At 36.1% G+C, this 72,089-nt stretch overlaps 1 protein-coding gene across 1 annotated transcript; it reads left to right on the top strand.

Annotated features, from left to right (window-relative positions):
* The first annotated feature begins 25,047 nt into the window (after positions 1–25,047).
* Positions 25,048–56,354, top strand: LOC117337860 (U-scoloptoxin(05)-Sm1a-like). The gene is made up of 4 exons (XM_033898997.1): positions 25,048–25,131; positions 34,320–34,719; positions 52,362–52,502; positions 53,277–56,354. The coding sequence occupies exons 2-4, from the start codon at positions 34,638–34,640 to the stop codon at positions 53,480–53,482; spliced, it is 429 nt and encodes a 142-aa protein (XP_033754888.1). The 5' UTR covers positions 25,048–25,131; positions 34,320–34,637; the 3' UTR covers positions 53,483–56,354.
* Positions 56,355–72,089: the final 15,735 nt, after the last annotated feature.

Here is a 72,089-nt window from a genome sequence, read left to right as displayed (position 1 = left end):
GAAATCACGAAAGCTGTTCATTGGACCCTTCCAAATAAGGAGGTTTGGTTTAGTATTGTATAGCGCCCTAAGGTTATTAAAGGGCGGCCTCCTCTTTGTGCGAGATGCACGAGTGTTGTTAATGTGTGAGTTTTGCGAGGCTGTGGTATGTTTGTGTTTTGTCTCCTTGTGATAGCGCGGAACTGATGTGGATATAAGTGTTACCTCACTGAAGAGTACTGCCGAAGACACCCAGCAGGACACCCCACCCGGTCACATTTTACTGAAAACTCCAAAATTGTCGAGCATTAAGTAGGAGTAGCATATACCATTGTTATCATCTCAGGGTTTGTCTTGGACAGGGAGCAGAACCCAAAGCTTTCCTCAGAGGGGCGAATGCTCAACTAAAGGCCAAAAGTGAGACAGTGTCAAGGGAGACATGAGGAAGAAGGAAGTTGCTTTGAAGGAAGTTGCTCAGAATGTAGTCGTCTTTTATGATCATGCAATGGGGAAAGCAGGTATATTTCTTACGCCCTACCTACAGAGCAGTCCATTCATAGTACATAACGAGTTATAGTAAATATGTTTATGTAACACTTCATTCTAAGTACCAACAATGTACACCAACATACGAAGGTAAATTTGTATTATTGAAATCCGTACAATAGTTCAGAATGCTGTCATGGGCGAATTTTGAAATTATTTTCTATACTTCAAACTGTTCTGTAACTCTATATCTGAATGGAAATTATAAACCAGTGTTACGAGCGAGTTTGCGCACTATTTCTCGCGCTCGAGTGCATTGAAGGCAAATATCACGACCCTTCGCAGGTACACGCACCAAGAAAATCACGTGCTAGATGTAAAAATAGTCTATCCAATTTAAAGTATGCCAGATACATGCATGTGTCATATTATCGTGAAATTAAGATAGCGGAAATCACAGGCAGACTTTACACGCCGAGGTCAATTACCTAACGCGGAAGGTTAAAAAATCTATATAAAATGTATGATGAATTAATTTTACTGTCAGTGCGCCTGGTAAGTTTTGAAATCGATTTTGACTGGCGGATATGTTACACAGATGTCAATTTCTATTTTTGGGGCAGTATCGACGAGAGCACAGCATTTTCTGGTATATAACTGCCCGAAGAGGTTTTGTTTCTGCTGTGCTCTCTCCGACCTCGGCGTTTTAAAGATTGGCAGGTGTATTAAATGTGTAGTCAGCTTGTTCAGTAGGACCCCGCCCAACAGTTTGTTTGTCCGCTCGGTTATTCGACCTGTCACCAGCCAGTGTCATTCTTAAGGTGGTCTTATTGTGGTAGCTAGCAGCTACCTCACTGAACATATAGCGCACCACATATGTTAGCCAGAGAAAGTTCTAAGTGTGGTTTGTCCAGAGTTTATTGGTTTATTTTGTTTAACGTCCTATTACCAGCCAGGGTCATTTAAGGACGTGTCAGGTTTTGAAGCCGGAGTACCCGGAGAAAAAACCCCAACCTACGACCAGTACCAGGTAACTGTCCCACGTGGGTTTCGAACTCCCAACCCAGAGGTGGAGAGCTAGTGATAAATGTGTCGAGACACCTTAACCACCGCGGCCAGGGACATCAACATCATCATCGATAACAAAGACAGTCCATGTTCTCAGTCCTGAGAAACACAAAGGATGGGGATCGAACCACACTCTTCGGATTTTCACTTGAAATACAGCGTCCCATAATGACCTGTTAAGACATAATTTCTATTATTTAACGTCCTATCAAGAGAGTTGGTCATCTAAGGATGGACTCCCCTGTGTGTTAGATGTATGCTTATGTAGGGTGTGTTTTGGGAGACTGTGGTATATTTGTGTTTAATCCTTGTGAAATCCTGGGACGATGTCTATAGTGCTATCTCACTGAAACATACTTCCGAAGACTTTCCGCAGTACACAACTCCCTCTCACATCATATTGACAACAAGGCGAACATGCGTCCCACTACCGAAATTGCGAGTAAGATTATCTTTGCATCTGGTGTCGACTTATCCGATAAAAAAAGACTTTGACATTTTTATTACAAATTGCGTGGTGAAATAGCTGCTACCATTTTAAAGACTCTGGAATCACTTGGCTAGGGGACAACACCCAAAGCCTTCATCATATGTAAAGGCCAAATGTGAGGCATTGTCCGGGGAGATATTAGGAAGAAGAAAATTAAGTTGTTACGAAAGAAGAGTAAATATAAGATTCCAAATTTAGTTGCAGTAGGCAATATTATGTCATAAATCAAGGCTAAGACTGAATTACATTTGTTGATATATCCTATCACAAATCATCAGTCGAGATACACAGACATGCGCGACTCGCATTTCCAGATCTAGATCATCAAAAGCCATGATAACATTGTAGTATTGAGAGCCCTATAAGTAGATTAGTAGTGGCTTGAAGTAGACACTTCAAATGTACTTAACGAATCATTGCCAATCAGACTTGCCTTTGTGTTTGTCATTTCGTACATTGTCAATAACAAAGTGTATATAGGACTTAAGTGTGGTCGAATTGACTCGTGGATTTGATTACTTCATCGTATAATTTAATATAACATTTAAGTGTGTACATGCATATTTTACGTGTACGGGCTGAATTCGTATGGCAGATACATGTTGTGCTAGTCATTCCATCGCCACGAAAACATTTTAGCAACATTTCGGTCGATTTCGTCATGAAACGGAACTAAAAGCCGAACCCTGACGGAAATGACCGATATCAAGCAATTGTTTGATAATATTTTTAAATATTCAGATCGACCTTCCCATTATTTCACACGCTCTCAAATGACCATCATGCATAATACTTGCGCATTGCTCGGAAACGCATAAATATTCATTCCCACTAAAAGTAGTGTTATCTTTTCCATCCGCGCAAAATTCCTACTAGCTCTTCTTAATCCGCACAGAAAGTAGGGCAATTTTCAACGTTGGCTAGTTACAGAATTAAAAAAAAACACATTATATGAATTTCGTATGCTTATTCAAAGAAAAAAGAATTTATCGATTTAAAAAAATCAATTTTGTAACAAAGAAGGGGAATTACACAGGGAAAACATTGTCAAACACTTTCCTTCGATGATAGTTGTTTTTATATTCCTGTCTTGTCTGTTTATTCCTGTGTAATTAGGCAAATCCATTAACGGAGATAACGCTGTATTAAAAAACAAACAACCTAAAAAAACCCAACTCATATCGATTTTGTGGTGATAGAGACATGACAGGCATTAAACAGTTTCCATGAAATGACAGCCGATTCTGACAGCTTCTTTAATGTCCGCTGTTAATTTAAAAACACTTAGACAACTAATCAGAAACAAAAGCCTAAAAGAAAACAAATCCAAGGACAAGACTCAGACTCGCAACGCGATAATTATCACACACAAATCTGTATACACAATAATCAGTTTGTAAAAATATTTAACAATACAATATAGTGTTTTACCGGGTATAAGCCCATGCCAGGGGATAAGCCCATCCCCTATTTTTAACTTTTTTTTCTGCATAGACTCTTATTCGGAATAAGCCCCCCCCCCCCCCCCCCCCCCCCCCCCACCACACACACACACATTTGAATGTCAAATTCACAATGGAAAATGATAATGATAAAATAAAACAAACATATGAAGTGAAAAAGAGTTGATTAATCTAGATCTAGATTCTATTTCCCGTAAAATGCGATCTTTTTACTGAATAATTTTTTTTTCGGATAAAAACTATCTTTTGAGATTATCATTGATAATTTATTTCAACAAAGATTTTAAACTTGAATATATCTCTTTTTCATATTTTGAACATTCAATTTTTGTTGCAAAGTCCAATGGTCCGATTTTTACATATCGACAGAGTATATTCAATATGTGGTATATGAGAATCAGACGAAGTAGTTCACGAATCAACAACGAAGGTTTGAAAATTGGCATTAATTGTAAAGATGTCGCTTGACATTAAATATGATATCATCATGTCTGTTTTGTGGATTCGACCTTAGCGAATTATGGCGGGAGTTATTTTAGTTTCGTTCAATTTGACGCTATGCCACGTCATATTTCAAGCGCGGGAAGCAAAGAGTCTTGTTGAACGAGACAAGATTATTTTCGATAATCTGAAAAAATGACGTAATGCTATTCCGCAATAAAGGGTTACTGTTCCCGGTAGTAGGTTGGACAGGAGGAAGCGAAACGGAGAGGAGATAATGTTATGTTTTCTGATTTCCATCACAAATTATCAACACCCTGACAAATCTGACTGTCTACATTGCTCAAGTCTACACCAGAAGTCTACACACTTCCGCTCCCATGTATCACATGAGCCCAACTAGCATAACGATATATTCATTATTTCGTCGGCGAAGGCAGAAATCTCTTTTATGTCTCAATATCACTCATTAGATTCCTCTCTAGCGTAAATTGATGATTGTGAAATAAGGAATAAAATCTCCATTGGCAGCGATTATGATCAATCGTTCTGCCTCAAGGAGGCTCTTTTTGTTCGTATTGTGAAGTGTAGAAGATTCGTATTAGAAAAAAAAATGCAGATTAGCTTAAGTTAAGTGTAGAGTGTAGCTTACTATTTTCAGTTTTTATTTTCTGTTCAATTTCAGATTTGACAGGTATGACGTTCTGAAAAAAGCCAAATAATAAGCAAACAAAGAACTGAAATATCGGGTACTCATCTTGAACCTCAATAAAATACAATGAAACCTGGCTTTACCGACAATTGACTTTAACGACACCCTGTTACATCCGGCCACATCCAGCAGGACGGCGATATGCTCTGCTATCCTTTCGAACACTGACTTTACCGACATACTGTCGTAGCCGACACATTGCCTCAGTCCTATACAATGTCGGGAAAGTCAGGTTTTACTGTATGTGAATAAGCTGCACTGTCGGCAATAGTTATAACATTTACACTAAACCACGATTTTGTATCAGTATGGAAAATATGTCTCAACGTAAGTTGCTGCAATAAAACATTCGACAGCATGTATCTCGAGCAATATAAAAAAAATATTACATAATACTAGTTATCAGGCAATATTTATTTTCATCAATTAAGTCTTGAACAAACTTACTTTAATTCATGTATTTGTCCGTTATAGCGTACTTTGACCCTAGTCCTGCAACAATTCAGGTCAGCAAGTTCAGAAAAGGCCGAAAATTTGTTGGTTTCCAGTTTCCAAACAACTCTGCCTTTTTTCTATCTTAAATTGTTTCATGACAATTATTAATGAAGTATTTTTAAGATCTTGACCAACTTCTACATAAGCCTGAATATCATAAACAAACATACAAAATACCTACCCATCGACCATTATTTTCCAAGCATATGTCAGGAAACACACAATTTTTTGGCCTTACACTTTTTTCTGTATTTCAAATGATGCCGTTTTACTTTCAAGCTATTTTTGTGTTAACAGCATTTACTGAATGATAAATCCATTTATTTCTACATGCCGTTTACAGTGGGTGCTAAATCCATCAATATGTATCCACTTAGATAAAAAGTAACGAGGTGGGCTCCGGGGATACATGGAAATCTAATACAGACCCCGGGGCTGTGGCTTGTTCTTGCATGTCGCTACTTACAATTTACATGCTGAACTCCACGTGCACCGACCTAAATATAAATCAACCGAGACCCAGTTATTTCAAAGTTTTGTTAGCTTCACGGCTCGGCAAATAATAATAAAAGTATATCTTTTCCATTCTTGGCATTTCTTTTAGAATCATAACATTTCCTACAAAAGGTGGGGTCAACAATAAAAGGTGGCCCCCACATCAATTTCTTTCATATTTTCCTCATATGTAGATATATGAAAATAAACCATAACCCCATAAAGGATTAGTCATTATCAGTACGTGCATAAAACCAGACTGAGTGACCGGGGTACTCTAACGAAACGCTTGATATTTGTCACAGGTGAATGTCAATTTTGAAATGTATAGTGTATAAATTTACAGTTATTGTGATACCAGATATGTCATATTGGCATACACGAAGTAAGCGTAGTGTCACTCACTCACTCACTCACTCACTCACTATGCTAACCAGCATTAAAGTAACGCGATCCAGATTTAAACATGGAATCAGTAAATTAGGTATTATGATACAAGCGCTGATTCTGTCACAGTCTGTTAACATTCTACAATAAAATTTGTACTCTAATAGTTCAAGACTTTTCTTATATATAAACGGAAATATTTTCCTTAAGATCAAAGATGTAACAGACAGTAGAAATGTTACTTTTTTGTTAAGCAACAAGGGAACTTCAAAGGAGACATTAAACAAGAACGCCAAGTTAAAAAAAAATAAATATCATACAAAAGGTTGAAACGCATGGCAATCAAGATTTTATAATAAAAACAACATTCTTTAAAATATTTCAATATGGTGCAAACATCCACTTTTCCAAACAGGTTTTCACTTCACCGAAATGGCTGACATCTGGATGAACATCAAACGTGTATATCAAATAGCTTTTGTATTCTTGTAAATGTAAGAGCAGTGTTCATCCTTTTAAGAGTGAAAACAGGCTAGCTCTTACGCATTTCGGCTGTTTATGTTATTTCAAAATTCATTTCCTGTCAAAAAGTAGCGAAAACAAATATACCTATATGAAATTTACATCAATGAACGAAAACAACATATCAGCGTCTTTGAGATGATCGCTTATATGATCGATCACCAATTCTAATTGAATACGATATAATTGCTTCAGAATGCAATTATTTATTTATTTAGTTTATGCTTTTCAAAGATAAAAGAGAAGTCAACAGTTTGGAGGATAGCTAAAGCGTACAGAATGTTACTTACGGTATTATGTATATTATGGAAAAAACAACTTGTTTTTATCTGATCATACATTTTTAATTACTGGCCGTCGGAGATGCACCGTACCAACTTTCGGTGCAATTAATATTACAATGGTTATAAAAATGGAAATAGCCAATCTTCCCATCTGAAACAAAATATATTCCTACCTGTCGGCTTACTTTGTCTGAGCAATCGATTTACGCAAAGAAAAAAAAAAGGGTGAACAGACTGTTTTCCAAGCAATATGTCAGAATAAATAGAAAATAAGAAGCGGTGAAATATACATAGAATACTTATTAAAGTTTCTTTCATGTCTCCTTCAGAGTTGAAAAGATCACAGCATCCTCTAGTACAGTTTTTTGTTTGCGCGCATATAGCGGTAATATCATTTAGTATTTAAGCCTTGGGAGTAATGAACTGGCGGACCTAAAGATAAATTAATTCATAGCTCACAATGGTAGTTACAGGGATATGAATGACATTGGTGGCGCCGAAAGACATAAAACAAAACAAAAATGCCAACAGGGAAACTCTAGAGATTGTGTGTTATTTTATTAAGTCTATTTGTCTCGCGTATTTCCAATAGACAAATCAATAACGATATATATTTGTTTCTTTGCTAATCTAAAACGTTGAGTCGCACACAATGACGTTTTGTTTTTTATTTGTTTACACATTATTTACACAAGAAGGTTCTTAATTAAGGACAGTTGGTTTAAACATATTTTTTTCAATAACTTTCAATGATACGAGGGATGATTGGTAAGGAGGTACCCAAGGGTGAATCGGGATGTTCTTTTTAAGACCTGACTATATAAGGCCGTGTACCCAAGGACTGGTCCCATTTGGCTAGTTAATATCGACGAGGTAACACTCTAAAGTAAACAAGACAAAAAAAATCGATGAAAGAGCAGTGATCCAATATTTGCATAAAAAAAGTTTAACACCTAAAATTATAATAATAAGTAGCAACACTAGGGGAAGTTGCCCCTTCATATGCTACAGTGCAAAGGTAGGTGGCGGAATTCAAGCGCGGTCGTCAGAGCCTTGAGGATGACCCCCGTCAATGAAGGCATGTAAATGTTGCAACCCTAGAAATGGTCAATAAAGTTCATGATATTGCTATGACTGACAGACGAGTCACAGAGCATCTAATATTCAGTTCTAATCCAGTTCTAATGGTAAATGTTGCAACCCTAGAAATGGTCAATAAAGTTCATGATATTGTTATGACTGACAGACGAGTCACAGAAAGATATATAGCCAATAGATTTGGCATTTCATAGGAAAGAGTACATTCCATTCTTACCAAGGATCTTGCAATGAGAAACTTTTGGCCCGATGGGTACCAAGACTTCTGACAGTTGATCAGAAGCACAACAGGCGCACATTACGGCGTGCTAACCTTTTTGAGGAAGATCCTGACAACTTTCTTCAGAGATTTGTCATTATGGATGAAACATGGCTCCACCATAGAGGCCAAACAACAATTGAAACAATGAAAGCACCCTGGCTCTCCCCCGCTCAAGAAGGCAAAGACTGTTCCATCACCTTGGATGGTTATGGTCTCGGTTTTCTGGAATGCAGATGCTATTCCTCTTATAGATTATCTCCAAAAGGGTCAAACAATCAATGGCACACAATACGCTGCACGATTGTGGCTTTAAAATGTTTGAGTATCCACCTTATTCACCTGATCCTGACTTTAAGGGTTAACGTCAAGTGTCCAGTTATATATAAAGGCAACACTCCTCTTGATGGTCGCACGCGATAAATGATAAATGAAGTATCTACGGACGGTAGTACTGTTGTTATATCTGATGGCAGCGTCCCCGGTTCGTATCTTGAGAACATGACATCACCTGCATTTTATTATGACTTACGTAACGGATGTCGTAAATATTGCAGAGGACGCTTCCCCATCTACAACACTTGAACTTATTCTCTGTTCAAAGGTCTCGTTTATAATTTACTATTTACTTTCAATAGCAAATATGTGGCATTTGGGAAGAAGGAAGTTTTCTATCATCGTGGTCCGCTGTGGCCGGATGGTTAAGGTGTCCAGACACTTAATCTTTAACCCACCACCTCAGGGTCGCGAGTTCGAAACCCAAGTGGGGCAGTTGCCTGGTAATGACCGTAGGTCGGCGGTTTTTCTCCGGTCATTCCGACTTTCCTCCACCTCAAAAACCTGACACGTCCTTAAATGACCCTGGCTTTTAGTAGGAAGCCATTAACAAAATAAACCTAACCAAAGTTTTCTATCAACTGGAAAAAAACCTAGAGAATAATTATAATGTTCCAGAAATATAAAAAAAACCCACATTTTTTTAACATTATGATAAACTATCTTCTTCAGACAGGGAAACAGACGCCTAATCGATCATACTCACTTACAAAGGAAATATCAAATGTATCGTCCTATGATATATGTGTTGTAAACAGAATTCAGAAGAAATAAAAAAAATCACATTATATACAATGTTTCACTTTTACCAGTAGAACAAACCTAATTCCATAGGTCATGCCGCAGTAAGTAGCAAAAAGCAAAGGAATTATGAGCATTATTACGCAATTCACAGCTGAGGTTCCGCAGCCGAGGATGAAACGCAGTCGTATAGAGGAAATATCTCATCAGTCATTCTCTAGCCTGAAATGGTTGGTATATGATTTAGTTAATTTCGACTGTCAGGGCGAGTAACAGGAATCACACACTCCGCGAGATATCCATCATCATTATCACCAGTTACAGTACTCTCTTTGAATATGTAACGAGGCCGAGATTGTTTTTCACTATTTAAAACGCTCACAGGATTTTGACAATGGTGATAAAATAAAATATGTAAAAATTTATCAAACATTTTGTATCACACGTTAATGGCGACTTATATACATTGAGATGTGTTCGGATCAATTTTTGTGTGATTTTACCATATATCTGTATATTATAACAACCCCCCCCCCCCCCCCCCCCCCCAAAAAAAACCCACCAAAAAACAAAACAACAACAACAACAACGGTATAACAACGGAACCTTGTTGTAGCTATGTTTTTGAAACACGGTTGCGTCCCTTTGATAGTCATATGCGGTAAGATATAGAAGCCATGTACATGTAGTATAATAATTGTACTTTTCCCAAGAGTATCCTTGTAAATCTACATGTTTGTATTTTGACCTCATTTTGTCAGTCTTTAGTGAGAATCATGGTTTTGTATTAATGCCGGTAAGATGCTCACACTGTCGAGCACTGAAAACAAGGCTTTTCAAAGTATGTCAGAATCTTATACTCTTAATATGTCGGCTATATGGTGCTATGAATTCGATTTGCGTCGACATATTGGCTGATATTGCTTTTAAAGAAATTCGGCATTACAAAATTCGATTTATGTGTTCCAAAAACATATTTGAAAATTTCTGTTAAAAGGCATTGCAACTAATATGATCAATTGAAAAAGATAATCGATAGTCGAGATAAAAAGGATAGAACGTTAGAACGAGCGGAAACATCGCTTCTTGTTTATTTTTTCTTTTTATTTCACAAGAATTGAGTCAGCGAAAAATTACAGCAAATATTGAGGTTTCGATTAATGGTCTTGTATCCATCATGGTCTTGTGGTATTGTGGGTGGTCGGGTGGCACAGTGGTAATACACTTGCCTTTCACCTAGGCGACCAGGGTTCGATTTCCCGATCGGACGTGAAAAGATAATTATGGGGTCACCTGCCCGACCACGTGGGTTTTCCCCGGGTACTCCGGTTTCCTCCCACAGTAAGACCCCTCCCGCGTTTCCACCGGGCCAACACGCGTGTTTAATATTAAGTGATATAACTTGTTGTAAAACGGTTAAAATAGATACATTTTCGATTGATATAGATATAATATGTTATATAAATAAAAATATTGCACTCACTACCAATAAAGATGGGTGGAATTTGTGATCTAGTATCAAAACCTTCTCTCTTGTAAACTACTTTACAGTCTGTCAGCAAAACATAGTTCTTACTAACTTAAAATATCTAATCTATTTGTATTGTAAACAATTGTTTTACCGATGGCATAAAGCTGTAACTAAATCATACATACAAATGTGACAATAACTAATGATGTATATGAGATGACACACTAAACTGAAAATGTGTGCGCCATTAATGAAAGGGAGGGCCCTGTGGAAAATATTCGTATTTGAAATAAGTGAATACTGTGACTTGATATCAACAACTGTACGTACTAATCTTGTTTATATGTATTACCCGTAAAAGTAAAAAAAAAAAAAAAAAAAAATGAACGCAGACAGATATAATCCCAGACGTAATCAAAAGAAGGCGATGTATGGCAATGCCACACAGAAGGAACGAATTTACGAGTCTATTTTTCTGTTTTCCTTAATGCAATACATGTGCACCGGCTATAATGGAGGATCAGTCGTTAATTTCATGTACATGTGGTATGATCGTTGCAAAAATAAAGTAGATGCATTGTAGGTACCGAAGCTATGTTAGGATTTATTCTCAAAAAAAAAAAGAAGAAAAAAAGTATATTACTTATCGTAGATTGAAATTATAGAGACATTTTTTTCATAGTGATTGTTAATATGCTTTTTCGATTGATGATTATACCTTACGAAAATAAAATGTAGTTCATGTCTTGGGCGATATTGTGTCGCTTGATTTATTAGGTGAATGATTCGAATACGAAACCTCATACCGATTTCCTGTATTTCATTAATTGCAATTTCTTTACAGATATATCTATTATATCTAAAAATATACTACTTATCTAAAAAAATGAGTAAACAATGCAATGCAACATCAAATCCAGGATCTTAAAATTTAAAGGGAAATGTTAACACTTTTGTGTGCAGGGGCCGCGGTGGCCGAGTGGTTAAGGGGTCCCGATACTTTATCACTTGCCCTCCACCTCTGGGTTACGAGTTCGAAAAATACGTGGGGCAGTTGCCTGGTACTGACCGTAGGCCGGTGGGTTTTTTCCGGGTACTCCGGCTTTCCTCCTCTTCCAAAACCTGGGACGTCCTTAAATGACCCTGGCTGTTAATAGGATGTTAAACACAAACAAAGTAAACACCTTTGTATTTCGCACTTTTTCATACACGTTCATTTTAACCCTTGTCTAACGCCTACGTGGTAAACCACTAATGTTTTTTTTTCAAGTTCCATTGTACGTAACAGGGATTGTTAAGAGCATTGGATCAAAGGTTCCGGGGAGGTTGTTCTGAGTTACGTAAGAGGTAAATTGAGCATACGTGTCTTCCAACAAGTAATGTCGATAACCTTAAAGTGTCTGCTACACGTTATACATTACAAGAGTACAAATCATGGCTGTGTTCAAAGCCATTGCTCATAGATCGCTTGGCGATGCAGGATAATTTACAAATACTATGGAATATATCTAAACACCACTCCAATATATTTTGTATTAAGAGTTCCTGGTTTCATTAACATTGTTGGCAGATGTTTTGTAATATTTGGTACCCCTTTCTGAGGGGGTCGGAGATGGGGGTCGCCGTTGGGGTGGGTTTACCTGATCACAACAGCTTAAGTTTTCTGTGATTCAGACATGTCAGATTATCATTCTTCCACGACTATTTGGTAACAACGGTTTTCATTAGCCGTGTAATTAATGGAACATACCACGAGTGTGCAACAATTGCATACTGTGCAACTATAGTACATAGTGTTCCTATGACACAGACGGAGTAAAAACTAACCGGACAACTTATTCGTTTAAAATGGCACATTTATTGGTACCAGGCAATGAGTCTCTTGCAGCGTTTTCTCAGCAGGTATGTCGTAAGAATTGCACCTGCTGTCCACATTGCTACATTCGTAATGAGTCGACAACATTTTCGTTTTATTTTTCTTCATTGCTTTCTTATATTCCTGTGGTACATCTTTTGACACTGCCTCTCGTTTGACATTTAGCTGATCATAGTCCTCAATGGGGAAGGCTATGTGTTCTGGATCAAGGTAACAGCATACCAAGGTCATTGCTCCCTGCTTGAAGCAAAGCACAATGAAACACAACAACTCCTTCCGGTATCAGTAAAATGGACCGATACGGATGTCATGTCAATATGCCTTCTACATGACTTTTCAATGAAATATGATATACAAATGACTCATTTCTCAAGTTCAATGCACCGTCCTTACATTTTTTATTAGTGAAATACAAGAAACAATATTCAGCCCATAAAATTGATGTTTTTCACTAGTGAAAATATCACTTTTTACTTATTTTGATTCGAAAATGGGGAAAATTAAAGCTGACCCAGTATATTTTGCAATAAACAGAATGATAAGAAGAAAACGTTAAGAACCCCGATAACGCCATTTTACTGCCCTTCTTATTATACTACATGTAGTAATTACTTGATAAATAGCAGTTAGTAAAAAAAAAAAAAAAAAATCATGATTAATGAAATTACATGTCTATCGAACATTTTCAATTTTTTTTTCTTACTTCTTATCATACTTCTTATAACATCGCCTATACAATGGTAACAAACACATAACATTGATTGGCGTTGAAGTAATAACTATCACTAGGTCGTTGACACGGCTGGTAGCTATATCTTCGTGCATCATAAACTGTTTCTTGCAGCAATTTTATCGATTTGCTGTGTATAGACGCCCTATTTGCATTTCAGAAAGAGACATTTCCCCCCTTTTAAGTAATATTACAACACGCCATCGCCGACGAAATATATATCTCCCCTCAATCATTGTTTGAGGTCGAGATCAACTGTGGTTTTAGTATTTTACTTTTGAACAAAACAAGCTGTACACAATGACGTATTCAATAGCAAAATAGTGCAGGAAGTTTCTCATGACAGAGTAACCAGAGTCAAATGGCAAAGTGATTTCTGTACAATAGAAGAGAAGTCATTTTACCATTTGCCAGTTCTTTGACCTTGACCTCAACCGATTTGATCCTCACGGGAGAACCCAACGAAGTACCTTTTAGACGTGGACGTTTTACACTATCACTACAAGTTCATATCTGGGTAGTTCCATTGCTACTACCCTGGTTATTATTTTAGAGAACGTTACATTTCCCGGATTTGACACAGAAATATATGGCGAGTATAGTCAATAAAGCCTCGAGCTCTTTTGGCGTATGTGGTCTAATCCATCTTTAACCTCATTTTATTGATTTTTTTTCTATAGTTATAGTTTCATTTACCTGACAGTACCTGTCTTATTTTGCCATTTTAATTGCAGCATTGCTATTGCTTTAATATGTTGGAATTAATACTGTACTTCAAACTAATAAATTAATTTATGAAGAGCTGGCAGTGTTCATAATAAAAAATGCATTAGGAGTACACACAAAGAACACCGAAAGTCTTTATTTTTGTTGTTTGACGATATCCTCTTTTCTTCATGTATTCTAAGATCATGATTTTGAAAAATAATAATATAGAAATAGTACATTGAATACCTCACTGTATACGTGATCTGCTGTAGCGGAAGTGATATTGCGCATGCTCATTATTGTCATATAGTACTAACACGTAGATCATGTCGCTTGGATACCTGGAAAACATAGCAATATATCTCAAAACTCAGTTTTCTGCAATACCAGTTTTTTTTTAAATTATTTATCACAAATACAAATTTACAACGAACATGCATTTTTATACAGATATTGACGACAGATTCTATTTATCATTTTATGATAATTCTATGCAAAGGAGGTTTAACATTGGCCAATGTATTACTCTTTTGGACACGTATTTCTCATTTGCTCGTCTGAAACAATAGTAAGCTATAGTTACGAGGAAAACATGTCCCTCTTGATGACATTATCGTGACTAGTTTGTGTCAGTTCTCTATATTGATTTTGAATAGTTGTTTGGTCGGTGTTGATAGAACAACCTTAAATCCCTTTCAAAATAAACCGCTTATGTCGGTGACGGCACGTTTTCTCTGATCAGAGTCCGTGATACGTTTGATACGATTGTTTTGATTGATCAATTAGCTTAAACAATGAAAAGCTTTTATAAGACCCTGTATTCATTGTAGTTATCGGTTTAAATCTACTTGTAAAGACGGATGAAAAAGGTCATTTTCTGGTTGGGTCGACGTTTAAGGGTATTTCGAGGAATTATTTCCTGTTATTGTGAATTTCATTCGTGCATACATGATTGACATCGCGATCGTAATGAATCATCTTCCTGGCTAAAACATTTAAAAATGTATATTCAAACACGGAAAATTCATTAAAATATACACCTCTGGGCACTTATCAGTCGATGTTTGGATTTAGTTGTCATTGTCATCAATTCTAATGTAAATTGAACGTAAAACAACAACAATCATACTATGCACTTTCTGTGTTCAGATGTTACTAAGAAAGGCGTTTTTAATTTTTGTTTTCGTAAAAACATATTATTAACGTAATAAAGTCAAAATTGTGCATATATAAACTATATTAAAATTTACTCCCTCGCCAGAGGCAAACGTGTGACCCCAGGGTCATGAAAATCACAACTTTGGTAAAGCACCTTAAGACCCTTCCATCTATTAAAAGTATTTGATTCTACTTTATTCATATCTTGAGAAGAATTGTTTTTGAAATTTCAGTTAATTTAAACCTTTTTGGCCCCACCAATAAGTCCCTTGGGACCAGTCAGTGCCAATATACACGTAGTTTACATAAGGCATCTCATACTGATAATTCTAACCTTTTTTGTATTATTTCCAATGGCAATTGGAACTATCAATTATCAAAAATGGTTTTCCCTATGTAAACTATAGCATACAGTTATCAAATGGGTATTAGGTCGATAGTAATTTTGTCAGCCCCGAATCAACAACTGTTGCAAGAGGGTTTTAGTCCCGAGGGCAACAGATGATGATGAGGGGCTAACTAAATTACTATTGCCCGAATTAACCCATTTGATAACTGTTTCATTATACCTTTACGTTTTTTCTTGGCATAAAACTCACCATTAGCCTTTCGGATATCTGCGTAAAATTTTCTAATACATAGGTAAAAATCTGTTGTCGGTATCTCGTATAATGCTTTTATAGTGTTTTGGCTATCTCTGTCCGTTAATAATGACTTGATCTCTACGTCTTTGGCGTTTTGAAAACGCGTGCGTTGATCCATGTTTGACAGTTTCGTGAGAGAAAACAAAATGTTAGGCTACCGTCTGCAACAACAAACAATCTGTGTCAACTAAGCGCTTGCAGGTCGTTGTGTCTTTCAAACGTTCTGACGACACTATAGCAGGGGTGTGCCAGTTCGCCGTTTGACAGTTTGCCGTGTGACAGTTTTTTCGAACTGTCACACGGTTTGATAGTCTTGGAAACACATGCGCAATCCTCTCGAGGCTGATAGTCAAATTATCACATTACTTTTATTTAGAGAGAAAAAAACCCGTAAAGATATAATAATAAACGTTACCCCTTCCCTATCATAAAAAATCACAATTGTGGTAAAGCACCTTAAGACTCTTCCATCTATGAAGGGTATTTGATTCTACCTTATTTTGGTTTTTGAATATAGAAGCGATGCAGAAATTGTAACGAAGAATTATTACATGAAAGATTATTAAAAAGATTGATGAGTTTTGAAGTCTTAATTTTTAAGCGTAACAAAATGAACGTACGCTTATGTTTACCCTGGACAAATGTAGAACGTCGTGACTAAAACATGATAAAACGCGATAGAATATTGAATAGGGGCACATGCACACAAATATTTATGTCCAAGTTTGGGGCTTTTGTAGAGCGTATATTCTCATGTTTCGGATGATTTTTAAGTTCAGTATGTATCTATATGTGTTAAGGCATATTTTGATTATTGGCATTTAAACTTATAAATGCTCAATTTCGACAATATATATATTTGTATTTGTGTTGTTGGTTATATAATCATGTCCAAAGCATGTCATTTCCATGACCTGTGTGTAGTCTAATACTTCCGTTAGCATAACACGAAGGTTTAACTGAACATTTGGCTATGGAGCAGGTGTTCTTTCATTGCGCAGCATGCATGGCGACAGCGCACATTTACATATTTTAAAGGGGCATTCCTTGGTTTGAATAAAGTTTTGGTTGTCAAAATTAAACATACTGTATTTTTCCAAGTAATAAAAGTTATAATCTTTATGTTGTTAAGGCAGATTTACTCTCAAGATATATCAAAGTTCTTCGAGTTTTAAGTCCTGAAAATTCTTAATTCGACCCGAAGTATCACTATTTACCGCTAAGACATACTGTATTTGTATACGATACGCCTTTCCCCTGTACATTTCGGCGTTAATTTCATTACATGTAGGCAAAAACACTCTTTGATATTATCATCGTTCCGAGATAGATTTCATCAATAGAAATTGTGCATCTTTCTGATGTGCGAACGAAAGAATGTCCCTTTAAGACATAAGACAATAGCTCGCAGCATGGCATTTCTTTATTTTTTGGTATATCCGATACAATCAGTAGCTAAATAGACTGGTCAGAAGTATGCAGTACGTCCAGTTATCCGTAATTGTAGGAGACAGTAGACAGCACTAGTTCTATATCCATTGCACTTGTGACCTGCGCGATACAAGATGCAGTACACAATTTTGATGTATGGTGCACGGCACTAACTGGTACATGTCCAGCAATTACATGCCTCTGTCACCCCTAATTATCAGGCATGCACTCTCGTGGGAGGTGAAATTCTTGATAATCGTTCCAAACAATCTAGTTCTGTCACTTACGGAAGCCGCTTTTCAGTATGCTTGCACATACCATGCGGGATGGTCTGTTACGCAGAAACGGTTGTCAGATGAAAGGAAACTGTTAACATCATCGATACCATTATGTCTATACGTCAGGAGAGGAGAGGTAGAAATACAGATATAATTTCTGTCTCATCTGATATCAGTACAGTGTTTTATATATGACTTTCAAAATATGAAAGTAGACTCTACTGCATAACACGGAATGTTTATTTTGTAAATTTTTGCTAATTTTGAGGTTAATAAGGAATTACCCATATCAATTTGTAACGCATGTACTATATGAATACTGTTTTAATATGACTATTCTAAAGATTATTTTTTTAGAATATAAGACAAATTAAAAGCCAGAACAAGATTTCACAAAGATTCTTGTATTTTTAGAATTCTCTCCATTCTCAAATATACCCATGTTTCACGGGGTATGAAATGGAGTATTTGTGCGTTTAATATTATTTCATAGTCCATTAACAATTTTAATAATTTTCTTGAGGCTTTGACAAACCGCTTATGAAACGGACGGTCACAAATTTAAACGTAATGTTCAGAAAATACCATCTATAAGGTTGAAGGGTAAACGGTATTTATGAAAAATATTAAATGCGAACATCAGATAATCTTTGTCGTTAACGATGGAGACGGTCAAGCATTCATTTGGGATTGTCTGGGATACATTTAATTCTATTTTTTCACAGTTATCTTTTTGTTTCCGGAAACATTGCGGATGATTTTTGCTGATCTTTCTCGCATCATGGAAGGTGATGCGTTTCGTCTCTTGACCCAGACAATCAAAGTCCTTAAAATTGATACCTATCTCTTTCTGTCGGACGCTCGGTATTAGCATGTCGCGTTAAAGGACTGGTTAGTCAGTTGTCAGTTAGGCTGTGCCTGGCTGAAGTGACGTTTAACTGTGTCTAAGTAATTTCATTTCAATTAAACCAGAGGGCCCATGATCTACATGATTCATTGTCATGTGACACTATCTATTTCCAGGATGAAAGCCCTTCAATTAGACTTCATTAATACTTGGAAAACACACAATTTTACGCACGTTCAGACAAAGGAATTTTTTTTTTCATTATCTTTCTTTAAAATAATACCGAAAGTAATTTTCCCCTTCGATTAAACCTCTATCATATATACATCGGCCGGGCCCTATAATGAAGTATTCCAATCAGTAAAGAGCGAAGACAGGAACACGCCTGCTGTGGCTCGCCTCCAATCGTGCACGACCCGGTATTGTCTTTTTTCTTAATCTTTCGGTTATCATTTAATACCCTAGCTGTGGCGTTGTCACAAGACCTCTGGCACCTATTGCAGTGTACTGTATGGAACAGATGTCGCAATGGGTAAGACAAAGTCTGGAATGTTAACAAGTATTCTGAGCTGATAGTATTGTGGCTGATTACGGGTATCTCGTGTTGTCGTGTTGTTGCCTTGTCGTGTTGTTGCCTTGTTGTGTTGTCACGTTGTCGTGTTATCGCCTTGTCATGTTGTCGCCTTGTTGTGTTGTCGCCTTGTTGTGTTGTCGCCTTGTCGTGTTGTCGCTTTGTCGTGTTATCGCTTTGTTGTGTTGTCGCCTTGTTTTGTTGTCGCCTTGTCGTGTTGTCGCTTTGTCGTGTTATCGCCTTGTCATGTTGTCGCCTTGTTGTTGCCTTGTCGTGTTGTCGCCCTGTCGTGTTGTCGCCTTGTTGTGTTGTCACGTTGTCGTGTTATCGCCTTGTCATGTTGTCTCTTTGTTGTGTTGTCGCTTTGTTGTGTTGTCGCCTTGTTTTGTTGTCGCCTTGTCGTGTTGTCGCTTTGTCGTGTTATCGCCTTGTCATGTTGTCGCCTTGTTGTCGCCTTGTCGTGGTGTCTCCTTGTCGTGTTGTCGCCTTGTCGTGTTATCGCCTTGTTGTGTTGTTGCCTTGTCGTGTTATCGCCTTGTCGTGTTGTCGCCTTGTCTCCTTGTCGTGTTGTCGCCTTGTCGTGTTGTCGCCCTGTCGTGTTGTCGCCCTGTCGTGTTGTCGCCTTGTCGTGTTATCGCCTTGTCGTGTTGTCGCCTTGTCGTGTTGTCGTGTTGTCGTGTTATCACCTTGTCGTGTTGTCGTCTTGTCGAGTTGTTGTCTTTTCGTGTTGTTGCCTTGTCGTGTTGTTGCCTTGTCGAGTTGTTGTCTTGTCGTGTTGTTGCCTGGTCGTGTTGTTGCCTTGTCGCGGTTTGAAAACGCAACAAGACGACATTAGATCTACTGAATCTCGGGTTGTCGCAGTTTCTGAACGCGACAAAGCGACAAGACGACAACACGACAAGTTGACAACACGAGATGGACGCAATCAACCACCATATGATAAGACATCATCGTCCTTCAACGCATTATTATCCTGGAAGAGTGCATTGTGTCCTTGTAAACAAGTTCCGTCCTATCCAGGAAATAGAACCTCACGATTCAATATGTTCATTGCTTTCGTTATCCTTTGATCATCACATATGTACAGACATGTAAAGTAAAAATGTTCTCGTGTTTTTATTGTGCAATTAACTGTGTAGGTGGAAGTATCATGCAAACATACACATATTGACACTGACAGGCATGCCACGTTATCGAACATTTTATCTTTTATTTATTTATTTCTTTATTTCTTTATTTGTTTTTTCAATTTTGAATTATTTTTAGACTTCTTCAAAGTGATATCATGTGTTTTAATTTATGAAGTCAAATCGTGCATCGAATTATTACGGCCGTTTTAATTACTTTGTGAGTATTGGGTTATAGCTGTTGAGCATTCTCCCTTCCATTTTCAGCAACGGGACGACTGGTTCGCCCGTTATCATTGTAATGTGGCCTTGTGGAGTGTCCTTATAAGTATTTTCGGCAGTATGCTTCAGTGAGGTAGCATTATACAATCTACACATTTCTGCGCTATCCTATGTTGACAATCATGAATATACCACAGCCTCCAAAAACACAAACACGTTCGATCCCCACCCTTTGATAAACCATCACTCTTAAAAGAAATGAAGAAAAAGAGTCAACAATTAGCCTAATTCAACATTTCATCGACACCAAGACTGTGATTTGTGTTTCTTATGAAGCTAGGATCATAGAGTGTTCTGTATTATCGAGGATGGTGGTGTTCTTGTACAAGAGACACTTAAACAAAATCTCTCCAGATAGCATAAGTGGTACATTGTATGTTCAGTGAGGTAGCTACCAGCTGCTACAAGGCGATCAATACGAAAATGACACTAGCTGTTGTCGGGGCGATAAACCCGCGGTTGAATGGTACCTAAACCACTCCCAATATAATGATACACGTAAATTACAGTAATGATCTAAGCTAAAAAGAAACAAACACAAATATTATGAAAAACAATAGAATAACGATAAAAATAACTTTACATATAAATATTCAACTAAAGTTTGATAAAACGATGGCATAATATGAATTTGAATAGAGACCCTTAAAAATATAGCATAACTCCATAAAACATTCGACAACATGATCAGACTTCGGTTGTTTTTTTTAAGGATGTGTTTTACTGAATGAACCTCGGCCGATATTTTTTCCGGATGAATAGGATTTTTCTTTCCTTTTAAATTATACATAACTCCATTGGGCTATTTTGGACCTGTTCTATTTAACACATTAAACCTATCTAGTCTACGCTGTGAATTCAGTCAATTGTCACAATGATTTGATTGTGTAAAGTTATGTATTTCCTTGTAAATACTGTGTTATTTCAGTTTGATGGCACTATAAGTAAGCTCCTGAAAACACATCTGAAATTGACCTTGCCATTTGACCTTTACGTGACAATGAAAATTATTCAATGTCATTCTGATATCAACATGAAGACATTTTGGCGTTATTTACGTTTGTGTTAAATAACAAGGCCTTTCTAATAGTAACAAGAGCTGTTGGAGAACAGCATAGCTCGTCTCGCAAATGTTTGTCAATACAAAATTCAAATATATTAATTGGTGTGGTTTCGCAAATTGCATTAATAATATCTATATTGTTTACTTGATTGTCAATAAAAAATTAAAATATATTAATTGGTGTGGTTTCGCAAATTGCATTAATAATATCGATATTGTTTACTTGATCAGATTGTGTATTGTGTATTCATGCAATTTTCAAAAACTTAGCATTTCAAAAAACAACGTCGACGCCCGACGCCGATGCTGACGCCGGGGTGACAACATAAGCTCTACCTCTTCTCCGAAGATTCAAGAAAATGTTAAGATTTGCATGTCCGTAAAGCAAGTCTGCCTCTTGGTATCAAATGAGCACCACGTATAGGCATCGTTACGGTTTCAACATTGATGATGAAACTTTATATCACGTTAAAACCACATCACAACACGGCATTCACATTCACTTCCTTGCATCCTTGAGACTATAATTGACTTTTGCCATTAAAGTAGTGATATCTCATCCATTATGGAAGAAATCATTTCCGTGATACAGTACGATAGTTTTATGACCCCCGGCCGGATCCATAGTTATTTCGTATCCTTGGTTGAAGGTTGAAGGAGAGTGTCAAAATGAACACGAACGAGACATTAATTTCGATCTGTAATGGAATTTTATAATAAAATTATATTTCAAATGGTTACCATTGCACAAGTTATGTCGATATCATGGACAGATCGTGAGTAAAAGTAACAACATGTACGTTTTTGTATGACAAAGATTTTAAAGTCCATTGAACAAACTGGGTCAAATGAATATGGGTGTCGCAAAAGAAAACCAGCAGCCAGGATTATATGAGGACGAGTGTCGAGAGGGACACCAACAGCCAGGGTTATATCGGGACGGGTGTCGAGAGGGACACAAACAGCCAGGATTATATCGAGGACGGGTGTCGAGAGAGACACCAACAGTCAGGGTTATATGAGGACGGGTGTCGAGAGGGACACAAACAGCCAGAGTTATATGAGGACGGGTGTCGAGAGGGACACCAACAGCCAGGGTTATATTATGACGGGTGTCGAGAGGGACACAAACAGCCAGAGTTATATTAGGACGGGTGTCGAGAGGGACACAAACTGCCAGAGTTATATTAGGACGGGTGTCGAGAGGGACACCAACAGCCAGGGTTATATTAGGACGGGTGTCGAGAGGGACACAAACATCCAGAGTTATATAAGGACGGGTATCGAGAGGGACACAAACAGCCAGTTATATTAGGACGGGTGTCGAGAGGGACACAAACAGCCAGAGTTATATAAGGACGGGTGTCGAGAGGTACACCTTAAGCCAGGATGATAAAATAGCAGAAGGGAAAAAGGCAAAGGTATAGGCGTCAGATCAATTTTGGTCTCTTCAATTTCAATTAAGTACATGTGAGCAAAAAGCAATCTTAGAAAGTCACTTAATCTACGAGGCCCTGTATACTAAATTAAACGTACAGTAAACGTTTTATCGGTAACCTTATGTTGGCGTTTTTCGCGCGTTAAAATTTATCTTGCTTAAGATCTCTAATAACACTTGTCTTTAATATTTCTCCGGCAAGTATTTTTGAGGTACTTATTCGGTCATGCACAACAATGTGATTGCGAGCAGCAAAAAAAACAAAAAAAAAACCGCGTGTACAGTAGTCACCTTTGATGATGGAAAGAGGAAGCTTATATTGGCAGGTTTCTGTTTAATCAATAAAATTGATTTAAAAAAAAGATAAGTATGCAAAGGGATAAAAACTAGCCGCGATATCGTAGTCTTATGTATTGTCGCGGGTCTTTTCTCGGTCGAAAAAATCGAGATATCATAAGACTATTCGTACTTGGATAAAGCATGCTTTGATTTCTTGTGTATCCACAGAATGGACAAGTAGCTCAAACCCCCCAAGTTTCTATGCTTGTGTTGTAATTGTTGATACCAACGGATTCGTAACCGTTCTGATCATGAAAAAAGCACGAGCTATGTATGTACGTAAATGCATAGAAAAGAAGATGGATATATTTGTATTACAACATAGGGGGCCATTGCCGTATTTTTTGATACCCTGACCATTTCTATTCTTTTCTTTTGATCATTTAAATGTTTGAAGTCGATACACCATTAGCTTATTCACATGTCCTTGATTTTATTTTGACGATCTCCTAGACACTACCACGGCTACTAGTTCAATAATTAGATCAATTTCAGACATGTATGTTGAGGTCAAATGAAAGTAGTATTGATTGCTTTCTGAAAAGGGAAATCCAAGAAGAAAACATCCTACATCAAGAAACATCATGAATGTCAATTAAAAGTAAAAGAATATTTCCCAATGAGGTGATAAAAGAACTGTCAATTTGTAATAAAAAGCGTAACATTTTAATAGCACCCTTAGATTACAGAAGAAATGATCCATGTGTTGCAAACGCTACAATTCAATTTACAGTAGATTGCTTAATCATATATATGCTGCAACACAACTCTAAAATACGTCATATCGAATAAAATGTAGGTCTATTACTTGCATTTTCGAAGTTCTTGGCATCAGTCTGGCTACAGAAATGCAAAGAAGTAGTCGAAATGAGATAAAATAAAACAACCTTGATTTTTATTTCATATTATGTATCCCTTATGTGCGAGGTGCGTGCATGTGGCGAATGTGTGTTTTTGGAGGCTGCAGTATGTTCGTTTTTGTATCCTTATGATAGAGCTAAATTGATGCCGACTTTATAGTGCAACCTCACTGGAACATACTGCCGAGGACACCTAGCAGGGATACATCATCCAGTCACATTGTACCGCCAACGACCGAAGCAGCCGGTCAGCTTACAAAGTCCTGAACAGCAAGCAGGGGTAAATCAACTAATTCATTATACTATATTATATCTCGACAAGGAGACAGAGTTCAAAGCCTTCCTCACAGGGCGAAAGCTCGCCTAAAGGGGAAATCTTTTATAGAAGGAAGAACGATATGGTCCCTAATTTAGTGCCCCCATTATAATCAAGCAAAATGTGCTTCAGACTATTTGGAGCAAATTCTGTCTTCCTACTGAAGAAGACGGTGTTTGAAAAATTTGCTGCAATGCTGATCATCTACCTGCACTGCAATAAAAGACACACATATGGTCATTGTGGCTTTTATTTGGTTAGATATGGTCTTGTAATATTTCAGCAAGGGTCTCAATTGTCATAGATAAAAAATACCATCCCCTATCACTGCTAGTTCGTGTGGTGACTTGTTGTATACATAAATCTAACGTACGGAATTAGTTGACTGACATGGTACTATACCGCAGCAAATATATTAATATGACATGGACCAATACTTCAGTAAGGTAATTTATCCGACAAAGTACAATACTGCAGCAAGTATATCAATATGACATGGTATAATACTTTAGCAAGCATATTAAGTATTATTATAAATCTAGTAAAGGAGAAGACGTACGATATTTTTCTCCAACATATTTTCAATATGTTCAATATGTTGCACAAAATAAATTGCACGTTTCTTTTTTCAGCATTTCAACCTTGTGGAGGGTCTCAGATTTTGACGACTTATCTGATGACTACCCAAGCCGCAGTTTAAATTGCGAATTTTGAAAGTCTTCTAAACTGGAACAAAGTAAGTACTAAAACACCATAAACCACTAAGAAATACGCAATAAAACGGAGCAAAACATACAGAAACGAACACGGTATTCAGCATAACGTGTAGCAACTGTTACAATGTCTCCTGTCAAATGTCAATTCCAATAGGGATTCCACTTTGACATAGCGCTCATGTGACCTAGTTGATGTCAGGATTTAAAAAAAAGCCAACCCAAACCCAACCGTTCTATAAAAACAGAATACTTTGAAATAAACCATAATGCATGCTTAGTAGATGCTCCGAAACAGTGGCAACAATTCCTATATCTGGATACTAATAGATCGATATATGGACATTATTACATTGTACTTTAGTGACACTGTTCCGGAAAGCTGGTCTTATTCGTAAAGGGTTACAATGTAGAATTGTATCATGTTATTATTTTGCCCATTCTTGATTAATTTTGACTTTAAATGACATTACCTTTTTCATGCTGATGAACCTTGCTTTGATTTGTTAATATTTATAATCATTTATTGATATTAACACATTGTTTGATGTAATTCCATAAAAAAATATACATATATATATTTGTGGATACCTGTTATTGTTTGAATGTATTGATGTCCGTAAATATAGGTTCTGACAAAATTTTTCACTTCATATGAGCTCTTATGAAAGGAGTCTTAGAAATTTATATATAAATTTGGTTTTCGAGTCTTGATGAGAAAAAATAAAATAAGAATAAAACTCGATTCATGAATAAAATCAAATGAAAACTAATTTAAGACAGTTTTTATCACATATTTCAGAAAGCTTGTACTTTGATAGTCAAAATGCAGAGAACAATATCAAAGGAGACATAAATCCATGACGTTATATCATTGTCCTTATTATGACGTCACACTCAGTTTCTGCTGTGCTGTGCGCAGCCAATGAACAACGCGCCATGCAATATTATACAAGTGACATATGCAAACATATTACATAGGTGAGTTAACTGGATAAAATGCCGATTGTATGGTAATATCGTATTATTATAATAAATACATAAAATATTGATATTATCAAATAAGGGACATTTTGTATATATATTATGTAGTAAGGATCTTCATTAAAAAAATGACATGCGTTTACTGTTTCATGCACGTGTAGATATGAGGACACAATATTGTTTTATGAGGAGAGATGGGACTGAACCCATGCCTCCCTAACCCAGGCAACTCCTGTCATCTTTATATAAATATATAATATAATTATGATTATCACGTGTTCTGAGTGTGTATATAGATATTTATATATCAACTGTTGGGGTAATAAGATATTTGTACTGTTGAAAATATTAAGGATTAAACTATGGTAATACAAAGTCATTACGTATGTTTACGTTCCTACAAAGGATTCCCTCATTGAGTTATCGCCAATAATTGGGGTCACGGTACAGGTGAAATAGACATTATAGTCTTGTATATCAGCTGATAGGCTTTCTCTTACAGTACATCTTGTGAAATAGATTACATACCAGAGTACAAGCGAGGGCAGACTTACGTAATTGTCTGGGTCTATGTAGGTCTGAACGCTCCTATCTGTCGTTCATCCTCTATTCTATTCTCAGTCAAAGCGAAACTTACATCTTAAGAGATTATATACTGGTAAGTATATCAGGTTACAAAGATGAATTTGTTTATTTCTTTATTTGAAGCTTATAGTCCTCGTTAGAGTGTGTCATCCTAGTAACATAGGTGATTAGGATGGGGAGTGGTGGTGTCATATAAGTCTTCTTGTAATTAGAACTAAGGGTTGGAGGATGATAGGGTTGGTGTTGTGGATGGTATTCCGACATTCTTATACAAAAAGAAATGTACAGGAATATTTTCATTTGCTCCGCATTGTCAATATATATCCTTACCATACAAAAGAAGAAGAAAATTACCAGATCATAATTATCTTAAAATTCCTATTGGTGTAATGAGATGAAGAGCAATATTCGTGATGTCGTCACTATATGATGTCGTTTTGTCTGACGTCACAATATCAAGTGTATTTTTGATGTCACTAAAATTCGTACCACCGAAGTAAAACCCGATTGATCAATGTAACTTGCAATAACTAACGCGCGTTATTAAATTAGTCTGCAATCCTCTGAATTATAAGGCCATAACTTTCCAAAAAATGCATTTTAATGCTGAAATGTTTTGTAGTATTTGAGTATAAACTTCGATAATTCGAACAGTCTACTGGATTCGAAATATAAATGCTACTCGGTTACCTCGTCTTCTCGGAAAATCTCGAAATTGTCTGATGGCTCCATTATCTTTGAGCTAATGCCGCTAGACTGTCGCGTCATAAAATGTATTTACGGAAAAGTTTCAATATTTCAATTGTCATCACCTTGATTTTCTAGATGTGCCTGAACCCGGATTTGACCTAGATATGAATTGTACAGAAGAAGCTTACCCTTCCAGAATATATGGCCATAATTTCATCAATGTTCCTTTACGTGAATTCCTTAACTTGACATTTTCCACAGGAAAACAACAGAATTTAAGAGACATTTTTAGCGAAAGAACATTTCTTTAATTTTGTTATTCTTTTCAATGGGACTTTCCAAGTTAAGGAACATTGATGAAGCATGCGTCTGGTACTTCATTATTCTTGTTTCCAATGTAAATCTTGTCTGCGTTTTGCCCTTACAGTGTGAATTCTGGTCTGGTTTGCAGTTTGGAATTATTAATATTATCCCCTATCTGATCCTACTTAATCATTAGTCCAATGATAGATTTTGCTTATTGTTTTATTCATCAAGAAATAGTGTTTTTGAACTTATCGTAAAATCAGAATAACACAGACACAGCAAATATTTCTTAGACAAAAATAAAATTGTTTAGGCGTGTCAGTGATTGCAAACGCTAGTGTTGTTTTGTTTATTTGATTAACATCAGCCTTGAAATTAATGTACAGCCGATCAGCATAAAACGCACGCTCATCAAGCTGGAAAATCTCGTATTTCGGAAACGTAATTCCCAAACGAAGCGTCGGCCAACAAAAACATGGAAGCATCAAGAAAAGATAAATCCAATATTCCATGACGTTCCAGATTTTAAAATAAAATGGCGGTACTAAAGGTTCGCTTACATCAGATTGAGATTAAATTATGTTTTCTGTACACATAACCAAGTAAATTTATGATTTCATACTCTGTGTTGTCCGCCATCAATACATGCTCTAGGAGTTTCAGTGGTCATGCAATCCAATTTGTTTGGCGCTATCATAATGAAGTTACGACGGGTTTTGATATTAAAGACAGACAATCAATTTCAGAAACATCATATTTCGAGAAGCAATTAATCACGAAACTTTTAACAGCACAAAACTGCAAGTATAAACATTTTCAGTGTATATAAACAGTAAACTTAACGATGGTTAAATAGCAAAGGCTGCCAATCATTTAACGTAATTTCCAGAATTATCCTGATAGCGTCAATATTATTACGCCACACACATGACGTAAACTGCAGTAAACATAACAAATAGATAGACTACGTGATGTTATAAGAATATATTTGATCATAATTCATATTTCAAGCTGACTTTTTCAATGCTTTCGTTTTTACTAAACCTGACGTAATCCATCCCAATGTTTATCGCTAGCGGTAGACAATACGTCCACCCGTGACTTTTGTTTTGAAAATGCTATTTTCCGTTTGATTTGTATTCACTGCTGCCCAATAGTCCTGGAACAGTCGTAGGGATCTGGTACAAATTCCGTCTATGATTGACCATTAATGCAAGTATTTGTATTACAAATGTAAGAACCGTTTGACTGGGAATACGTATATGTAGGAGTAACACTACGATGTAGAATAAATCATAGTTAACTTCACATATTTCTGCAAGCTTAAGGTAATAACCTACATTTAGAAGATGTAATGAGTCTAAAATCCAATCGTCCTATGCATTTGTAGGATTAACACCTTGTTACGTTTAACTAATGAAGACGCCAATTTTTCTTTTGTTATCCCATTTGTAATCAATATTTCGTATACACGATGTCCGGATACCAAAATCAAGCGGCTAGTTTTTATCATCCTACTTGTTGTTGTGGAATGCTTAAGGCAAAGAGCATATTGCACTTTAAATTTACATGTAAGTGTGTCAATGTTTCAATTGGATTAGGCAGTCATATTTTTAAGAGATTGAAAAACCGCTAAATTGAGCATAATGTGTCGACAGCTATCTTAAGTTACAATGCACTGAGGACATTAAATATGTATATGGTCTATGCACGTGCAGGGCATCAGGCTAGGTATTTATGTAACTATCTAGCTGATACAGTCGCTATACAGTAGAACGTTGCACCAGAAATTCTTTGTCTGTAACCTTATTGCAGTAGAGAGGGGGAGTACTGCCTTACGTAATTGTCTGGGTCGAGAGAGGTCTAAAGACAACTTCATGTCATGGGGTGACTTGTTTACAGATAAACATAAATGCTTTTTATGCTTGCATTACCAGGATGGAAGAGAGTCATGTGACCAGGTGGGCGGTCCGGCTGGATGTCTTCGGCATTATGTCTCAGTGACGTGGCACTATGAAATCGACATCAATTTTGCACTATCACATCAAGAGAAACACGAACATGCCGTAGCCGTCCAAAACACAAATATTTACTTCTCTCATGCATCTCGCATACGCGGGGACGCCGTTCTTAAATGACCAAATCTGTTGAAAGGACGTTAAAACGGTTTTGTAGTAAACGAATTCATTCTATTATTGTCTTCTAAAATATAATATTTTTACATAATCTCACTAAAGCTATCATATCACATTGTGATGGCCTTTGGGTTTCCGGACTTACGGAAATGCCAAGTGAAGGAGAGGTAGATTGTGACACAAAGCGGAAAGTCAGCATTACAAAGCTTCAAAGCGACCCTTCCTAAAACATTATTAACCATTTAGCATTGATAACTTTAATATCGATTGTTTACTACTTTTTCTGTTGCTATGGAAAAGATAAATTGATCTTACACAGGGAGGTTAAGACAGCCGGCAAGCGCTATATGACGCAGCTCACAATAACGTAACGTCATCATTTTACGTTGATTAACCAAGGCATAAATGATGACGTCATCAATGTTGACGCACATTCCTAGGAGCATTAAAGATAACGGAATGAAAAACTGTCATACAAACTTACGTTTGGTTGCAAGTATGTGAGAAAAATAATCTATGATGGGTCTGTTTCGCGAACAAGGATATCCCAACCCTCGTGTAAGTGTTTGGCTGGCCAGCACTCGGCAAGCCGCGTGCTGACTGGTCAAACTCTTACACTCGGGTTGAGATATCTCTGTCCACGGTACAGACCAATAATAGATTATATTATTCTCTTACCCTTGACAGGGATATTTGACGTTTTACCGGGGTGAAATTTTCTAAGCTCACCCTAAGGAAAGGACAAGCTACACGTGCTCTTCTCACGTTCTCAACAATAGTATTTCGTCACGTCAACAATACCATGACGTCACGACAACATTACAATGACGTCACGTTGACAATTCAATCACGTCACGTCAACATTTCCTTGCATTTATTGATGTAACGTCAACATTAGATACATACGAGGGTAAACAGGGTAAGAGAAAAATAATCATTGACCCCCATGGAAGTGAAACCCTCGGGGTAAGATGATTAAGCTGCCAAACACTCAGCAAGCCTCGTGTTTGAAACTTAAAAATCTCCCCCCCCCCCACCCCTCGGGTTGAGATTCCATTGTCTCACCCTCAAGGGGGTGAAGGATTCAATTAATCTCTTATCTAGCAACCGCATGATAACCCTGTGAAGAATGTGAGAAAATGGATCTCAACTCTGGGTTAGATTCTTAAACTTCCGATTCCAAACTCGGCAAGCATCGTATTTGGCAACTTTAGAATCTTCCCCTGGGAGGAGATTCCCCGTCTCACTCCAAAGGGAGTGAAATAGTCTACTAGGTCATTGTATGTTGCAGGACACGACGAGAAGGAAGTGACGTTATTTTGATAAAAAAAAACCTCCCTTTGGCGCAGTTTTGGGAAATAACCCCAATTCGTCGCAATAATAAAAAAGCAGACTTCATGCAGTTTAGGACATTACTAGGTGCGCCATAAAAAGTATTATGATCTTTTACCAACTACGCATATACTTATTCGTTTTTTAATCGTCAATGAACACGGGGCGGCATTTCGTTGCAGTAATATATGAATACTTGTTACCAGTTAACTTGTTATACTAATTATAACCTGTTTTAAAGTTTTCTATTTCATTTATATCAATAGTGTAAAAGTTTTCCCAAAGATTGCACCAACTGTATATGTATTGATAGTTTTATGGCTTATAGAAACGGCTTACGTAATCAGGTCATCTACGCACGGTGTCCAGGTATTATGGGTTCACTGATGGACATTTTATAGTGTCAGCACACTGAATTGTCACCCCAGAACACAGTAACGTGACAACCAACACTGTGACGTCATATTGATAACAACATAACCAGTTCATAACACCAGCTTGCTTCAACGCTGAACGTCAATTAAAGTACCACTGACAGACATTTTATAGTGTAATCACACTGAAATGTCATCCCTGAACACAGTAACGTGACAACCAACCCTGTCACGTCATATTGATAACAACCGAAACAGTTCATAACACCAGCTTGCTGTAAGACTGAACGTCAAACAAAGTACCATTTTGATACTATTGTTTGTCTCGGCCAAGGTCATAAGTGAGGCAGAATCAAATGAGACATTAGGGGGAAGAAAAAATGTTAAGAGGAAAGAAACCGTCCCTTACGGATCATGTTATGATACAGTCGGTGTATTTTCCACGTGCAGTACAGCACAGACATTAATTCCTAGGTTCACTGTCCTTTACACGTAGCCGTTGTTTTTTGAAGCGCATACATATTTGCCAGTGCAAAAAACACATTAGATGTACACGAATCAAATCTGTTTTGGTCATGCCATTTTATTTTACTAGATTACATGTAGACTGGTCTTCTCGTCCTTTCACGCCGAGTAAGCATAGCAATTCTACATCAGCCAAAGTCCGGTTAAATTCGCTATCTAAATTGCGTTTAATGATTTCATCTACTCTACCTGATCTGAGTTTTTCATTAACTATCATCATACTCGACGTGAAATAAACAAATAAGCTCACCACAATTACAGTACATTTCCACACCACGTTTGTAATTATCAGGACATTTAAGAGTGCAGTATTGACAGTAGTTGTACATTGCCTGTATGAAAACCAACATCCCTCAGACATCAATTAACGCCATGAGGTATTTTCTATCTTATTTCATTTGCACTTTAACAAAATTGCTCGTTTCAGAATACAACTTTAACTTTAAAATGCTCTCTTATCATTACTATCCAGTCCCTTAATTAACTGCAACCGTAGTTTGTTTTGAAATCTTTTTTGAGCTATTTTCGCGCTTGAAGCAATCCGATAGCGCTAATTATTGATGTTTTTTTTGTTGTTTTTGTTTTGCAGCGATGTTTATAAAAGCCCTTATTGATCATTGCGCTAATTAGCATTAATGTTCGGTTCAGCACTTACATTTGGGTGCGTCAAAATGAATACGATAACAGTATTTTAATTTCTTTGATTTATTGTAGGACCATTGTATAGGGTCACCACACCGACCACATGCCATTCTTGTCATCAGAGGGACCTCTATTAGCCCTGGTCAGGGACAAAACCTTTCTTGTCATTGTCAATGCTCTCAACATAAGCTGACATAAAGGCGTTAATATCATCTATGATATAGGGCCAGATTTCCAATATCGCTCCTTCGACCTAAACGTGAAGAAGCGAAGGAGCAAAATTACGATTGCGAAGGCGCGAACTAACGAATGAGCGAAAACATGATGGCGAAGGAGCGAAAATACGATGGTGTTGGAGCGAAAACACGATGGCAAAGGAGCGACGGAACTTCGCTCCTTCGTCATCGTGTTTTTTGGCTCTTCGCTCCTTCGTCATCGTGTTTTCGCTCCTTCGTATTTAGAGCGAAGGAGTGATATTGAAAATTTGGCATACACCATACTATGCAAGCCCAGAAAACTCTTGTCCTTTCAGATCAGCCGGTATCGTTTTACACATAATTATTCTGTTGGCTTTAGACATAAATTGAGTCTATAACTGAATTAGCTTATCTCGATACTACATATGAAGAGGCTAGGTAGGAATCATTCTCGATAAAGATAACGAAATTAAGTTAAAAATCATCCTGCTTCTTTATATGCACCGCCAATGCACAAGCATGCATATCAATCCGTTTGACAACAAACATACAGGATGGTTTTGTACTCTATGATTTTACATAACCTTAAATTGAATTTCCTGTTTCAAAAGCTTTGTTCTTCATGCTTGATTGAAGTTGTACTTTGGCAAATAGAGAGCACGGCTCAAGATAATTACCATCAGACGTTAACTGGCTACAGAACATGCCAGGCTAGTTTACTTATCATTTGGTACCCACGTGGTTTAAAATTGAATATTGATTTTGCAATAGCAAAAACGTTAGTACAAAACATTCATATGTATTTTTTTTAAAATTAAGTACGAATTTCTTCGATTTGAATCGACAGCGATTACATGAGGTTATCCTACGAACTACCAGAAGCAGAGGTCTCTGCATGATTGATCAGTCTACCAGGATACTGGAATATAAGTGCAATATGCAAATCTCAAATAATATAACTGTGATATTTGTCCATCGTTAAATTACTAATGAACTATTGATAGCTACATGTATTGCATATTTGTGTATCCAATTACAAAAAAAACAACAAAAAAACAAAAAACAACAACAACAACAAAACAAAAATGATAGAAGGAAATTACCTTGAGAAATTAATTGTAAAAAACACATGACTTAGATACACGTGCGGTAGCGCCAAAAATAAACTACAATAGTAAGTATTTGCGAACAAAGGTGCAGTAATATAGACACTTCGAATGTTGTGTTGCAGGTATTTCATATGGGGGCGTTTAGATACTTTCCTTGGTTGACAATTCTTGTTGTTTCAAGAAGATTTTTAAATGCGTTTTCCTTTATAACATTCAATTGTATGTGATAATCAATAAATTATATCAGGTTTATCGGGATGGTTTAAAAAAACATCCAGTTCACTTCATACTATGTTAAAACGCCTTATTAATAAAACATTGATTTCTTTCAGAAACATCCATTGCTCCGCTGACTCCTACAACATTCATCGCTACCCTATGTCCTCGATCTGCTCCGAGGAGCTAATCACATAATGTAAGCAACGCTAGAGCTACAATGACTATTGGTGCCAGGCCACACCTGCTGAACGTTTTTCAGTGTCATTGTCTGTCACACAAGTCTATAACATTACCTGTCATCGGATGATGGGAGTATTATCCGCAAGCGTTCCACGACTTCACAACGTCAGAGTTTGATCATGTCGCTTTGGCGACGGAGTCATTTGTGCTTCCTCTTTGGAAGAGAGAGATGTCTCGGGAACTAATTAAGGATGAATCGGTGTTTGGAGAAAGATATCAACGGCTTTTCTGTGATTTTAGCTATTGTTGGATTGTATTTTCAACTTTGCAAAGGTAAGAGTGAAAGATACTTCTCTATATATAACATTTTAAATGTTATGTTTAACTTTTGTTATGTTTGAATATATACCACATTTAGTATTACTTTTGGCTTTAATAAAATGAAATTGACAAGAAACTTTGTTATTTAGATAAAAGTATCATTATCTATACATGAACTGTATCTTGTTAATTTAAACAACAAATAATGAATGTATGCATGCCAAATTTAACTCACTTGAATTAAATACTTTTATATCATTTTCTTCAGAAGTAAAATAAAATAACGTAGCTACACTATCGAATACCCAACCATGGCCCTTAGTACTTCGACAAATAAAGTTTGATCCTACTTTGAAAAGCATTGTACACCGAAACAATCAATCTGAAACCTATAGTCTCCACTATCTTATCTAATATGGCAATAAAGTTGTGTCCCACGATGATAGAATTAATGTACTTTGCTTCATCGCAGGTCTAGTCATACTTTGAATACGGATTGGAATTGAAGTTTAATAGGCATTTATTAATACAACTTTTGAACCGTACTCTGTGACAAATGCAGAAAACAAAAACAGACATGTCTTAAAGATAAACACTGCATTTCTGTGAATTTTATATATTTCACTAGAATTCCATATCAAAATATTAAGACACACCTTTCAACATTGGCCTAATTACCGGTAGTGGACCATATTCACTTAATGAATCAGTTCAATTTCCAGAGGGGAATTTCTGTCATCAAAAAGATCAACTCAATGCAAATTACTTTAATGAGAGGCATTCAAAAGTAATTAAAGTTGCAAATGTTGTTTTGATTAACTACAAATTAGCACGACGGTAATTCATCCAAACACTGAATAATTACAATAACACTGAAGTTTTTTTTATTGGATAACCAATAATTTCACGGAAAAAGTTCGACGTGGACGGAATGATAGAGGAACAATGTAACCTTGTTATCTTGAACTCAGGGGGGGGGGGGGGGGGGGGGGGGGGGGACTTTGAGATATCGCGAGTATTTGAGATAACAGACTATGTTTTATATAGAATTTGTACTGTCTAAGGTTAGGTTTTTGTTTGAGCTCTGCAGGGAATTATCAGATTTCGAGATCACGACGTTTGACTGTATATAGAAGAAGTATTGCATAGAGCCTCTAAGCAAATCAACGTGGGTATTGCATAGACGTATGATGTTGTCGCGCGATTAGATTTAAGATAAGTAACCAATTATGATGTTGTTTGGCATGATGTCATCGTACATAACTTAGACATCCCAGTCAGAAATCCGTGGTATTATTTATTCAACATACCAGGAAATGTATTGTTAACTGGTGATTGTCACAATTAAGTGTTCACTAAATGGTGGCTAGACTGTTATATTTAATTAATACAGAGATAACTGTTGATGGAATGCGAATCCCAGCAACTTAAAAGAACCAGCCAGCGTCCATTATCCTTTTTATTGATAAATTTTTTGATGATAAAGTAAAATAGGTACATTTCTATGTTAAACCGAAAGACAACTGTCTTGACCAAGTGTTAACATTGTATGCAACTAAGATTTGACCAAGTGTTAACATTATATGCAATTAAGATTTGAACTTGACAAGATAACGAAGAAACAATAGGAAAATGACCTAAATACACTTTATTTTGGCAGCATATAGAACTGAGAAATGTAATGCATCATCATCATCATCATCATCATCACTTGGCATCTATTTTATTGAAACACTTGTGCCATAAAAGGAGAATCCAACATGTAGATTTTTCTTGTTTAGTTGATTTTTAAGGACATTTTAGATTAATTTCCTTGTTTTCATTATGTTGTGCCAACATGATAATTAGTTTTACAAAAAATTGAAGGAATAATAATTGATTTCGTTTGAAATAGCGATTAATAAACTGCAAATTGAAAATGGCAGCCTTACGGTACTTGTAATGAACAATGCTAACAGTGTAACTTTGTTTAAAAAAATCTTCCTTTTCTACCAAGATGAAGGTCCATCATCTGATAACTGTATGTCAATGACAGATTAATCCGTTAATTTACATTCAATTTCGTCTGTCGTCGAACTAATTGTGTTCTAAGTGATACTGACGGAGTCGTAGTCTCGTGAATGTTTGATCCAAAGCTATTCACTTTGTTGTTTGAAGCGTAAATCAATATGCAAAGTCAATTATATGGATTTTGAGTAACAAGGGAGGCTTTACGCCCGAGTGATATATATAACGGTGCTGATTTGTTACCGGGGTAACGAGAAACAATCGAAAACTAACTAATCTAATTCTCCCAACTACAAATAAAAGAAAGCGAGAAAAAACAACTCTTCGACAGCTTTTACTGTCCAAGTTTCTTTCTGTAGGACTTACGTGCACAAGAGCGATTTCTGTCATGTATACAGCATAAGCTATGTATTCAATCAATTGGTGGACAAGCCCGTGTCTGATAATAACGATGATGTCATAAATATGTAAACACCAGAGCTTTACTGAGGATTAGGAAGAAATTAGCATCACAATCAAAGCCAATGTATTTGTAAATACGTTGTAAATACGTTGTTTTAGTGCCACAGGCGGACATGCAAGCTTACCTTATCAGCAGTTAGAACAAGTAACACGCGTTCAGAACTGACAATGGCAAGGAATGTTAAACCACAATGTCTTACAAGAGAGATTTTCAACTATCCCTGACGGATACCTCTTATGTCTCCGAAGACATTTTTATCTGTAATGTCGCAAATACTTCAGCTTGTAAAGGATTTTTTTCGATAAATGTTCAAGAGAATATTTTGCCAACCATGATATTTTCAAAACTGGTTTAGCATCAGTAGCTATGATAATATGAAGGAGGTGCCAGCGAAAGATTCACTTATGGAAGCAATTATAGTGTCCTCACACTGAAATATCGAACCATGAAATGGTGACAAGGAACCGCACCCGTTTACATTATATTGACAATGTACCAGCACGTATCATTATTTATATTGGCTTGTCTCGGTCTGTACCAACTGTCTGCCCCCTTTGTTTGCTCGCAAGGGGCGACTTAATTTTGGTTCTTATCGCTTCTCTTCTTTCTAGCTTCTGTAATATTCTTTATGCATCGGTTGAGCTTTCGCTCATGTAAGGAAGATTTAAGGTGCTGTCCCCACGCCGAAACATGCCAGACTTTATAACAATGGTAGTCGCTACTCTTGCTTAGCGCTCTGCATTTTTGGGAGTGGGACGACTCGTTCGCTCGTTGTCAGTGAAATGAGACCGAGTATGCTGCATGCTGGGTATCTCCGACAGTTTATTTCAGTCGGCACAAGTACTGCGCGATCACAAGGAAACAAACATGAACATACCGCTGTCTCCCAAAACGCACACGCATTCAACACACATGCATCTATCATATAGATGAGACTGAACTTTAGCTGTGGCTAGGAATATGCTGAACCGAACCAAAAAAGGGGAAAAAACCAATGACGTTCTTGAAACAGTACCTCTCTGTTGACCGACACGTTTTTGTTTCAAACGAGGCTTATTTATTAAAGAACTTTTCAGAGCAGACCACAGACACATTGTCATTTCCTTCAATTTCACATAAAGGTATGGTTTTACTTAAGTTTATTCTCTCTGTTTGTAGAACTTCCCAAATCTAAATATCACGAAGTCTGCACTCACTTTTGCAGCGGGTCAGACATGTTTTGCCCCCTTTCGTTTATAGAGCGGATGTCAGTTCGCTCTTGCACAGCTTCTATGTTTCAATGTTTAAAACTTATGTCTTATTTTCAGCGAAAATGTCATAAAAACCTGTTATATATTGCTATGCGGGATGATTTGTTTCCCTTGCTTTGACATCCAGACAAATATGAAGTATCGTGTGCATCTTGAATTGATTTTATTCACAGACCACCCTGGCCCTCAAAACTGACCTCACATATGTTTGGTTGTTGTTGTGAATATTCCCAGACACTTGGATTTCATCAAAGACAAAAGAGAACATGGGGTTGAAAAATGAATTTGATAATTTGCATTGTTATGCTTAATTATGAATACGCCTGACATATATCATTGATTTGTCCAACAAAGACTTATCAGTAATGCTTGTGGGTAAAATTAGAAATCCAAATCAAATGGCGTTATGCGTAAAACCCACCCCATATCGTGATATCATAGCTTCGTCACAAGTATTCAATCAATTTTTAAAACGAGCAAAAATGCTGTCTGATTGTCACATATGGTTTTCAGCTTTAAGTACACTAAAAATTAATGTCACGTAAACTGTGTTTAGAACTATAAATCATTTTATCATAAAACTTGCCCGTCCTCCAATGTCATACGGCCATGTCATAAATATCGTAGGAAACATGTGTTATAACACTACTGTGACGTCATAATAAATACGCGACCTCGCATGGTTGTATTGGAAGACGGAAACGTCCCATCTGAGCCCGATTTCACTTGTCTTAAATCGAAGCGAAAATTGAAATTGTTTTGTTTATATTCTCATAAATAGTAGTTATATGATGAATAGAATCTTACTCTCGTGGTTATGCTATATCAAATTATTAAACTCTTTTAATAAATTCTATATGACATAGTCACTCATTGAAGATCCTCTGTATCCAAGCTGTTGTAAATTCATTGACTATTTTGGAATACTTTTATGTATATTTACTCATTACGTCTTGTACATGTATGCGTCATCAGTGCATACGTCATCTCTTTCGAACGGTTATACGATTTAAATACCATAAACTAATATTGCCGTGAAATTGAATGACAGTCTTCTACATGCTGTGGTGGAATTGGACAGGCTGAAGTTTCGAGTAAGTTCATCGCGTATAGCAAATCACGTTCTTGACATCTCGAGTCAATAGGGAATGCACGTAATTAGTGGCGGGCCTAATCTCCAATATCATGGCCAGTCCCTCTATATATAGGGTCATAATAGGTAGAAATAAACCTTCATGTAGGATAATTTACCTGGATCAAATAAAGCATTATTCCCCTGGCTATGTTTACTGACGTAAACCTTGGAAATATCGTGACCAGCGTACTAAACAATCTAAAAGATATTATTTTATTCATCAAAATCATGTATTCGTATGTTTTAATGATTCAGCGTAATTGTCGAAAAGTAGGTTGATTTTTATAACAACTGACCCTCTTCCTCATATACGATAGGATGTACTGTAAACGTACTTTGTCGACTTAAATTTTTGCGCAAAACAATTTAAAACAAACTAACGGAATAATGAATTAGCAGACCAACAAGCATTGCTATAGAAACCAGTGAAGATAAACTGCAAGTAGCGTAATCCTAATTTAGCGGAATGCTACCAGCGCGGAAAATTCTAAAATAAGACTAGCGCTATTGTTTACAGTACTTGCAATTTTATATTGGTCTGTTTCCTCCACCTATACCCCATCAGCTCTTAGATCTATTGGACCATTTAAAAATTCTTGTAACCACGTTCAAGTCAAGGCTTTCATTGAAGTCAGTCGTCTTCCAAAACTCGATAAACTGTCAGACATGGCCAACAAAGGCCGCGATAGCTCAGTCGGTTTAGAGCTCCGGCCACGTAACCTCAGGTGAACATCCGAGATGCTTGGATTGACACCCCTATCCGTGTTGGTTTGTGTTTCTCGGGAAGCTGAGAAACAGGCCAATATGTGATGTCGTGTCTGTGTATTTGTGCAAGACACTTTACCCTAATTGCTCTTGATGGCATGCAATGGGTCTCCTGTATATTGTTCGGAGAGGTAGTCACCAACTAATACAATGATATCCCACCTCAAAATGATCCGGTTGTTCATGGGGGCGATAGACTAAGTAAACAAAGGAACAAAGAAACATACATGGTCTGCATTCAAGGATGTTTAACTACGTAAACTCAATGACAGAAAGTGACCGTTATCTATCCGGGGAATGTCACGGTAGACAAAGACCTATTGTGGCATAACGGCATTCAGTCCTAGTACAATGTACATGTATATTCATGGTATATAAGTCAATTGTCTACATATTAGAGCTTCTTCCGTTTGTGTTTTAATTTGTATGAATATGTATTGCCCTTTTAACTGCTTTTAAAGCAAACATGCATTTTTTTTGTAACTATTTCATATATATATTTCAGATTTCGTATTTTGGTGGACGTTAAGGTGTATATCAAAATTAAGTGTACTTACAAAAGTTGTGTAATACGGTACTGTAAAAACTTTACTTTCCGAATGATTCAAAATTTTCACTAAAGTTTAAAGCAAATCGAATGTACTTATCATGGTTTTGTTTTGTTTTGTATTGAATAACGTCAAAAAGGTATCATAATCAAAGCCAAGACGCGTGCGTATAGGGTTTGTCATTTTAGGGAGGCTGTGATAGCGCAGAACTGCCGACTTTATAGTGTTACCACACTGAAGCATACCGCCGAAAACACCCAGCACACTTTCTCCGGTCACATTACACCGACAACTGGCAAAACAGTCGCCCTACTCCAAAAATACTGAGCGCTAAGCAGAAGAATGTGATTTCCAAATAAACTGTTTCTTTGTAATTTTCGTCAATTTATATTACTCAAAATAATTCTTGCTAGTTATTTCAGGAACATACATACTTAGTTGAAGGAAAGGCTTATTTTCAAATAAGGCTAAGTTTTGATGCATTTATTATTGTAACTTATATCGTTCGTAAAGTATAAACTAACTACATACAGAACGTTGATTGATGTGTCACACGCATAATTTCGTTCAATACAATAGCATCAAATGTTTTTATTGAGCTAATAATGAGCACACCATATCGTTTTGAATCATACTCTCTGGACACGAGAAGGTAAACTTGTACACTGTATTATAGTTTATTTTGGAAAGGCTTATCATCAAGCAAAATGTATTTTAAAGTAACCTTTTCTCGTAAGAAACTTATTTTCAAAAGAGGCTTATTTTCGAGTTTTGGGGGTATATCCTTGACAATAACGAAATAATAGTAGATAACCCCTTGCAAAATAACATTCCGTACATTGCTTTTGGATCTGTTGACTTGCAATAAACAAACTGTACAAAGTACATTAGTGAAGCTTTTAAAGCATATAGCTCCTGTAGAAGCCATAACATAGTCTCGTTTCGATCTCGCCTACAAAAAACACGTTGAGGTCGAATGTACGCCTTTGATACCTATCTGGGAGAAACTCTGGCAATAATTTCTGTGGTAGACTCGAGATAGAACCATAAATGCCAATTTTGTGTTTTTCCTCTAGAAGACCAATGCCATAAACACAGATTTCATCTACTCTGATTCGTATTCGTCTTAAAAGGCGTGTAAATGCTGGACACTTGCATAAAGCAATTCAATACAATTTTCACGGGATACATTGGAATCCTATTATATACCAGTAAATGGTAGGGGCTGGTTTCTCAAGGCAGCAGATGTAATGTAAAAACTAAATACATCAGTGCTGATGGGATTATTATCTTGTCAAAGATTTCTAAGCGAGAAATAAAAAGGTACAACCCTCTCGTCCAATTCAGATCGGTGCCGGATCGCATGTCAAATCAGCGCATTACCACAATACAGCACACGTTTTAAATGTTCGTAACTGATGACTCAACAATAAGTATTGTTGTAGTAAAATGGAAATCACGATTCGCGTTTCGTAAATGGATTCCTCCCTCAAATTATACGTTGGTTTGAGAGAATACCGACAGGAAACGAATGCACATTGCTTAAATGTGTGAAGTTAAGATCACCCAGCATTTATTTTTCCTATCTTGTTTTCCCTACCGATACTTAGCAAATCTCAGAAGGACTGTTACATTTCACTTTGAAATTGATGTGACATAACTGTATAGTTTCCATCACTTTCTTAACATGTAATTTGTGGCTAGTTTTGTAATAATGCATTAAGTTTACTGTGAAGTACAGTGTGCAAATCACCACGACACTATCGTGATCTAGGGAAACTCTGGCAAATATGCTAGGGAAACATCGGCAAAATAAGGTAGGGAAACTCCGGTAAATAAGATAGGATAACTACGGCAAATAGGATTAAGGAATGCCGCCAAATAAGCTAGGGAAACACCTGCAAATAAGCTAAGGAAACGCCGGTAAATAAGCCAGCAATAAATAGCATGTAATAACGGATGTTACACGTTTTGAATCACCGTTCCCAGTGGCCAACCCCTATTTTCTTTCGTCTGTAAACAATACGTGTTACCGCTATTTACATAAATAATTGCAAATGTGTTTTTATCGAAATCTGAAGGACATGTTTATCACAGGGTCTAATTGTGTATGCTACATGTCGAGTGCAATTGGAAATCCAAAATACGTTTCAACTGTAAGCAGTAATAAAATAATCTCCTTGAAATTTATTCTATATTATATATTGTTGTGAAGAGATAACCAATTAATATGTGCAATTTTTCCAGTGTGTTGAACGTGACATCCCGAAAAAAAATAAATATGCATGAACCAACATACGATATGGAATCGTCCTGACATTAATGTGGTTGGACAGATACACAGTATTTAAGTCCGTTGTTTAAAGTCCACATTCATCCATTTCATTTCAATGACCCGACAGTGATGCAAACTATGCGTCAACACCAAAGTTTATGAATATTCAAATAAAATATAAAACCAAAGAATTCTCCTTTTTTGTTGAATATATCGCGAAAAAAAACCATGATGCCCATCCCCATCATTCTCACTGAATAACTAGGGTTTATTCCCCCCGCAGTTCCGCAAGTAGGTATCACTAGGTAGGCCCGAAGCGGCATTGTCGGTCGTCGTTTGCCGTAATTTTTTCTCCTCGACCCAGGCTCTTAACCTGATCTCCATTATGGGCGACACCATATATGCGTACAGTCTGTTACAGTCGTTAGACTGTTTTTATGGGTATGTACATGTGTCTTTGGGCATTTCTTTAATGCTTTCTAGTTCACTTGGTTGCGAAACAAAATGCGGATGGATGGCGACAGTAGTTTTTTGAAAAATTCATCGCTAATATATTTAATGAAATCAAGGTAGACGAGAGGCTTGTAACTTTATAATCTCGAAGTCAGTCGAATCATAAAAAATCGAGTTTATTTTATGTAGGATTTTATTGTCGAACCTGATTTGTTTTACTTCCGAGTTATGCAGGGTCTTCGGGTTACTTCAAGATGACTAAGTTTAATTGTTTAATCAAAATGATAAATAATTTTAAAATAAATACATCGAAGATATTTTTTGTTTGTTTTGTTCTTTGCTTTTATTGTGCAACGATTTGAATATGTTGGGCAATTACTGTAGTCCCGCAATCGGAGAGGACAATTTGTATTTTGTCATACTGCCAAAAATGAAGTATCTCTATTGCATAACTTTGCTGATTTGAGTCACTATGTCGCTAACGCAAGCAGTAAACACGCACGGTTTCTGAAATATCTGGAAATATATAGCTGATACAATCAATTTTAGCTTGATAAAAGAACTTTTCAGTAAATGTAGTATTGTTGTAAGTTTAACAGAAAGAGTACAACACATACAATTTTAAACAGATACAATATGTACTTAAAGATGAATAAAACTGCACCTTACAACGGTTTCCTGCTTTCAGGACGCTTCAGTGAGGATAGAGCTAATATGTATTGAAATACAGATAACCGAGTGGTTAAGGTGTCCCGACACTTTATCACTAGCCCTCTACCTCTGGGTTGCGAGTTCGAAACCTACGTGTGGTAGTTGCCAGGTGCTGGCCGTAGGCCGGTGGTTTTCTCCGGGTACTCCGCTTTCCTCCACCTCCAAAACCTGGCACATCCTTAAATGACCGCGTCTGTTAATATGACGTTAAACAAAAAACAAACAAACAAACAATCTTGTATGCCTATAATTTCGGAAGAGGTACACCTCTGACGTACAAAATGACGCAATACTTGTTATTTTTGTAATATCATTGATTAATCATTTGAAACTTGTGTAACTTCTTATTGTATGCATAACATTTAATTGCTCGTTTAAGCCAACGAAATAAACCGGTATAAGGAAAATGAATTCATTTTCTCCCAAAAGTGTTTGGTGTCGGTCATTGCCTTCATATCAAAACACATTCTTACCTAACAGCAATCGACAACGAAGGATATATTTCTTACGAAAGTGTTTGAAGCCGGTCAGTGCCTTCATCTCATAACACAATCTTACTTATTGGCAATCAACAAGATTTGAAAGATTAAATCATTTCTCATAAATGCTTTTGCTGTCGGCTACTGCCCTCACCATTTACATAAATCAACTTGATTTACTTTACACCAGTTAGGAAACAAGTTATATAAACTTTTATTGATAATTTTTATAAGTGGGTGCTCAAAGAGAGCCTTAATGTCTGAGAAAACCGAAGTACACGGATAAACCAACATTGTCGGTCAGGTAATCCGTTTCATTCCCTGCTCAACTGAAACCTCACATATCACTCAATGTAAAACGGCGATAATGGGTGCAAGGCTTCACTTTATTAGTTATCCGCTAGGTCCAACCAGCGTGCGAACCCAGTGCTGACTAGAATGAGATGAGTGTTTAATTTCTTTTTTCTTGACCGACAACATGAGAGAAATCTGAGATCAATATAAACAGATCCACATACCTTATAGTGAATGTCGGCTCTGTCCGTTTTTCTCAATATTGATATTGTCTAACTAGACCTCATTAGTTCTTCATTCATTCTCCCAGAAAATTCCAATAGGATTCTCTCAAGTAGTAGAACGGCCATACGTCCTGGTGATTCTGAAAGCACAAATAATGAGACAAATGAACATCTCTTCTGCGAAAATTGGTGTTTGGTTCTTGTGACACTATTATTAACAAACACTGTTCAGGACCTTTTAGAGACGGACGGCAATGTAGGTCAGTAGTGAAAGAACCCGTGGTTCCTTTCATTCTTGCTTCCGTTGTTCATAACGATGGCTTCTGCGTATTATTAGCCACACATTATAAGCAGTCAGTTATTTTATTCCATAAAAATTCGCATTCAAGTTACAAGTATACGGAATGTCCGGATCTTCCTCAAAAAGGATATATTTATAGGTATGTATGTATATCTTAGAAAAATTTAGAATAATAAAATTTGGCTTAATAAGGTATTATTGCACCTCATCGAGATTTCAACATTTTCGACCCTTTTCCTTTTCCTCCGTTATAAGTATCAACACAATAAGCTCTTGGCATCACTGATGAGTTTTAGAAGGACAAACAGCGGTAATGTGTTCCTAGTATCACTGACTGGACCAAGAAGGACGAAACAGCTTAACAATGTCCCTAGTATCACTGACGGGACCAAGAAAGACAGACAGTTGTATGATGTCCCTAGTATCACTGACGAGTCCTAGAGGGACAAACAGCTGTATGATGTCCCAGGCATCACTGACAAGTCCTAAAATGACAAACAGCTGTACGATGTAATATGAATAATATTTTCTTCTACTTATCTAACTTGTATTTGAGCTAGCATTCTTGTTTGTCTTTTATACCAAGCTTCTATCATTAACCCCTGTTAACCGATGTTTTCTTCAAATTCAAATTTTGCGTTAGCCATCACGACAAAGAATGCAAGCAATGGCGCTTTGAGTTTTACATGTTGCATAAATCTATATATCTACAGTCAACACTGTTTTACTGTATTTCAATGTTGGTTTTTTGTTGTTGTTTTTTTTTTGTTTTTGTATGTTGGCGCTTAAGTAATCTTATTGTATCTGTGTCGATGGAATTTGTCGATGTAAAGACCTAGATTTGAAAATCTAAATTAAACATGTATTCACCATATCCGTGGTATAGCGGCGCGATGTACAGATACTAGTATCATACGTAAATAGAAATACGACTCGTATCGATTCTGTACTTATACAATGAATAAAATTATAGGACCTTACGGTAAAGAAACCGGGTCTCGATATCAGTTGACAACATATCCCAGAAATCGAAATCGTTTTCCCTTACTAAGGAAATATAACTCTTGGAAATATTGACTGAGGCAGTAATGGGCATCGTAAATGTTTTCGGTTTCTGTTACGCGGTATAAATTATTAACACTATAACACCCTTAATTTGTAAACGTTTTAAAGATGGCCGTCTTAATTTTCGTTTCCCTGTTGTATCCTAACGCGTTATACTAGTGTAAAAGTGGAGATTATCTCAAGATAATTTCCCTTTAACTAAGTTGTAAGATGACGTTCACAGAGCAAGATGTCGCTAGCTCGAGGCCCAGCGCGAGCAAGATATTTTTCGTTACTTCTTCCTTTTACATATTTATGGGAATGAGTTATATGGTAGCTTTCTGAGCTGAATATCTAAATCATTCTCTTTTTAAACGGATCTGTAGCTAAGGTGGCGGCTTGGATGTCTCTAGTTTTGCTATATGTCTGTTTAATGAATGCTATGTCGCCGATGTCCAAGCGTAGTCTATAGATACAGGTTAGGGGCCACGTCGTAAGGTTTTTGTGTATATGCTCTTCAACATATTTTTTTCTACAATAAATTCTTTTGAATGCAATTGGCGAGTTGTTTGTCTTAATACGGAAGTGACGACAAAGAACATCAGACAAGAACCTAGGTTTTGCCTATACGAAGAGTGACGACACGTGTATATGGACAAGTTTTCTAGACCTGTACACTCGATGATTGGTACGATTTTGTATTATCTAACGTCATATCAACAGTCATGGTCATTAAAGGACGGTTTTTCTCGTGTGTGAGATGCATGCGTGGTGTGGGTGTGCCTTAACAATCTTTAATAGTTTTCAAAATGACCGCCTGTTGGTCATTTTTCTTTCCAATCATGCACCTACAAAATTCGCAATGAATACGAGGCCAGAGAGAACCTACTTGTGCAATTTGAGAAACTTGCTTGGTCCATTGGTGTTATTCATACCAGCGCGCTTATGGTATGACTTTTCAGTGAAATGACAATATCGACTCGCAGTCCTTAGTCAACCATTAAAGTAGGCAATGGACAAATTGCATTACAGGATTTTTACAAACAGAGTTAGAAGCAAAAAACCATCGATGGATCATTATACCATGAATATGTAAAACGACCCTTTAATCATTTGGTTTATTTTGTTTAACGTCCTATTAACTGCCAGGGCCATTTAAGGTCGTGCCAGGTTTTGAGGTGAAGGAAAGTCGGAGTACCCGGAGAAAAACCACCAGCCTACGGTCAGTACCTGGCAACTGCCCACGTAGGTTTCGAACTCGCAACCCAGAGGTGGAGGGCTAGTGATAACGTCTCTGGACACCTTAACCAATCAGCCATTGCGGTCCCCATCCCTTGAAGCAACGTCTAAATAAAGCATGATGGAATGATGGACGACGTTACAGGACAAACACTTCATATAAAGTTAATCATCAAATTACCTTACAGTGACGTTTAAAGGACCCAATGTATCATATTCATGTGATAAATGAAAATAATCTTGAAAAACAATTTATATACAAATATGTTCATATTTTTGTAGATTCAAGACAAATCTGACATCATGATAGATGCGTTATGTTGAATTGAAAGTACTCAGAACAAGATTCTGGCTTAATTATACGATGTACCAAGTCATACAATCCATCATGTTTATTTCCCCATTATTGATCAAAATTAAAAACGCATTTTACCTTTGGAATACAACAGTGAAGGGTCCGAACAGAGCTAATGAGTCGGCAACTGTTGTCTAGGATGCTTCAGAATTAGTTCATCATCACCGCTTTTTCATCGATTTCCTTTCCTGCATTGTAAATTGCCACACTTAACAAATGAACGACGTGCACCTTTGAAGTAACTTGAACGTCACTCTTTTTAGAAATATCCATATAAAGCTTTAATACATAATTGGAAGAAAGAGATTATTTTTCGATGTCATCTGATGGTTGTTTTTAAGCTGAATCATTAAAGCTAATTACGGTGTGATCTTGATTCATCATTTCATCAATTGCCTTTCTGATAATGATAATACATGATCTCTTGATAGATAGAGTACAGTGGTTAAGATAATGTAAAATATAATCTAGCTCCAAGGTTTGGCCTCGTCGTCATTGCTGGTACATAGTATCATATCTAGGTCATATAACAACGGCTATGATTATACAGATAATATGCTACTTAATGCGCAATTACAAGGAAATTAACTGCGAAAAGATTAGATGAATACAAATGCATACACTCCAAGTAAATAATCCGACAGGCCATCTTTAGGCTAAAAGGCAGTTCTCACTAATCTTAGCTAGAAAGGCAGCCATTAACTACCTCTTTCTCAAGAGTTACCACAAGCCATGTTTTTGGCTCCAATGAAGCCTTTCGATATCATATAGCATAGTTTGGAGTTGTCAACGGCGCCAAATATATAATATAAAAGAAACCCCTGCCCGCGATAAGGTTCGCATTAGCAATTAACCTCTTGCTCTTCGAGTGGACATCATACATCCAGGTTAATGGGCGATTCCGTTAGCCTGAGCTGTTATGATGACTCTCCGCTACTTTTACTTAACCCTCAAACAGAACGAATGAAGAGCTTATACTCTCCAATATTACAGCTATGTTAAATAACATGACTCCGAAAATATGCATTTTATCTTTACTCTAAAAATAATAACCCTATTTATTTCACATTAATTGTTAAAACATGCGAGGGGTCCCACTGTAGAGAAAAAGCAGAGAACCTGGACGTGGTCGGGCACGTGAAACCATACCTTTTCACGTCCGATAAGGGAATTCAACCTCAACCACTTTGGTAAAATACGAGTGGTCTTCCACTACGCAATCCGACCACCCTATATAGCGAATGTCTATACTGTAATATGGTACATTATTTCAGTCTACATATATAAAGAGGATCTTTAATAGTGTCTTTAGTATTAACAGATATTATTCAAGAGTGGGGCTAGTATTTTTCACGAGTGTGCAGCATAAATGAAAAATTCAAAATATTAGCCACACAAGTGAAATGTATTTGGAATTACTGAAGGTACTGTATGGTATTTTGTTTATTACGCTTTTACAGCAAAATATACATGGTCATCTTTTAATTTCCCGATTGCCGTTTGTAAGCAATGTTTTGATTGGTATAATGAGGGAAAAGTGAAGTGATACTTTTCCTTTAACAGAATAAATATTTTTCGACATTTCATTGGTAAAAATGTAATAAAAAAAATATATATGTATCCAATCACATTACTTTGACATAGTACGTCAGTTCTAACAGAGACATTTGATCATGGCAGTTCATTATTATTCATATTTTGCATTAAGGAGCTTTTGATTTAATTATGATAGGAATGTCAGTATTCTTATACCACATACTATCAATAGGCTGGGGCTGAAGCTTTTCGTTCAGAAAATAATATCATCTTATATTTTACCGTATTTTTTATTTACATATATATATATATAGATAGATAAAGGTTCCTGTCGTGAAAACGACGTCACCAGACTTAGATTTGCTGGTGAAGCGTGGAGTTATTGTCATGACGACCGCTCATCAGACTGTCTGCTGCAGACCACCTGTTGCGGTTTTTCTGTATGGGATATAGCTGTTAGCTACTTGTTTTTATGACAGCTCGACAATTGAGTTTCAATCTGAAGATATATGAAGATCCGACCACATTAGTTCGACAGAGTACTGTTCTAACAAAGACATTCGGCAATGACCGGATCACAATGCATTGATACAATAACTGAACCGACTGACTTTAATCTTAATCCGCCAACGAAAAGTGAGTACGAAACCATGCGAGTCAAAAACATAGACCCTGAACAATGCATTACGCTCTAAAAATGCTTTTAATTTTCAACAAATTTATTTGTCGCTATATCGCTCAATGCTAATGTATTTTATGATAATGAAAATAAATAAGGCTTTATTATCTGTCTTGTAGTAAACCGACACTTCCAAAGTTAACATATATGTACAATGCATGTAGGAACAGTAGCCCAATTAACGGTATGATTATTCATTGTTTACAAAACAATACCGTTGTAGATGTGTTAAGGTCGCTATAGTTACTCCACTTCTACAGACGCCGGATTTTTCATTACTACAACTTCCTACATTTCTTCTGCACAATCAGGTCGAATACATCACACACGTGACACATTTAACACTGCAATCGGCAGTATATCCTTCAAATCGTATGGAGTTGTGTTAATTGTGCCATTTATTTGCTTCATACCCAAGAGGCATTGAAAAATAAAACTTATGAATACTTCGAGAACGGCGGGTTTAATTCGATTTACATCTGTGATGAAGCTCCGCTAAAACGACAATCCAAACACCGGTTGATGTGTTCCGGGAATGCTAATCAGGAAATAAATCAGATAATTTGGAGCGAAGCGAAATGGAATTGACGATTATTGTGCTTACGGTGGGATATATCTCACCCAGATTCGACAGTGCGTATATTGTTTGCCCTCAATCCCTACCGTTTTACGCCGACTTATACTATCCTGTTGTGGAAAGACGGCTCGCAATGCCGATGCACCGTTAATTATCCGTAATACTCACTTCAGCACAGTTTAACTTAGTAAAATCATGCCATTCTACAGGTCGATTCCTCACTTTAAAATGTAATATACAAATGCTCATTTATGCAAATATCATATAAATAGATACGTAGTTTATAATGACACGTACTAATATCAATTTGTCAGTTTATTCAACATTCTATCAAGTATAGGTTATTGTGAAAGTGGAACACGTTTGAGGTCTCGCTGTTTATAACAACTAAAATGTTGAGCGTCCGCCCATGTAAGGAAGGCTTTGGGTTCTGTTTCCTGGCCGAGGCAAGCTTTAGTCTATCATCTGGTACATGCTGCTTTTGCTTTACGCTGAGCTTTCAAGCACTTGTGGTAAGACCGCCTGTTAGCTACCCATAATGAACAATCATTTGTAGACGTTGTATTTCAATGACAATATTGTGTGAACAGAACGTAAACACTACAAAACAGAACCACTCTCGTTGTAATGATAATTCCAGTACCTTAACAATATTGTAAAGACAATTTGGACAGAAAGAATAAGGATAGAAGGATAAGAATAGTTATTTTCTATTACGTAATACCAGGACCTTATTGCTATGATGGACTTCCAAACGAATCTCTAAACCAGCAAATTATCAAAGATTACACTAAATCCAACGATAATTCCTTCCCTATAAGGTATAAATTTAATCAAGTGAAAAGTTGAAAAAAAAAAAAAAAAAAAAAAGAATTACAGAACAATGAAATATAGAACAAAGAATTAGAAATACAGAACAATGAAATACAGAATGATGAATATTGAATATAATCTGCATTAACTCTTTCTCCTATCTAGCACTCGTCAGTGAATCATGGGTTCAGCATTTTGAAATCATGAGAGAATGTTAGGAATATAAAATTTTGCCGTAAAAATATTGCAGGCAGTCCGAGGGACAGGTGATATTTTAGGCATTTTGTTCCTAATGCAACCGGTGGCGCCTTCCCTGTCTCTTACTATCAATTTAATTCCTTGTCCGGGTGGAGTCTTTGAATTGCCCTCCCGACTGCCTGAATCATCCGAGTGTTATAAGCACGCTTTCTACTCCGACACTTGATCATGTATGACATCATGATCACAGAATGCTAAACACCAATTATGTCATATAATTATCTTAGTTTTCTTTTCATTCACTCTAGTTGATGGTCTTAAGTGTGTCCAGTGCAGCACTATGGTACAGAAGGGCAGACAAGTATGTCTTACCGGAAATGTTGAACCAATCAATTGCACAGACGCAAATCAAACTTCCTGTATCAAGTACGAAGGTGTTCTTAATGGCAGTAAGTATCTAATGTTATACAATCACACCCTTATATGTTTTGTGTTTAAAAGTATCAGATGTACGTTTCTTGTCCTGAGTATGAGTATGTCAAATTGGAAAAAAAGAAACAAACAAAAAACAAAAAACAAAACAAAACAAACCCCAAAATATTTGTATAGTATATAAAATATATAGATATGTCTCTCTTACAAAAATTACGCGTAATTATATTTTGACTTTCCTGCTTGGTGAATCATCGTCACCATCTTCATAACATCGTCCTCTTTCTGCATAATAATCATCATGGTATCATTATTATGTATTAATCATCATCCATCATCATCATCATCATCATCATCATCATCATCATCATCACCATCATCACCATAATCAAAAACACAATACTCTGTGTCTCCGCTGGAAAAGTAACACAAAAGTATAGCTTTCGCGACATTATTCACAGGCGAAACACTTTACTTTACCATTGTTTATTTTACCATTGTTTAATCTAACTATTGTTTACTTTACCATTGTTTATTTTACCATTGTTTACTTTACCATTGTTTGTCTAACCATTGTTTACTATACTATTGTTTACTTTAATATTGTTTTTTTACGTTACTATTGTTTACTGTACAATGTTTACTTTACTTTTGTGTACTCTACTATTGCTTGCTAATGAAAGTATCCCTCGGTTAAGATAATCATAATGAAGCGTTCGTTTTCCAAGAAGAGATATGACTTTATCCGAGTTAAGAATAATCATTCCTTGTTTATAAAATATATTTTGCAGTGAAGTTCGTTTTCCGGGACTGTGACCATGGAGACTCTGCGGATCAATGCGACGAACGGGACATAGCAGAAGAGAAGGTGAGCACATGCTCGTATAGATGTTTCCAAGATGGCTGTAACGCCGCCTCAATTTCCATAACCGATCCGTTCGCCAGTGCAGTGTCCATTACAAGCACTTTGCTATTGACTTTAACGTATCTCAACTGATGCAAGGATCGGTCTTAATCTCCTTCAGGGACGCCATTCCTGATTGATGCGGAAGATTTCGATAAACCGTCTTCTAACAGACAGCCGTTAGATTACAATCAAGTTGATGTCTCAACAAAATTTTGAGAGAAAAATTAGGTTAAATGCTTCAAGTGCAATTCCTGACACGGACTGGAAATGTTTCCCTCGTGGCGTATCGACCGTTAAACATCATGTGCAGTTTGGATGTTTCATTCCTTTAAATGAATTTGTTACTTCGTAATATTATGTGTATTTTGATGTGAATGTACAGCGTCATTTTAGCCCGCAATTCATCAAAAAGGACCAATTTATCACGTGTAACATGTATACTTAACCATCAGCATTATTTAGAAATATGTGTAAAGTTCTAAAATTCCCAAATAATCTCAAAGTAATCTCGGTCACGTTTGCATCAATGCACAAGTAGCTATATTTCTGATTCTGGTGTATCAAGTTGTTCTGTAAACATTTATATACAATGTAGCTTAGCAAGGATATTTCCCTTTCTCTGTCTTGTATGCATTTTATCAATATTAAATTTGTACGCATATATACGTAATATTATGTATATGTATTTATTTCCAAAACATCCATCTAAGAAAATCAAGTGAACTTTTTGTTGACAATTAGAAAATGATATTATCATAATTATCTGTGTTGTTTTAAAAGTGATCACTCGATTAATTTCTAGGAATATTTTTTAACATACTAAAAATGAAAATAATATAGCAATATTCACTATTTGGTCCTTTTTTCTAAACTATTCACATAATTTTGTTATGCATTAAGCAAATTTCTCGAATGTTGTTAAATAATAAAGCAAACAATATGGACGTTTATATCGGTGAGCAGGTGGTCATATTAATCTAAAAAATATGTCGTCATTTCGGTTGATATTTGATTTCAAATATTTCCCTTAATCATATACAGTTTTAACAAATAGGATCTAAAATATTTCCTCAAAAACATGGTGTTTTAATTAAAACTATCTGCAATAAAAACAGTATACGACATTCTTTTACCATGAATGTTGTGCGAGAAATGTATTTTGCTAATGTCGATATGATAATAATGAATTGGCGGGAATGCAATCGTCAATATCTCCAGAATTATGATATGTAACGGGAAAACAAAAACTAATTTTGAATAAAAAATATACAGAATTTATTGAAATTAAGTCATTTCCCAAAAACTGGACGTATACTTTTCACGTGAATTTCGCAGTACATTATTTTGTTAAGATAACTATGTCCATTAGCATTTTCTACAGTTTATATGGTAGACATACGGGTCAGTAATTCCAATGCTACCCAATCAGGGTCATTGGAAGAATCATCCAAATGACATTGATTGCAATCATTGAACTTGCTGCTCCCTGATTGGTTAGTTTGCCACGTAAAAATGTTGATTGACATCAAAATATCGTTCTGTACAGTACGATCCTATTTCAAGTGTCACTGTTGGTCACAACCCATATTTAAGTATATACTTCAAACAGGAAAATATTACACTTGAAGTTCATTAAAACGACATCATTAAATCAATTCGCTCATCTCATGTGGTATGTATAGTTCTACCATTGTAGTTGTTTGTTTTCTAAAATTTGAAACAAACATTAGGACAGTGAAAACATTTATCTTAAATGGTATACGAAGGTATTTGAAATAGATTTTTACACATTAGAAATTATTTCACAAAATGTCATCATCATTTCGGAGATTACGTTGAGAAAATAATACCAAACTTTTTATTCTGCCTGCCTTAAGGAAAACGTTGAATCATGTCTGATGCTGATGTAAAATATTGCCTTTGAACCTTGCGGTTCAATACCTACTTTCTCGCTCTCGTGTTATCTTTTATGTAGTATGGACCTGTCTAATAGAAAGACCTGTAAATTATGAACTTTCATTACATGTCTTTGTTCGGTTATTACAGGTTCCACTGTAAATACGTTGTACACGTTTTGTTTTGGATTATGTTCACATTATTGTGACATCACCGAGCCTTGATATTCCAGTCCCGGGTAAGCACGATTGTCCATTTACCAGACAACGATAAGTTAGCATGTTGTTCCATTCCTATCAATCTGATTAATTATTAGATTTGTTTCATAATGTGGTGCAAAAACGAGACTGGAATATCAAAGCTCTACTCACAGGCTTTAATTCGAATTTATTTCACTTCTATCCTCCATACACACCCTTTTGGGATTTGAGTAAGATTTCTACGGTACAACACAGCGAATCGTCCATAGAAAATCGCACACGCGGTCGACAAGCGATACCTCAACATGGCATGAAAATGTATGGTTTACTGTTAACTTATATATTTTCATGTACACCAATTTTGGCGCGTATATGAATTTAAACACATTTGCACAATGTTGAATTCGCACATCATACAGAAACTGCAATAAGCACAGGGGAAATTTATTAGAAGGCTTTCAGCAAGAAAACATTAAATTTTGGACACCAATGAAATATGAATGCTTAGAATGACCTTCACGATCACGGAATTCTCGTTAATCAAGATTCTCTCGGTGCTTCAATCCAACCACAGCAACTGTGATCATTATATAAGTTGATAATATTTATTATATAGTCATTCTTGAATAGACTATACAATTGATATTTGAAATATTATTGAAGAAATAATCACTATACAATGTAGTATTGGTAGAATTTTTGCACAAGTCCTGGATGTATCGGTGAAATTATTTGATCCAATGCCAAGTTGATTATCTGTGATTATATACGCATAATGTATTATTTTAATTAATATCACCTAACAACTTCTGTACTAATGTTATGTTGACCTTGTACTGTAAATAAAGTTTCTTTTCAAAGTTTCAGGTCTTTTTCCCAGTATTAATGATTCATTATACGGTGTATTTCAAGCGGTTGTTTGTACTGTTTCGGAAGTGCTTTTTTGATAGTCCAAAGTCAGATTAATATATAGTGGAAATTCACTGAAACACAATATCCCTAGTTCAAAGTGAAACAGTGTAAAGCAAAATGCTAGAAACAAAAAATGAGTTTGGACAGAGAAGATCCACAAACATATAGCGAAAGGCAAAGATTTGTTTGCTAAATTGCACGCTAATGAAAAAGCTTGCAAGCCTCCTCAGTATCTGTGGAGAGTACAATTCTTTTATATGTTATTAAACCGAAATTAACATTATTTTTATATGGAAATTAACAAAGAACGCTTATAATGAAAAAGATTTACATTTTTTTTGACAATCTGGTAAATTAGAGTCTCTCATAAGCTTTTGTTCAAATGTCGCAATGAATGTAAGAGTGACCTACTTTTGATACATAATACACCGTTTCACCTTGGGGAACCTATTCTGAAACATGAAACTTAAGTGATGAGCAGTGCATAAGATAGAGCATGGAACACCATTTTTGTTGCAGGTCAAAGTTCAATATGAAGGTCAGACTGACCTACTTTTAGTTCATAACACACCGCCTCACCCAGGTAAACTTATGACCAAAGTGGTAACTTCCTAATAAGATAGAGCCTGGAAAGCTGTTTCTTCGATACAGGTCGAAGTTCAATATATCGGTTAGAGCGACCTACTTTTGGTATAATACACAACGGCTTACTAAGGTGAACACATTCTCCAAGTATGAATTTCAAGCGACAAGTATTGTATAAGGTACATTATGGTTTCTAAATGATATACAAGAAACCTTCGTCTGTAGTTGAAATGTCACCATATGTAAACTGACTTCCGTTACAGAATTACAATCGTTACGGAACCAAAATACGCATTGCGCAGAGAGGAGATCAGCAATTCGATACAGTTTATGTATATATATCAAAGCATGTGCGTCATTTCTACCTTATGCTGATAAAAACTCCTTATAAGATCTACCATATATTTTAATCTTTTGGATATGTCAGAATTCACCAATATTGTAACAACTTGTCATGTAAATGCGCCATCTTGGGAGCAGTATGTGTCAGTCGCATGACAACAAATCACGCGATATCTTCAGTAGGTATTGAACGTTTGTAGAAATCACTAAAATTCATTTGCATTCCTGTGATTCCCATGGACGAAACTACGTTGTATAATAATGATTTAGGCTTGTTTTGACATGAATATCAACAAGAAACGGTTTTTGTTGAGAGTGCTACTGGAAATGTAAATATATCACAGTTACGTTTATTATGCTCGTCGATAGAGGTTTTCAACTGTACAAGTATTAATGTGTTTATGTCGGAAAGAAGCCGGTGTAACGTGGCCGTATCACAGGGATCAAATATGACTCCGCAGAGTAACGTTCGCGTAAACAAACAACTTAGCTGAAAATTAAGAGAACATTCTGAGATCGCAAATGTTCACAGTTGTGGTTTGAGGGCAAAATGATGTTGAAATAAGCAGCATAGCATTTTGGATAAAGTTCAACTTTCTTGCTGTTAATTGGCATTTTTCAAATTTTAATAGACAGACTAGATATTGGAAATGACACAGAAAATGAAACGCGCATTTACTTCCGCATACTGTATGTCATCTTTTTTTGTTCATCTTACACGTATTCCCTTGTAGATGTCACGAACAATCCTGCTATGACCTGTTTCAAAAAGAACGTTTGACCTAATAAACTATTACTTACCCGACCATCAGGTCTAGTTGGAAATAAATATTGCCTATTCTTAAATTATATCGAACATGTGTCAACAGGTCACAGTCTGGTATGCATTGTCTTGAGAATTTTCGAACGAGTTATTGAAAAAACTGACGATACGAATTTTGGTATATTGACACATATTTGAAAACCGACATATCTCGATCTGAAATTATGTGTCACTTCTCCATATACACGAAATGTTTGACAATCCCTCTGGAATATTAAAATTCACAATTCAGTACATACGTTTTTGACACGAGTAGGCAAGTAAAAACTGTATCGACATATTACATAAGCGCATTGTCCCAAAAGGAATCACGTGATCATTGCGAACAGAGCGCTGATTGATAAGTTTCTTCTTCACAAACGTTTAGCATCGCATAATAGACATTGGTAATATAGACCTAGAAGGTAATACTTAGGCTTACTTTGGCAAATTGCAGACGAAATTATTCCATTTCTCTTAGCCGATGTATCAACTGAATTATTTACAATGCAATTAGACATGCATGAATAAACAGCAAAAATACAATTTCCATTTAAAGGCAATTTCATTTTCCTTTCCCTCTTGTCTACGTCTTCCAGCTGTTTAATTTATTCTATTATTTTCCGTCTTTGTGATCTATTATTTATTTCTCCTGGGCATCCGTCCTCTTGTGAAGCGGGCATGTAAACCCCGAATGGCATTTTCTTTCTCGCATCGTCTTTTTATCAACGACCGATTTATTACACCAAATGGTTTTAAGGTCAGACAACTCTGTAGGCGGAAACTGAACACTTTGTTCCGGTATTGTTTTCTGAATATCCTTCTCGCTCGCCTTAGATTGTGTCACATGATTCTTGCACATTTATTCTTTCTACAATAAATACTACTACTAATAATAGACTTTATTTTTATTCGATAGCACACTTGAGACGAGTGTTGTCGAAATATAAGTTGTTCAATATTTGCAGTCCATATTAGGTCCTTCATAATATTAGCAGAATCAAAATTAATAGTATCATAATTTCTCTATCGTACAAGTGTGGAACCGAACGAAAATGATAGAAACACTCTGAATGAATTGTCTCGTGATTTTGAAATGATGGAATGGAAACGTGATGAATAGCAATCAAACCTTTGTTACTTTATTGGTTCTTATTATCGCCAAAACGTAACAATAACTTCACAGCATCATTTAGAGTCTATTGCGAAGCAGCACCTAGTCTGCCAACGTGTTTGACTTCAACTGAGAAGTACATTTATATAATAGAAACTGCTTCACCAAACAACTGTTTAATCAATCTTATTTCATAGAGCAGTCAAGAATGAAACGGGAATGGATAATTGGACTAGAAGCATTGACACTACAATAACGAAAGCATATATCGGAATTGACTGAATAAGGTCAAGAGAGAACTTTATGTTAGCAATGTTTGTTTGCTTATGGTTTTATTTCTCATAACAACTGACGTCATGAAGACGGTGAGCGTTGAAGTAAATGTCACTTTCAAGTAACGATTTCGCTTAAATATGATAATAACTTGTGCATTCTTCGACATTGCATGTGGTAGATAATGCTAGTCGACATCCGTCACTGAGGTTTGCAGTAATCTGTAAGTCACGTTTTAATTTATTTAAATAATGGCATACTTCATGATGTACATATGTACTTCGTCGTTCTCTTGAATCCTGTATTGCAACTTATGTAATGTATTAAACACGTGTAACAGGGCTATTGAAGCTTCCGCTACCGAATTTTACATATCTGTTGACCCTAGTTTTTTTTCGCCGCCTCTGAACATTTTTTATGCTTTTAGCACAAATGACGAAACCTAGAAGGACGAAGCAGTCATATGTCGGTTCATCCGTCATTACTGTATCCGACATTGAGAGTGATCACGTGATATTCACGTAATAGTATCCCGGATTTAAAATGGTGGCGTTCAATCAGAACCTTGTAACTGTGCACGTTATGCCAGACAGGTAATCGCGAAGTAATCAAGCGTCTGGTTGAACATGACTAACCACTGCAAATATCGCATTTCATGGTAGAAATGAAGAAGTCCATATATGTTACAATGCTGACAAACATATGATGTTATCAAGTGTGTTCATTATCAGCCGACGATCAGCTTCCAATTCTAAACATCAGACGCAATTTCTTAGAAGTGCTAAAACAGGGGCCCATGTAACATCAATCGAATGTTGTATCTTCGTGAAACTTTGCTGAAATGGCAGTTTTTTAGATTTAATCTCGAACGTATATCATTTACGGTACAAACCGTTGGAGTTGTATTTACGACTCTCCCGGGGTTCCAAGTCTATCCAATTTTATCATCCTTCACAATTACTGCTTCTCAGTTTATTAAATCGAGCAGCTGTTATGATTAATTGGTGCAATTTCTTGTATCACAAATCATTATTAGGCGATTAGAAAGACTTTCCAAACTAGATCCGTCAGAGCGACACGAATTATTGTCCCGTCAGTAAACAAAGGGAAGTTTGGCATTTTTTGGTGGGCTGTTCTTATTGGTGGCGAAAGATGGTTATAAATTACCAGCTGTCCTGCATGCTTATGCATCAATATGTCGGCGTCGGCGTGATGGTGTCGGCGTCGATGTCGGTGTCGGCATCGGCGATGTCGATGTCGAGACGGCGTCGTCCGCAAAAAGGTTTCCTTGGGCGGATCAAACTGAAACTTCATGAAAATCTTCCCTACCACAAGTGCTTGTTAAGGATTGATTTGCAGTCCGTAGGTCAAAGGTCAAGGCCACTCTTACTAAAAATAGGAATATTGTTTCCGTGCGATAACTCAAGTTCCCTCTGGCCAATCAAATTCAAACTTCAGTTTTTGTAGTTTTCCTTACCACAAGTGTTTGCATGTTGTTGTTTTTTGTTTTTTTTTTTTTTTACTGGTCAAAAGGTCAAAGGTCTAGGGTACTGTTACTATAAATAGAAAATCTGTTTCAATGCAGTAACTCTTGTACTCGCCTAACTTTCTGCGAAGGCGACACATCCACTTCCGGTTTCCCTCTTGATTCAATCAATGTTGGACCTCCTCTTTGTGTTTAATTAACATTCCATAGATCAAGGACCATAAATCATAAAAAATGAATTGGCCATAAACAAATTAAGACTTGACCTGCATATCATCATGACACAACTACACAAAATTACAGTTCTATATATGTATCCACAAAAAGAGTAAATAAACGAAAACTAATCGATGACAGAATGACGGAACGACAACCGAGGGTAACACGACACACGGCCTCGACCATATAATGGTGGATCTGGACAAAGAGCAATTTTACAGTTACTTACATAAACCCCAATAATAAGACAAGATATTCAACTCTTGTTGTATTGAGCGCTTGATATTCTTTCTCATTTTTTTTTCTTATTCTTTTTTTCTTTTTAGTTTCTTTTCTTTTCCTTTTTACAAAACTAGCGTTCTGAATTCAATTTAATTTTCGGGGCCAGGTGCCCTTCGTTACAAACATGAACAGAAAAGACAAAAATATGTAGTTAACAGAACCATGCGATGGAAGCTGCAAACGAAATAAAAAAAAAACCCAATTGAGGTGGGGTAGTAGTGGATCTGGGGGTTCCACATCGGTCGCCTCGCACAGTAAACAAGACGAACATAACCTTATTTAAACCACCAAGCATTAAGAGTGATCACACCCATTTGACAGCTTCGCATAACGCAAGTCAGTGTCAAGACTTGACAAGTACTGTATGCGTATCAGGTTAGTTAGTGAAGCATGATTGAAAAAAAATCAAAAGAGAATATGACCATGCGTTGCAAGAATTAAGCGTCCTCTACTTTATCTACAACACTCAAGAATTATATTTTTTGCACTAATTGACTCTGACCATATCCAACATTTTGTTCCCATTGTGTGTTCACACATGGTCGCCAGACCTCCAATTGTCAATGATAACATTTTTTTTATTATTTGGGAGATAGTTTGATCATTCAAGGAACTTCTTTGTATGTCATCACACAAGCAACAAAGATTGACTGGCGGAGATAAAGTGATTGACAGATAGGGAACCTAGCTACTTGCATAAAGAACCGCGTCTTTGATGCAGTGTAAATTATTCAAAGCAAATGAAAATAAATGTATCTAAAATCATGGTTTTACTGAATTTGCTTAAAAGCTGACATGATACATCATATATGTTACCTCAACAAGGAACACCTACATTTTCTGTTGAATAAATATGTTGTTAATTCTATAAAATCTTTCATCACGAAGAATTAAGCACTTTGGGTGCATTTTTACTGCAGCAAGAGAAAATGAACTTCGGTAAAGTTATCAAACTTATATCAAGTACTCTTCAATAGGTAATTAATCCTCTCTATATGTAATGAATTATATGAGGGGAAACGTGCAAAACGTGCTTATACAAAGTCATCCAAATAATTTTGTAATCGAAATTTTTTGATTAAAGAACGTTTCCATGGTTTCTACATTGGTTTAGGTTTATTATGTTTAACTCTTATTTACAGCCAGAGTTTCTACAGCAGAACGGAGTGGTGAGGTTTCTCCATAGCAGTTAATAAAATATTCATCTTTTGCGTAGGAATTCGACAGAATTCTTCCGGATAGTAACACTTAAGTATTTTTAATGGCGAAAAAAGTTGTTTTTTTTTTGTTTTTTTTTTGTAATTGCGATGTTTACAAATGTTTAGTCTTAGCATCTCATGTATGTGGACGCTAATTCAAATTGTATTACATATGGCTATTGGGGTTTTGAAGATATAGATATTCTTGACGCGCCCTCTCCGCCTAGTAATAGTCACAACTTTTCCTTTCCATTTTCCAGTTTTAAACCCTCTCTCAGTCACCGGATTTGCTACCATTGTATTATGGTCCCTTTTATAGAGAAAAATGTATAATTTGAATCTAGAGTACTAGAGTTAGCGCAGGCAAAACTCAGTTATCACGCAGGTGTGAAAATTCCTAAACTTTTCAATTTTAATACTTCCTAGTAAACATGTTCTTTTTGCAAATATGTTTTTTTATGCAAATATTATTTATTGAAAAAAATTACTTCTATTACCAGGTCTTTTAAAAAATAAATCCCTATTTTACATTTGGTGATCACGGCATTTTATGCATCATTTCAAAAACAAATAGTCTTATACACATTTTTGAGCAGCGGTGAGTTTGATAGAACAGCCAAATTATACCGGAAGCATTAGCAGTAGAGAATGTAGTTCGAGAAACCCACTCCTAGAAATGTTTTTTTTTATCATTTTTCTAGTAAGTTCGGTAATTTTTTGTTGTTGTCAATTTTGGATAGTATATGCATTGGATTTATCATAACTGCATATTCTATAGTTAAAGTGTATGAGCATCGCTCAACTCTGAAGTAACAAGCAGTGGCGAGAATGGATGTTGGAGTTTCGTAAGGTTGCATATCCAGGTCGTCAGCATAAAAATGTGTCCTGTTGGTATTATTGCACTTTCCCGAACTCCATTCAGTGAAAGCCTCAATATTGCCAGAATGATGTACCAGTTCAGCCCCGCTGGCGAAGAGAATTGCGAAGAAATCTGAGCTCCAGCTGGATTCATAATGACATTATAAATTGCAGACGAAAATATTCCTATTACATGTCTGCTTGCAACAAAGCCGTTTTCACTGTACGTTTATTTTTTTTTATTTTCCTAACTGGAATAATTGTTTATTACATTTTTCTTTCCTTTTTTAAAAATTGATTTCTACTTTTTTTCAATAGTCTTTTTTTCGAGCGCTGGTGATTTTTAGACAAATAGGTCTGTTTATATTTGTCTAGTGTTCTTGCGCAAGCTTAATAACTACGCGTAAACATAAAAAAAGTACAAAGATTGGGGTTGACAAGCTTCATCTCGAGACAATGCAACTAACATATCAAATTAATAAACCAACATAATAAATTCAGTATAAAACAGAAGTGTTAGATTCTATTTATCACATATCAATAAAGCAAGCTGACAATGCTTCTCCTATCTAACTCTTGAAAGGACACATTTTCACGCCCGAGACAAAGGCTTGACGTCATGTATTAATGCGCTTTGGTGCAAACAGTTTATCGGCAAATAAAAATAGATGTTTTCGTAAATCATGGTTTTATTGTATTTTTGTAAGCGTTGGTAAACAACAACAATGTCACTCCCACAAGGAACGCCCACACTTTCTGTTACGAGACATTATATTATCTAATCTCATAGGATGTAATACCGTGTACATTCTTTATTGCTGTTAAGCAAAAAGATTGAGGAAGTGATTAAACTTGTATAAAGCTCTCTTCAATGGGTAATTAATCTTCTAAATTCACAAGATTTGGGTTTTTTTTGTACAAATATTATCTAAAGACTTTTATAATCGATACGGAGATTGGAATAAATAACTTTCTTTCTGCGGTACATATAACGATTCATGTCATTTTAGAGTTTGTCAAAATCCTTCCAAGGAGAAGTAATTTTGCTTTTGATTATTCTCAAATTAAAACTGTTTTAAAGGCAATTTACAATAACTGTATCATAGGGCTGAACAGTACACACCTATCGGATGTCAGAAAAAAAAACTTAACATATCGAAATTTGACAAGTAGAATGTTTAAACAATTATGGAAAACCATAAGTTTAAGTCATTATCAAGCCTCTCAAATTTCAACGTTAAAAGCTGAACTAATCTCTGGAGAAAATCAAAATAAAAATATAATCAAAGGACCACAACTCTTACAACATATTTCAAAGAGTGTGCCGTTTCAAAGCGTACCGAGTTTTAAAGAAATCGGAAAAAAACAGAGAGAGATCTTTGGAATAGTTTAAATAACTAAAATAAAGAGGCCTGGGGATTTTCAAACACTACCTAAATGCTACTCAAAAAACAAATATGTAATATGTTCTATAGTTTCCTCATAAAGATCACCCCTCCCTAAAACAGACACTCTCCCGGCTAAATGCTTAACATTGTAGAATAGTTGCTAAGATTTGAAACTGAAGTGTTCTACTTGACGTTGCTAACAATGTGTTCTCACAGCTGTGACAATTTTAATGCTGTAATTATTGAAATAATGATGCTGGTTAATCCGAATTATTCTGGCGCTTTGCCGACTTTGTATAACGGCCCGGGGTCGATTAACCGGACTTATTGCTAACACGTGTACTTTGAATCTATGTCTTTTTTTACGTCCAATATTTCTAAAAAATTTACGAACACTAAGTACAACTCTAGGCCACGTTTGAGGTAGAAAAACCGTTAAATATGCTCGTAATTCTGACTTTATATATATTGAATTTCAATATAATTTCCTCATAGGTTACACATTAGAAATTATAACATTCAACTGAACAAAATAAAAAAAATGAATAAATAAAACATTCCAGAGGTCACTCTTTCGCGAAATTTCAGGATTTTACCCATATTTTGCTTGAAGAGTTCATTGAAATTCTGTATGCGATATTATATAGGAAAATCTAATCTACTTTCTCCAAAAACGTAATAGTCCGATCTACTCTCCTATAAGGTTAATGACAAGACCTATCTCTGCATTGCTAATTCTTCCAATTTAAGCTTCGATAAAAAGTCTTAAGCTAAGGACCTTTTGTTCCATACACACAACAAACGATTTGTTTTCTTCTTCTTCAAATATGAAGTGTAGATCAATATGCGCGATAGATACGAACCGATAAAAGAGTGGAGAAATAGAGTCAGTGCTCGCGTGCATCGAAATGAATTACTCGGAGCTCAAGATTTAGTATCATGCGTTTTAATGATCTTTGTCAATTTAAGTCTTTGTTTTTAGTAGTCTATCATTTCTGCACCGCTTCACAATCTTGATTTAGTTGATTATCGGGATTCAGGATTCGGGGCGCTTTTGGGGGAATCTTTTTTCTGTGCATAGAAATCATTAATTATTGATGTTTTGATATGATATACTGTACATCAAAAACAGGTTTGGAAAAACAAATAAAAAAAACCCAGACAACTTTTTGTTTTTTATATATATTTAGACGGGTAAATGTATACGCATATACTATAATATATATATACAGATTGTATGACGGCTTCAATCATTGATGCAGAAACAGCAAATAGGGCTTGATGGGTTCCTTAGACATCTTAATGGAATTCTGTCATAAAATGCCTTAATTTAACACTTTTTATCACCTTCCTGACTTTTCGGATGTGACTTCGGTAAGTTCCATTTTGAAATAATTTATATGAAACTTCAAGAATCTTTGTCAGCCGGCAATGTTAATAGCGAACTCAGAGGTTCTCTGGTTTCCGGAATCCTTGACTTGGATTTTTTTTTTCTTTTAGAGCCATGCCCCCTAAGGAATCCCTCATGAAAAATTGCAAACCTATAAATATGGCGCTTGATCTCGATTGCCTGACGAAAGTGCATATTTCACTAAATGGAATTATCTAACATCTATTGATTTTGATGTTCCTTTCTGATTGGTATATAAATCCACCAATCAGGTCCTAGTAACCATCAATTAATGAACTTTTATAGCAAGGAACTCTCTTCGAAAACAAAATGACGATATCGAAAGGTACCATGTACTAGTTTCCTTAACTGATTTCTGTGACGTCAACAGGAACCGAATAAACTCCGCTGCTGGTTGAAATTTCACGTGACTTCCTTGAAAGACGACAACTATGGCGACGGTGTGCCGCAGTGAAGTGATTCAATTCAATCAGGGAAATAATTATGACGTCACATTTTTTTCATTTATTTATATCATTTTTTGGCGTCATAGAAAGACTTAAAAAAAGAGAAAAAAATGTGTAATCACATGACATATTTACGCCATTTTGTGGACATGGTTTTCTAGTGTAGAATTACGTGTATGAAAACAATTCAAAAGGGGTGTAAGAAGCGCCTTATTATTCCATTAAAGTTTATTAAATAGGAGGATACCAAATAGACGAATACTCAATACAAAGTGTGTAGTGTAACTCATTGTACAATTCATGGTTTAGTTAGTCTGGACAAGTACAGATATAAAGTTCGATTATTACATAAAACATAAATCATCCCTATACACACCGGCTGCATTCACGCTATCAAACTCTGGGACATATGGAAATGTGTTTAGTTTTTTTTTTTTAACCTAAAGCCATGATCCAATCACACATACATGTATATGGGTGCATATCAATTAAGAATTGAACTGTTACCAAATAGTAGTATACGGTCAATATGAAAACAATTTGGGTAACAGATAAATAGAATGTCGCCCGTATCTGTACATTTGACTACATTTTTCTAATTATAAAATTATACTCGCATAACTTGTGGCGTTGCTTTAAATGCTAGCATTCGAAAGCTCTCTATAGGCCGAAAATAACTGGCGGCCATTGTTTTACCAACAACACCTGGGGCTGTATTCCTACACTGACCGAATCACTGTAAATTGTAGTATACAGTCTCATGAATACAATTTGGTTTACTAGCGACATATAGGCAAATGCAACATTGTATGCAATGAACAAAAAACGGACAGTGATTCCAGATGCTTCTTCTAACATAGCGATATATTAAAATTATAAATAAAATTGAGCTTTATGGTTTTGATCCCTAGGATATGTCTATTTCAAACACTAGGGGCAGATAACCTAGTATTAGAATTTAGCTTGGTAATTCTTTACAAAACAATTCAGGGTCTGGTGGCCAGTCTAAGCTAAATACAACAAGTATATTATTTCTCCTCTCATATTTACTGCTTCAGATATACGTATACGCATTAAATATTCTGATCAGGTGTAAAATACTAACCAGATAACATGTTTTGTCGTGTTAGTAGTAGATATACATTATACCTGTCGAATAGTCAATCGTTCCGGTGTCTAAACTGACTTCTACACAGAATATAGACCTAATAGTAGACAGATTTGGTTTGGGGTCTCTTTTACTATCGAAACGAAATTAAGAATACATCGGTGGAATCAGAATTTTAAACAGGCAAATCAGTTATCGGTATCTAAGACTTTCCCGGTGAACGTGAGGAGAATTCTTTTGTCGTACAGATATATTACGTCATCTTATGTCACCATTTAGCGAGGTTAAGCAAGTCGAGGCCTTAGTTTCACTCCTACCTTTCAGGTACAAAACCTACTCTTGCTTGTATAAAGATCTAAATTATAAATAATACAATTTTTTATATTTAGATTTAATATATAAATTTATATATATAGCTTAGAAAAACAAATGACGAAGGAAGACAACTTTTTGACTCGTGCCCTGACCGGGCCTCGATCTCACGATCTAGGGCACCCAATCGCCCAGCCAGAAATACCCGCAGCCTATACCGCTGCGCCACATCGGCGTTCTTAAAAAAGAACGTTTCAATGGCGCAGTGATGGTCGGCCCGATACCCTGACATGATCATTGTGGAAGTCGTCTATAAGGTGATATAGAATACCTGGATCGCAATGTTGGTGATCCGAAGATAAAGATTTGAATTTCCTGTCGTAGTTGTACCGAGAGAAATATGCCGTAGATCGTGAGTTCGAGGCCCGGTCAGGGCACGAGTCAAAAATTTGTCCTCTTTCGTCATTTGTGTTTCTAAGCTATATATCTATTTATTAGCACAATGTATCATATACACTCTGTGTTGGTGATCCGAAGATAAAGATTTGAATTTCCTGTCGTAGTTGTACCGAGAGAAATATATATATATATATATATATAACACCTGAAGAGCTTGTTCTCAAAGCATGTGAAAGCGCTTGTAATTTTCCGGTTTGTGTTTTTATTATATATATATATACATACTTCTTGATTAATTATGGTCTAGAAGTCACTCTTTTGGGCTAGTATCACGGACCTTCTCAAGAAACTTATTATGATATAAAATTCCACAGAAATTGATGTGTCGCCTGTTTAATTGAAAGTGTGTCATTTTGAAAATGTCATGGTCACCATATGAAAATGTCATACATAAGTTGTCTGCTGCCGTTTGGTTGATGGGATTTAACGTAAACACAACATCTAAGGTTATCATGGGAATGATATTATGATATCATGATATTACTGTGTGAAGCAAAACTCTAGAAACAGATGGAATTTGACACACTATTTAAACTCGGGCTGTAACCCTCATTCATTAAAGAGTCCGGTTGTGACAAATTGTAGCGATTAATTTATCAGAAGTTCCTATGTACAAAGGGCGATAACTCGAGCAAAATGACCGACTATTCATACATAGACAATACTTGATCTACGGAATTTCAATTTGATGTGGCTAGCGGTAGCGAAAGAAGGACTAAAACACTGCTGACTGTGATAATTACACATGTGTTCATGTGGGTAAAGGACCAAAACTGCCAACAAAAATAGTATAATGACAGGGGGTTCAAACTCAATCTGTAATTGTATGTAATAAAGTCATATACCAATTAAGACATTAATGTAGAAAGAGGTTACACAAAAAGGTCGGAAAGCGTGTAATAACGAGAACTTCTTATGTACAAAGGGCCACAACTCCAGGGGAAAAAAAGAATATTGACACGGGGTTCGATCTCAAACTATAATTCATTATAACAAAGCTGACATACTATGTTACAAATCGATGTGGTAAAAGTCCGAAAACTAAAGTGTGACATGACCATGAAGTGAGCGTTTGACGACGGACAGAGAGATCCCTAAGTATCCGCCATACTTGGCTGGCGACACAATAACTGACCACAGGGGGACATCGGCTGCGAAATTTACAAATTTTCTAATGATAGGTAATTTCAAATTTGATCCCACATCTGCGACGAAGAATTGACATTTTGAACACTGTTGCGCATTTTATCCAATACTGAAATTACGCTAAAAGTTTGAGCTTCCTGTCTTAATCTTTCATTGATAAGTAATTTATTGCATCATGAAAACAAAAATCTTTTGACTTGTGATATGTAACCTTCGGTCTAAAAACAATCATTTCAGTACGCTGTTATTGTTAACATTTTTCATTTGTCTGTGTTAATTAGATATATTTCTGAACCATTGCTGAAACTTTATGCATTTTTGTGACAAATAGTGAACGGCCACTGTACATTGATATAGGTCGGGATTATCACAGCAGGGACCTGGGTTCGATTCCTGTCGGCAGCGATGAGTTTTCCTTGTTTTTTTTCAAAATATGATAAAACAATGCACGATATACATTTAAAGTGAAAATGCTTGTAGGGAAAACAAATGTTGAAGATTTTTAAAATGACATTTGTCAACAGATTATTGTACTCAATTCCAAATATCATTACCAGGTACATTATAATAATGAAATAACCAAATACCTGTCCTCTTGAATTGTCCATGAAGTCTGTGATTTTCCAAAAAAAACTGTAGGGAAAATCTTCAAATGATCAAGTTCAAGTTCTTTATTACTTTAAACCACATGGTTTATCAGTATATAAATTACATGTACAACAAGTCCTCACAGTCCTCACAAATACTCACAACACCCACACTGATCCACACATACCCACCCACTCACATTGATCCACATACAAACTCACACACACACACACCAATCCACACATGTACACTACAGCACATACACACCTATACCCACACACGCACACTGATCCACACACATGAACACCGGTCGGTTACATCTAGAATAGTGTAGAGGAATATCTCTCACACTTCAATAATTAAGTACATTGTTTTCACAAATTACGAATTCTGCCATGGAAATTACAGAAGTACACAGGGGATTACAAACATGTTGTAGTTATATATTCTAGACATTTATATATTAATCACATATATATTAGCAAATTTCTCAATTCGAAGAGATTTCGAAAATACATACAACACTATTCAATATTCAGCCTAACATTGTAACAGGCGGTCTCGTTTCTTATTACTTAAGGAAATGAATTTCGCCAAATTGGCCATATCTTTTATGTTATCAGTGCACAATAGTTTTATAAATTTATACATGTTTGGTCTAGTAAAATAATATTTTTTTATGAACTTACTTCTCAACTCTTTAAAGCATTGACATTTGATTATAAAATGAAACTCATCTTCTATATCTCCATTATTACAAACATTACATTTTCTAAGGTTACGTGATATATTATTATAACGTCCAACCTCTACTTTTAACTTATGTGATGACATCCTTATTTTAATTATTTCTTTTAAATGTTTTGAATCTATAGGCATTGCTAAATATTTTTGTAAACAAAAATTATCACTCAAATGCATATACAAAGCACACTTCGAAGAAGATTCAATCTTTTCTCTGCACTCTTGTTGAAATATATCATGTATCTTAAATTTAACAATATCGAAATCTCTATCACTCATACTGTCCTGATACCACATATATCCTAATCCCATTCGGAATAATTCATTTCTGACGTATTCACATAACCCACCCTCATTATATAACGTTTCTTGATAACAGGCTTGTAATATACAATTGTCTGATTTTTTTAAATTTAAACCAATATTTGATAATTCTTAACTTGCGAATATGACTTATTGGTATTCTTCCTAATTCATTATATATCATACAATCTGGTGTGTACTTCTTGACTCCTAATAATTTTTTACAGAATTTCAAGTGTAATTTTTCTATATCGGGTGCTTTGTGCATTCCCCATACTTCGCAACCATAGTTTAAAATACTGGCAACATATGTATCGAAGACGTGAAGCTGTGTTTCCACATTGAAATAATTTTTCCTACATACATTGGCTACAGCGAAAAGTGTTTTTTTTACCTTGTTCGGCTAGTTTTTCTAGTGTTTTTTCTGAATTTTCCGTTGTAATTTAACAAGACACCCAAGTAATTAAAGTTATCAACGATATCTAATTCGTGACCATTATAAAACCATTAATCATTTGACCTTAATTTCCCTCCGTTTCTAAAAACTAAAACCTTAATTTTATCTGTATTCACTGTTAAACCCCATTCATTGGTATAATTTAGTAATGCATCTAACATTTGTTG

Source organism: Pecten maximus, chromosome 1, assembly GCF_902652985.1.
Source record: "Pecten maximus chromosome 1, xPecMax1.1, whole genome shotgun sequence".
Taxonomy (NCBI): domain Eukaryota; kingdom Metazoa; phylum Mollusca; class Bivalvia; order Pectinida; family Pectinidae; genus Pecten; species Pecten maximus.
The sequence above is the reverse complement of the archived record's forward strand: the minus strand, read 5'-3'. Positions and strand labels throughout refer to the sequence as shown.

Coding starts and splice junctions, on each gene's coding strand:
- LOC117337860 (XM_033898997.1), top strand. CDS start 34,638: ATGAATCGGTGTTTGGAGAAAGATATCAACGGCTTTTCTGTGATTTTA. Junction 34,720..52,361: donor GTATTTTCAACTTTGCAAAG/GTAAGAGTGAAA, acceptor CATTCACTCTAG/TTGATGGTCTTAAGTGTGTC. Junction 52,503..53,276: donor CGAAGGTGTTCTTAATGGCA/GTAAGTATCTAA, acceptor TATATTTTGCAG/TGAAGTTCGTTTTCCGGGAC.